This window comes from Fringilla coelebs, assembly GCF_963513975.1.
Source record: "Fringilla coelebs genome assembly, chromosome: Z".
Lineage (NCBI taxonomy): Eukaryota > Metazoa > Chordata > Aves > Passeriformes > Fringillidae > Fringilla > Fringilla coelebs.
Genome location: NC_140031.1, coordinates 727,996 through 800,084, shown reverse-complemented (window position 1 = coordinate 800,084; position 72,089 = coordinate 727,996). Strand labels below are relative to the sequence as shown.

At 50.2% G+C, this 72,089-nt stretch overlaps 1 protein-coding gene across 1 annotated transcript; it reads right to left on the bottom strand.

Annotated features, from left to right (window-relative positions):
- Positions 1-20,629: 20,629 nt before the first annotated feature.
- TCF4 (transcription factor 4) lies at positions 20,630-57,918 on the bottom strand (the record flags this gene model as incomplete). The annotated part of the gene is made up of 5 exons (XM_084225640.1): positions 57,554-57,918; positions 56,762-56,853; positions 55,059-55,131; positions 22,472-22,533; positions 20,630-20,752 (listed from the first exon to the last, which is right to left on the bottom strand). The coding sequence occupies exons 2-5, from the start codon at positions 56,831-56,833 to the stop codon at positions 20,630-20,632; spliced, it is 330 nt and encodes a 109-aa protein (XP_084081766.1). The 5' UTR covers positions 56,834-56,853; positions 57,554-57,918.
- Between the last annotated feature and the right edge of the window lie 14,171 nt (positions 57,919-72,089).

Sequence of the window (72,089 nt, the reverse complement as noted above, 5' to 3'; positions counted from 1 at the left end):
GGAAAAAAGGGGAAAAAATGGGGGAAAAATGGCAAAAAAATGGCAAAAAAATGGGAAAAAAATGGGAAAAAAATGGGGAAAAAATGGGAAAAAAATGGGAAAAAATGGGAAAAAATGGGGAAAATGGGGAAAAAAGGGGAAAAATGGGGGAAAAATGGGGGAAAAATGGGGGAAAAGGGGGGAAAAATTGAGGAAAAATGGGGGAAAAATGGGGAAAAAATGGGGGAAAATGGGGGAAAAATGGGGAAAATTGGGGAAAAAATTGGGAAAGAATGGGGAAAATTGGGGAAAAATTGGGAAAGAATGGGGAAAAATTGGGGAAAAAATGGGGAAAAATGGGGGAAAAATGGGGGGAAAATGGGGAAAATGGGGAAAATGGGGAAAAATAATGGGGAAAGAATGGGGAAAGAATGGGGAAAAAGGGGGAAAGAATGGGGGAAAAATGGGGAAAAAATGGGGGGAAAATGGGGAAACAATGGGGAAAAATGGGGAAAAAATAATGGGGAAAAATGGGGGAAAATGGGGAAAAAATGGGGAAAAAATTGGGGGAAAAATGGGGAAAAATGGAGAAAAATTATGGGGAAAGAATGGGAAAAATAATGGGGGAAAATGGGGAAAAAATGGGGGAAAATAATGGGGAAAAAATGAGGGAAAAATGGGAAAAAAATGGGAAAAAATGGGAAAAAAATGGGAAAAAATGGCAAAAAAATGGGAAAAAAATGGCAAAAAAATGGGAAAAAAGGGGGGAAAAATGGGGAAAAATGGGAATAAAATGGGGAAAAATTGAGAAAAATTGGGAAAATAATGGGGAAAATAATGGGGAAAAAATGGGAAAAATTGGGGAAAAATGGGGAAAAAATGGGGGAAAAATGGGGAAAAATGGGGAAAAAATGGGGGAAAAAGGGGAAAAGTAATGGGGGAAAAATGGGGAAAATATGGGGGGAAAATGGGAAAAATGGGGAAAAATGGGAAAAAAATGGGAAAAAAATGGGAAAAAAATGGGAAAAAATGGGAAAAAAATGGGAAAAAATGGGAGAAAATGGGGAAAAATGGGGGGAAAATGGGGAAAAAATGGGGAAAGAATGGGGGAAAAATGGGGAAAAATGGGGAAAAATTGGGGAAAAAATGGGGAAAAAATGGCAAAAAAATGGCGAAAAAATGGGAAAAAAATGGGAAAAAATGGGGAAAAAATGGGAATAAATGGGGAAAAATGGGGAAAATAGGGGAAAAAAAGGGGAAAAATAATTGGGAAAAAATGGGGAAAAAATGGGGAAAAAATGGGGGAAAAATGGGGAAAAATGGGAAAAAAATGGGGAAAGAATGGGGGAAAATGGGGAAAAATGGGGAAAAATGGGGGGAAAATGGGGGAAAAATGGGGGAAAAGTGGGGAAAAAATGGGGGAAGAAATGGGGGGAAAAATGGGGAAAGAATGGCAAAAAATGGCAAAAAAATGGCAAAAAAATGGCAAAAAAATGGGAAAAAATGGGGAAAAAAAGGGAAAAAAATGGGAAAAAAATGGGAATAAAATGGGAAAAAAATGGGAAAAAAAGGGAAAAAATTGGGAATAAAATGGAAAAAAGGGAAAAAAGGGATAAAAAAGGGCTGAAAAAAGGGAAGAGGAGCAGGAGGAGCTGCAGCAGATGGGCCCATTCCACATGAGCAGCTCCATCAATCACAGCTGAAGGGCCCAGGTGCGGCTCAGGCCCCGATTCAGCCTGAGGGGAGAGCGTTGTACGGGGTGGGGAGGATCCTGGGAACGGGGTGGGGTCCTATAAAGGTGGGTGGGATCCTATAAAGGTGGGTGGGATCCTATAAAGGTGGGTGGGATCCTATAAAGGTGGGTGGGATCCTATAAATGGGGTGGGATCCTATAAAGGTGGGTGGGATCCTATAAAACCTGGCTGGGATCCTATAAAGCTGGCTGTGATCCTACAAACCCTTCCTGTATTTGGGATCTCATCCCTTTCCTCTCCATCATCCTACAAACCTGGCTGTGATCCTACAAACCCTGTCTGTGATCCTACAAACCTGTCTGTGATCCCAAAACCCTTCCCATGATCCCATGAAACCTGTCTGTGATCCTACAAACCCTTCCTGTGATCCTATAAAACCTGTCTGTGATCCTACAAACCCTTCCCTGTCTGTGATCCTATAAAACCCAGCTGTGATCCTATAAAACCTGGCTGTGATCCTACAAACCCTTCCTGTGATCCTACAAACCCTTCCTGTGATCCCAAACCCTTCCTGTGATCCTACAAACCCTTCCTGTGATCCCAAACCCTTCCTGTGATCCCACAAACCCTTCCCTGTCTGTGATCCTATAAAACCTGGCTGTGATCCTATAGAACCTGGCTGGGATCCTATAAAACCTGGCTGTGATCCTATAAAACCTGGCAGTGATCCTACAAACCCTTCCTGTGATCCTACAAACCCTTCCCTGTCTGTGATCCTATAAAACCTGGCAGTGATCCTATAAAACCTGGCTGGGATCCTATAAACCTGGCTGTGATCCTACAAACCCTGTCTGTGATCCCCAAACCCTTCCCTGTCTGTGATCCTATAGAACCTGGCAGTGATCCTATAAAACCTGGCAGTGATCCTATAAAACCTGTCTGTGATCCTACAAACCCTTCCCTGTCTCTGATCCTATAGAACCTGGCAGTGATCCTATAAAACCTGGCTGGGATCCTATAAAAGATGGCTGTGATCCTATAAAACCTGCCAGTGATCCTATAAAACCTGGCAGTGATCCTACAAACCCTTCCTGTGATCCCAAACCCTTCCTGCATTTGGGATCTGATCCCTTCCCTGTCTGTGATCCTACAAACACTTCCTGTGATCCCCAAACCATTCCCTGTCTGTGATCCTATAAAACCTGGCTGGGATCCTATAAAACCTGGCAGTGATCCTACAAAGCCTTCCTGTGATCCCCAAACCCTTCCCTGTCTGTGATCCTATAAACCTGGATGGGATCCTATAAACCTGTCTGTGATCCTATAAACCAGGCTGGGATCCTATAAACCTGGATGGGATCCTATAAACCAGGCTGTGATCCTATAAAGCTGGATGGGATCCTGTCACAGCCCCAATCCTGTCACATCCAGCCCCAATCCTGTCACATCCCCAATCCTGTCACATCCCCAATCCTGTCACATCCCCAATCCTGTCACATCCCGCCCCAATCCTGTCACATCCCCAATCCTGTCACAGCCCCAATCCTGTCACATCCCCAATCCTGTCACATCCAGCCCCAATCCTGTCACAGCCCCAATCCTGTCACAGCCCCAATCCTGTCACATCCCCAATCCTGTCACATCCAGCCCCAATCCTGTCACATCCAGCCCCAATCCTGTCACATCCAGCCCCAATCCTGTCACATCCAGCCCCAATCCTGTCACATCCCCAATCCTGTCACATCCCCAATCCTGTCACATCCAGCCCCAATCCTGTCACATCCCCAATCCTGTCACAGCCCCAATCCTGTCACATCCCCAATCCTGTCACATCCCCAATCCTGTCACATCCCCAATCCTGTCACAGCCCCAATCCTGTCACATCCCCAATCCTGTCACATCCCCAATCCTGTCACATCCCCAATCCTGTCACAGCCCCAATCCTGTCACAGCCCCAATCCTGTCACATCCAGCCCCAATCCTGTCACATCCAGCCCCAATCCTGTCACATCCCCAATCCTGTCACATCCCCAATCCTGTCACAGCCCCAATCCTGTCACATCCCCAATCCTGTCACATCCCCAATCCTGTCACATCCCCAATCCTGTCACATCCAGCCCCAATCCTGTCACATCCCCAATCCTGTCACATCCCCAATCCTGTCACATCCCCAATCCTGTCACAGCCCCAATCCTGTCACATCCCCAATCCTGTCACAGCCCCAATCCTGTCACATCCCCAATCCTGTCACATCCAGCCCCAATCCTGTCACATCCCCAATCCTGTCACATCCCCAATCCTGTCACATCCCCAATCCTGTCACATCCCCAATCCTGTCACAGCCCCAATCCTGTCACATCCCCAATCCTGTCACATCCCCAATCCTGTCACATCCCCAATCCTGTCACATCCAGCCCCAATCCTGTCACATCCCCAATCCTGTCACATCCCCAATCCTGTCACATCCCCAATCCTGTCACATCCCCAATCCTGTCACATCCCCAATCCTGTCACATCCCCAATCCTGTCACATCCAGCCCCAATCCTGTCACAGCCCCAATCCTGTCACAGCCCCAATCCTGTCACATCCAGCCCCAATCCTGTCACATCCAGCCCCAATCCTGTCACATCCAGCCCCAATCCTGTCACATCCAGCCCCAATCCTGTCACATCCAGCCCCAATCCTGTCACATCCCCAATCCTGTCACAGCCCCAATCCTGTCACAGCCCCAATCCTGTCACATCCCCAATCCTGTCACATCCCCAATCCTGTCACATCCCCAATCCTGTCACATCCAGCCCCAATCCTGTCACATCCCCAATCCTGTCACATCCCCAATCCTGTCACATCCCCAATCCTGTCACATCCCCAATCCTGTCACATCCCCAATCCTGTCACATCCAGCCCCAATCCTGTCACATCCCCAATCCTGTCACATCCCCAATCCTGTCACATCCAGCCCCAATCCTGTCACATCCCCAATCCTGTCACATCCAGCCCCAATCCTGTCACATCCCCAATCCTGTCACATCCCCAATCCTGTCACATCCCCAATCCTGTCACAGCCCCAATCCTGTCACATCCCCAATCCTGTCACATCCCCAATCCTGTCACATCCAGCCCCAATCCTGTCACAGCCCCAATCCTGTCACAGCCCCAATCCTGTCACATCCCCAATCCTGTCACATCCCCAATCCTGTCACATCCCCAATCCTGTCACAGCCCCAATCCTGTCACATCCCCAATCCTGTCACATCCAGCCCCAATCCTGTCACATCCCCAATCCTGTCACAGCCCCAATCCTGTCACATCCCCAATCCTGTCACATCCCCAATCCTGTCACATCCAGCCCCAATCCTGTCACATCCCCAATCCTGTCACAGCCCCAATCCTGTCACATCCAGCCCCAATCCTGTCACATCCCCAATCCTGTCACATCCCCAATCCTGTCACAGCCCCAATCCTGTCACATCCCCAATCCTGTCACATCCCCAATCCTGTCACATCCAGCCCCAATCCTGTCACATCCCCAATCCTGTCACATCCCCAATCCTGTCACAGCCCCAATCCTGTCACATCCAGCCCCAATCCTGTCACATCCCCAATCCTGTCACATCCCCAATCCTGTCACAGCCCCAATCCTGTCACATCCCCAATCCTGTCACATCCCCAATCCTGTCACATCCAGCCCCAATCCTGTCACATCCCCAATCCTGTCACAGCCCCAATCCTGTCACATCCAGCCCCAATCCTGTCACATCCCCAATCCTGTCACATCCCCAATCCTGTCACAGCCCCAATCCTGTCACATCCCCAATCCTGTCACAGCCCCAATCCTGTCACATCCAGCCCCAATCCTGTCACATCCCCAATCCTGTCACAGCCCCAATCCTGTCACATCCCCAATCCTGTCACATCCCCAATCCTGTCACATCCCCAATCCTGTCACAGCCCCAATCCTGTCACATCCCCAATCCTGTCACATCCCCAATCCTGTCACATCCCCAATCCTGTCACATCCAGCCCCAATCCTGTCACATCCAGCCCCAATCCTGTCACATCCCCAATCCTGTCACAGCCCCAATCCTGTCACATCCAGCCCCAATCCTGTCACATCCCCAATCCTGTCACATCCCCAATCCTGTCACATCCCCAATCCTGTCACATCCAGCCCCAATCCTGTCACATCCCCAATCCTGTCACATCCCCAATCCTGTCACAGCCCCAATCCTGTCACAGCCCCAATCCTGTCACATCCCCAATCCTGTCACATCCAGCCCCAATCCTGTCACATCCCCAATCCTGTCACATCCCCAATCCTGTCACATCCCCAATCCTGTCACATCCCCAATCCTGTCACAGCCCCAATCCTGTCACAGCCCCAATCCTGTCACATCCCCAATCCTGTCACATCCCCAATCCTGTCACATCCAGCCCCAATCCTGTCACATCCCCAATCCTGTCACATCCCCAATCCTGTCACATCCCCAATCCTGTCACATCCAGCCCCAATCCTGTCACATCCCCAATCCTGTCACAGCCCCAATCCTGTCACATCCCCAATCCTGTCACAGCCCCAATCCTGTCACAGCCCCAATCCTGTCACATCCAGCCCCAATCCTGTCACATCCCCAATCCTGTCACATCCCCAATCCTGTCACAGCCCCAATCCTGTCACATCCCCAATCCTGTCACATCCAGCCCCAATCCTGTCACATCCAGCCCCAATCCTGTCACATCCCCAATCCTGTCACATCCCCAATCCTGTCACAGCCCCAATCCTGTCACATCCCCAATCCTGTCACAGCCCCAATCCTGTCACAGCCCCAATCCTGTCACATCCAGCCCCAATCCTGTCACATCCCCAATCCTGTCACAGCCCCAATCCTGTCACAGCCCCAATCCTGTCACATCCCCAATCCTGTCACATCCAGCCCCAATCCTGTCACATCCCCAATCCTGTCACATCCCCAATCCTGTCACATCCCCAATCCTGTCACATCCCCAATCCTGTCACAGCCCCAATCCTGTCACATCCCCAATCCTGTCACATCCCCAATCCTGTCACATCCCCAATCCTGTCACAGCCCCAATCCTGTCACATCCCCAATCCTGTCACATCCCCAATCCTGTCACATCCCCAATCCTGTCACAGCCCCAATCCTGTCACATCCCCAATCCTGTCACATCCCCAATCCTGTCACATCCAGCCCCAATCCTGTCACATCCAGCCCCAATCCTGTCACATCCAGCCCCAATCCTGTCACAGCCCCAATCCTGTCACATCCCCAATCCTGTCACATCCCCAATCCTGTCACAGCCCCAATCCTGTCACATCCCCAATCCTGTCACATCCCCAATCCTGTCACAGCCCCAATCCTGTCACATCCCCAATCCTGTCACAGCCCCAATCCTGTCACATCCCCAATCCTGTCACATCCAGCCCCAATCCTGTCACATCCCCAATCCTGTCACATCCAGCCCCAATCCTGTCACATCCCCAATCCTGTCACATCCCCAATCCTGTCACATCCCCAATCCTGTCACATCCAGCCCCAATCCTGTCACATCCCCAATCCTGTCACATCCAGCCCCAATCCTGTCACATCCAGCCCCAATCCTGTCACATCCAGCCCCAATCCTGTCACAGCCCCAATCCTGTCACATCCAGCCCCAATCCTGTCACATCCAGCCCCAATCCTGTCACATCCCCAATCCTGTCACATCCCCAATCCTGTCACATCCAGCCCCAATCCTGTCACATCCCCAATCCTGTCACATCCCCAATCCTGTCACAGCCCCAATCCTGTCACATCCCCAATCCTGTCACATCCAGCCCCAATCCTGTCACATCCCCAATCCTGTCACATCCCCAATCCTGTCACATCCCCAATCCTGTCACATCCCCAATCCTGTCACATCCAGCCCCAATCCTGTCACATCCCCAATCCTGTCACATCCCCAATCCTGTCACATCCCCAATCCTGTCACATCCAGCCCCAATCCTGTCACATCCCCAATCCTGTCACATCCCCAATCCTGTCACATCCCCAATCCTGTCACAGCCCCAATCCTGTCACATCCCCAATCCTGTCACAGCCCCAATCCTGTCACATCCCCAATCCTGTCACATCCCCAATCCTGTCACATCCCCAATCCTGTCACATCCAGCCCCAATCCTGTCACAGCCCCAATCCTGTCACATCCCCAATCCTGTCACATCCCCAATCCTGTCACATCCAGCCCCAATCCTGTCACATCCCCAATCCTGTCACATCCCCAATCCTGTCACAGCCCCAATCCTGTCACATCCAGCCCCAATCCTGTCACATCCAGCCCCAATCCTGTCACATCCCCAATCCTGTCACAGCCCCAATCCTGTCACATCCCCAATCCTGTCACATCCCCAATCCTGTCACATCCCCAATCCTGTCACAGCCCCAATCCTGTCACATCCCCAATCCTGTCACAGCCCCAATCCTGTCACATCCAGCCCCAATCCTGTCACATCCCCAATCCTGTCACATCCCCAATCCTGTCACAGCCCCAATCCTGTCACATCCAGCCCCAATCCTGTCACATCCCCAATCCTGTCACATCCAGCCCCAATCCTGTCACATCCAGCCCCAATCCTGTCACAGCCCCAATCCTGTCACATCCCCAATCCTGTCACATCCAGCCCCAATCCTGTCACATCCCCAATCCTGTCACATCCCCAATCCTGTCACATCCCCAATCCTGTCACAGCCCCAATCCTGTCACATCCCCAATCCTGTCACATCCCCAATCCTGTCACAGCCCCAATCCTGTCACATCCAGCCCCAATCCTGTCACAGCCCCAATCCTGTCACATCCAGCCCCAATCCTGTCACATCCCCAATCCTGTCACATCCAGCCCCAATCCTGTCACATCCCCAATCCTGTCACATCCCCAATCCTGTCACATCCAGCCCCAATCCTGTCACATCCAGCCCCAATCCTGTCACATCCCCAATCCTGTCACATCCCCAATCCTGTCACATCCAGCCCCAATCCTGTCACATCCCCAATCCTGTCACAGCCCCAATCCTGTCACATCCAGCCCCAATCCTGTCACAGCCCCAATCCTGTCACATCCCCAATCCTGTCACATCCAGCCCCAATCCTGTCACATCCCCAATCCTGTCACATCCCCAATCCTGTCACATCCCCAATCCTGTCACATCCCCAATCCTGTCACAGCCCCAATCCTGTCACATCCAGCCCCAATCCTGTCACATCCCCAATCCTGTCACAGCCCCAATCCTGTCACATCCAGCCCCAATCCTGTCACAGCCCCAATCCTGTCACATCCCCAATCCTGTCACAGCCCCAATCCTGTCACATCCCCAATCCTGTCACATCCAGCCCCAATCCTGTCACATCCCCAATCCTGTCACATCCCCAATCCTGTCACATCCAGCCCCAATCCTGTCACATCCAGCCCCAATCCTGTCACATCCCCAATCCTGTCACATCCCCAATCCTGTCACATCCCCAATCCTGTCACATCCAGCCCCAATCCTGTCACATCCCCAATCCTGTCACATCCCCAATCCTGTCACATCCAGCCCCAATCCTGTCACATCCAGCCCCAATCCTGTCACAGCCCCAATCCTGTCACATCCCCAATCCTGTCACATCCAGCCCCAATCCTGTCACATCCCCAATCCTGTCACAGCCCCAATCCTGTCACATCCCCAATCCTGTCACATCCAGCCCCAATCCTGTCACATCCCCAATCCTGTCACATCCCCAATCCTGTCACATCCCCAATCCTGTCACAGCCCCAATCCTGTCACATCCCCAATCCTGTCACAGCCCCAATCCTGTCACATCCCCAATCCTGTCACATCCAGCCCCAATCCTGTCACATCCCCAATCCTGTCACATCCAGCCCCAATCCTGTCACATCCCCAATCCTGTCACATCCAGCCCCAATCCTGTCACATCCCCAATCCTGTCACATCCAGCCCCAATCCTGTCACATCCCCAATCCTGTCACATCCCCAATCCTGTCACATCCCCAATCCTGTCACATCCCCAATCCTGTCACATCCAGCCCCAATCCTGTCACATCCAGCCCCAATCCTGTCACATCCCCAATCCTGTCACATCCCCAATCCTGTCACATCCAGCCCCAATCCTGTCACATCCCCAATCCTGTCACATCCCCAATCCTGTCACATCCAGCCCCAATCCTGTCACAGCCCAAATCCTGTCACATCCCCAATCCTGTCACATCCCCAATCCTGTCACATCCAGCCCCAATCCTGTCACATCCCCAATCCTGTCACATCCAGCCCCAATCCTGTCACATCCCCAATCCTGTCACATCCCCAATCCTGTCACAGCCCCAATCCTGTCACATCCAGCCCCAATCCTGTCACATCCAGCCCCAATCCTGTCACATCCCCAATCCTGTCACATCCCCAATCCTGTCACAGCCCCAATCCTGTCACATCCCCAATCCTGTCACATCCCCAATCCTGTCACATCCCCAATCCTGTCACAGCCCCAATCCTGTCACATCCCCAATCCTGTCACATCCCCAATCCTGTCACATCCCCAATCCTGTCACAGCCCCAATCCTGTCACATCCCCAATCCTGTCACATCCCCAATCCTGTCACATCCCCAATCCTGTCACATCCCCAATCCTGTCACATCCAGCCCCAATCCTGTCACATCCAGCCCCAATCCTGTCACATCCCCAATCCTGTCACATCCCCAATCCTGTCACATCCAGCCCCAATCCTGTCACATCCCCAATCCTGTCACAGCCCCAATCCTGTCACAGCCCCAATCCTGTCACATCCCCAATCCTGTCACATCCCCAATCCTGTCACAGCCCCAATCCTGTCACATCCCCAATCCTGTCACATCCCCAATCCTGTCACATCCCCAATCCTGTCACAGCCCCAATCCTGTCACATCCAGCCCCAATCCTGTCACATCCAGCCCCAATCCTGTCACATCCCCAATCCTGTCACATCCCCAATCCTGTCACATCCAGCCCCAATCCTGTCACAGCCCCAATCCTGTCACATCCCCAATCCTGTCACATCCCCAATCCTGTCACATCCAGCCCCAATCCTGTCACATCCCCAATCCTGTCACATCCAGCCCCAATCCTGTCACATCCAGCCCCAATCCTGTCACATCCAGCCCCAATCCTGTCACATCCCCAATCCTGTCACATCCCCAATCCTGTCACAGCCCCAATCCTGTCACATCCCCAATCCTGTCACATCCCCAATCCTGTCACATCCCCAATCCTGTCACATCCAGCCCCAATCCTGTCACATCCCCAATCCTGTCACATCCCCAATCCTGTCACATCCCCAATCCTGTCACATCCCCAATCCTGTCACATCCCCAATCCTGTCACATCCAGCCCCAATCCTGTCACATCCCCAATCCTGTCACATCCCCAATCCTGTCACATCCCCAATCCTGTCACATCCAGCCCCAATCCTGTCACATCCCCAATCCTGTCACATCCAGCCCCAATCCTGTCACATCCCCAATCCTGTCACATCCCCAATCCTGTCACATCCAGCCCCAATCCTGTCACATCCCCAATCCTGTCACATCCCCAATCCTGTCACATCCCCAATCCTGTCACATCCCCAATCCTGTCACATCCAGCCCCAATCCTGTCACATCCCCAATCCTGTCACATCCAGCCCCAATCCTGTCACATCCCCAATCCTGTCACATCCAGCCCCAATCCTGTCACAGCCCCAATCCTGTCACATCCCCAATCCTGTCACATCCCCAATCCTGTCACAGCCCCAATCCTGTCACATCCCCAATCCTGTCACATCCAGCCCCAATCCTGTCACATCCAGCCCCAATCCTGTCACATCCCCAATCCTGTCACATCCCCAATCCTGTCACATCCCCAATCCTGTCACATCCCCAATCCTGTCACATCCAGCCCCAATCCTGTCACATCCAGCCCCAATCCTGTCACATCCAGCCCCAATCCTGTCACATCCAGCCCCAATCCTGTCACAGCCCCAATCCTGTCACATCCCCAATCCTGTCACATCCCCAATCCTGTCACATCCCCAATCCTGTCACATCCCCAATCCTGTCACATCCCCAATCCTGTCACATCCAGCCCCAATCCTGTCACAGCCCCAATCCTGTCACATCCCCAATCCTGTCACAGCCCCAATCCTGTCACATCCAGCCCCAATCCTGTCACATCCCCAATCCTGTCACATCCAGCCCCAATCCTGTCACATCCCCAATCCTGTCACATCCCCAATCCTGTCACATCCCCAATCCTGTCACATCCCCAATCCTGTCACATCCAGCCCCAATCCTGTCACATCCCCAATCCTGTCACATCCCCAATCCTGTCACATCCCCAATCCTGTCACATCCCCAATCCTGTCACCTTTTCCCCTCTCTTTCCTCCCTGCAATTCTTTCCCCGCTCACCCCAACCCCGACATTTTCACACTCCAATTTTTCCAATCTCAACAATTCCACCTCAAATCACTTCCCAAAAAAAAACCTTGTGGCATTTCTGATGATTTTTAAAATCCTTTTCCATCCTGAATTTTTGGTGAATTTTAACAACAGAAAATTTTTTATTTGTGACCATCTCCCTCCTGCTTCTGGATTTGATTTTTTTATTCTTGCCTCGGTTTTGTCTCCCATGACACCAAGGAGGAAAAATGTGGAAGGAAGGAGGGAAGGAGGGAGGGAGGAGCGGCGTTTCAAAGGCCGGGTGCCTCTCCAGGTGTGCGCCACATGGGGGCCGCGGGGCGATGACAGAGGATCCGAGCCCGTCCCGCGTATCAAAGGCGGCTCGGGAGAGGATCCGGGATCAAATCCAAGGATCAAATCCAAGGATCAAATCCAAGGATCAAATCCAAGGCTGGGATGGGAGGAAAAAAAAATCCCCAGGATGGAGATCCCAGCCTGACTTGAAGCATCCCAGGGGAATTTGATTCCTTATTTTTTATTTGGTGAAATCCTCCCTGAGCTGCTTTGCTGGGACATTTTTCTTTCTTTATTTCTTTATTTCTTTATTTCTTGATTTCTTTCTTGATTTCTTTCTTGATTTCTTTCTTTATTTCACCATTTTGGGATGTTTCCTCTCTGCTGCTTGATGTTGTCACCCCGGTTTGGAATAATCCCTATTTCTTTCAATATTTCTTGCCTCTCTCTTGGGAAATTTCCAACCCATTCTGGCATCTGTTCCTCGTCCTCTTTTGTGAACACTGAGGCGAAAAAATTCATTTATTTTTTTTAAGCACCGTCTACATCATCTGTCAATAAATTCCAGCTCGGAGAGATCCCAAAATTCCCTGTCCTGGCCTTTTCCTCATTCTGCTGCCACTTTTTGCTTTCCTTGCCCAACATTTTATTCCCCATTCCTCACTTTTCATTTTTAATCCAACCCCGTTTTTCCCAGACCGATACGGAGGGAAACGTTTTGTCTCGTTTCTTTTTTTTTCCTCCCAGAAAATCTTTTTTTTTTTTGTTTTTTGGGGAATATTCAGCTTGCAGCTGCACAGGAAAAGTTTGTAGGATAAATGGGAATATTCTGCTTTCAGTTAGAAAAGAATATAATCTAATTAAAACCCCCGCTGGTTCCCGTTAACTCCGTGCTCCGGAGCTTTTTTTTTATTTCACGTGGTGCCGAGGATCAAAGCTCAGCCCCAACCCTGGCTGGTGTGAGAACTGCTGCTCGCCCTTAATTCCAACCATATGGCTCAGGGATCCTTTGGCACGAGGCTGGGGGAGAATTCCTGAGCCCTCATCCTGCCCAGCTCCTCCATCCTTCAAAATCCCTCAGGATTCGCCGCCTTTTTCCTAAGGAAAGGAAAACTCAACTTTTCTCTTGGGATGGAGGGGAAAAAAAAACCTGCAGGCAGTTTGAAACTCAACCCCCCCTCCCTTTTCATTCCCCAGCTTCTTTTTCCAGCCAAATCTCCCCCAAAAAGTTGATTTTATTTATCAAACTCCTCCTTTAATTCCCAATCTCTCCACGCTGGGAAGTTCAGACTTCAGGGCCGGGCTGCGAATGCTTATTAATTAAACCGGGCTTTGTTGGACACTCTGGGTTTTAACTAAGAGCATAACAAACCCTTTGTTTTTCCCTGCTTAACGGAGCGTGAGTGCCTATGGAAATGACCCACTAATTCAACAAATTTGTTTTGTTTCCCAGATTTTCCCACATGTCCATTTTCCAGCTGGAATGCAAATCTCAACCCCCGCCCGCTGTCGCTCGCGTCCCCCCGAAAGAGCGGCGGGACCTTGGGGTGATGCAGCCGCTTCAACCAGACGACTTCAGCTAGAAAAACACCCCCAAAATAAAAAAAAAATAAAGCAGCAATTCACTCTTCAAACCCTTTTTTTTGGGAGCTGTTTCAATTCCATTTGCATTTCTTTGTGTTTATTTGAAATGGTGGAACGGCGTTCTTTCAAATTTGTCTCGTTCCAAATCTACAAATCGAGTTTTTCCTTCTTCAAAATCCCTTTTTTTTTTTCCCCTTTTTCAGCAAGTCACTTCCAGGTTTCTCTAAACCACCCAAACAGAATGAGAGCTCAAAATTCCCTCTGGACCCTGAGGGAACAGCAATTAAAGGTTCTTGGAAAGTTGAGAGCTGAGAATCCGTGGATGGGGCAGGAGGTTTTAATCTCTGGAATTTACTGGAAATTGGAGCCTGGGATTTGGGCAGGAGTTTGGGATTTGGGCAGGAGTTTGGGATTTGGGCAGGAGTTTGGGGTTATGGGCAGGAGTTTGGGATTTGGGCAGGAGTTTGGGGTTTGGGCAGGAGTTTGGGATTTGGGCAGGAGTTTGGGGTTATGGGCAGGAGTTTGGAATTATGGGCAGGAGTTTGGGGTTATGGGCAGGAGTTTGGGATTATGGGCAAGAGTTTGGGGTTATGGGCAGGAGTTTGGGGTTATGGGCAGGAGTTTGGGGTTATGGGCAGGAGTTTGGAATTATGGGCAGGAGTTTGGGGTTATGGGCAGGAGTTTGGGATTATGGGCAGGAGTTTGGGATTTGGGCAGGAGTTTGGGGTTTGGGCAGGAGTTTGGGATTATGAACAGGAGCCCAGAATTAAGAACAGGAGCCTGGGATTAAGAACAGGAGCCTGGGATTAAGATCAGGAGCCCAGAATTAAGACCAGGAGCCCAGATTTAAGAACAGGACTCTAGGATTAAGAACAGAAACCCAGAATTAAGAACAGGAGTCTGGGATTAAGAACTGAAGCCCAGAATCATGGACAGGACTCTGGAATTAAGAACAGGAGTTTGGGATTAAGAACAGGACTCTGGGATTAAGATCAGGAGCCTGGGATTAAGAACAGGAGCCTGGGATTAAGAACAGGAGCTCAGATTTAAGAACAGGAGCCCAGAATTATGGACAGGACTCTGGGATTAAGAACAGGAGCCCAGAATTATGGACAGGAGTTTGGGATTGTGACCAGGAGCTCAGAATCATGGACAGAAATCCAGAATTAAGAACAGGAGTTTAGGAATTAAGAACAGGAGCCTAGAATCAAGAACAGGAGCCCAGAATTAAGAACAGGACTCTAGGATTAAGAACAGGAGCCTGGGATTAGGGACAGGAGTTCAGATTTAAGAACAGGAGACTGGGATTAAAAACACGAGCTCAGATTTAAGAACAGGAGCCTGGGATTAAGAACAGGAGCCCAGAATCATGGACAGGAGCCTGGGACTAAGAACAGGAGCCTGGGATTAAAAACAGGAGCCTGGGATTAAGAACAGGAGCCCAGAAATAAGAACAGGAGCCTTGGATTAAGAATAGGAGACCAGAATCATGGACTGGAGTCTGGGATTAAGAACAGGAGCCCAGAATTATGGACAGGACTCTGGGATTAAGAACAGGAGCCTGGGATTAAGAACAGGAGCTCAGAATTATGGACAGGACTCTGGGATTAAGAACAGGAGCCCAGAATTATGGACAGGACTCTGGGATTAAGAACAGGAGCCCAGAATTATGGACAGGACTCTGGGATTATGAACAGGAGCCCAGAATTATGGGCAGTACTCTGGGATTAGGGACAGGAGTTCAGATTTAACAACAGGAGCCTAGAATCAAGACCAGGAGCCCAGAATTAAGAACAGGAGCCTGGGATTAAGAACAGGAGCCCAGAATTAAGAACAGGAGCCCAGAATTAAGAACAGGAGCTCAGATTTAAGAACATGACTCTAGGATTAAGAACAGGAGCTCAGATTTAAGAACAGGAGCCTAGAATCAAGACCAGGAGCCCAGAATCAAGAACAGGACTCTAGGATTATGAACAGGAGCCCAGAATTAAGAACAGGAGCCTGGGATTAGGGACAGGAGCCCAGAATTATGGACAGGACTCTGGGATTAGGGACAGGAGTTCAGAATTATGGACAGGAGCCTGGGATTAAGAACAGGAGCCCAGAATTAAGAACAAGAGCCCAGAATTAAGAACAAGAGCCCAGAATTAAGAACAGGAGCCTGGGATTAAGAACAGGAGCCTGGGATTAAGAACAGGAGCCCAGAATTAAGAACAGGAGCTCAGACTTAAGAACAGGACTCTGGGATTAAAAACAGGAGCTCAGATTTAAGAACAGGAGCCTAGAATCAAGAACAGGAGCCCAGAATCATGGACAGGAGCCTGGGATTAAGAACAGGAGCCCAGGATTAAGAACAGGAGTTCAGATTTAAGAATAGGAGCCTGGATTAAGACCAGGAGCCCAGATTTAAGAACAGGACTCTGGGATTAAGAACAGGAGCCCAGAACTAAGAACAGGAGCCTGGGATTAAGAACAGGAGCCCAGAATCAAGACCAGGAGCCCAGAATTAAGAACAGGACTCTAGGATTAAGAACAGGAGCTCAGATTTAAGAACAGGAGCCCAGAATTAAGAACAGGAGCTCAGATTTAAGAACATGACTCTAGGATTAAGAACAGGAGCTCAGATTTAAGAACAGGAGCCTAGAATCATGGACAGGAGCCCAGAATTAAGAACAGGACTCTAGGATTATGAACAGGAGCCCAGAATTATGGACAGGACTCTGGGATTAGGGACAGGAGTTCAGAATTATGGACAGGAGCCTGGGATTAAGAACAGGAGCCCAGAATTAAGAACAAGAGCCCAGAATTAAGAACAGGAGCCCAGAATCAAGACCAGGAGCCCAGAATTAAGAACAGGAGCCTGGGAAGCCTGGGATTAAGAACAGGAGCCTGGGATTAAGAACAGGAGCTCAGATTTAAGAACAGGACTCTGGGATTAAGAACAGGAGCTCAGATTTAGGAACAGGAGCCCAGGATTAAGAACAGGAGCCCAGAATTAAGAACAGGAGCCTGGGATTAAGAACAGGAGCCCAGAATCAAGGGCAGGACTCTGGAATTAAGAACAGGAGCCCAGAATCATGGAGAGGAGTCTGGGATTAAGAACAGGAGCCTGGGATTAAGAACAGGACTCTGGGATTATGAACAGGAGCTCAGATTTAAGAACAGGACTCTGGGATTAAGACCAGGAGCCCAGATTTAAGAACAGGAGCCCAGATTTAAGAACAGGACTCTGGAATTAGGGACAGGAGCCCAGAATTATGAACAGGACTCTGGAATTAGGAACAGGAGATTCTCCCCTGCCTGCAGAGATGAAGACTCCAAATTGTCACACAAAAAAACTCCTTTAAAATGCTGGGAGCTGTTGAAATCCAAAGCAGCAAGGAATGTAAACTTTGTCTGTAGGACAAACTCACATTTCAAGGCTCCTGTGTGCCTCACAGGAACAGCCAGAGTCGACAGTTTCTATTTATACATCTCCAAAGAAATGGAGATGTCCTTGTCATTTCTTTTCTCTGGGCCTGCTCAGTTGAAGGCTGAGCTCGAAATCCTGACTGGCAGAGTTTACAAATTCATTAACTCCTGACTGGGAATGGGAATTTTTACATTTTGGTGATGTTTTCAAGCTCATTTCGAGGCTCTGATGGACAGGAATTCACGTGGGGAGGGTTTGGTTTTGGGTTCAAAATCTGGGAGAGTGGAAGGTGCCCTGATTTTAAGGATCCCATCCCAAATCTCCATCTCCAAGCCCCATCCTTAAAATTCCTGGACAGTTTTGTCCCTTTTCCCTGCGTCCCTTTTCACAGCTGCCATAACAGAGATGCTGTGAAAAGGAATTAATGTTCCCACCGAGGGAGAAAATCCCCAAAATCCCCAAAATCCCAAATGTGCCAGGTTGAAATGTAATCCCATTTGAGGAAATGTTGAAATCATTTTCCTGCAGAAGGTTAAAAAAATCTGGGCTGAATCAGATGCACAGCATGGAAAATTTTCATCCCAAATGTTTAAGGTTCAGCAATTGAAAGCCAAGGAGCAGCGGGGGAAATTTAAAAGGTTTGAAATCCAGCGAGGAGAGGAATTGGGAAGAATGTTCCGGAAACATCAGCGGCATGCAGTGAAGGGATCACCGCAGGCCGGCAGGAAAAGGCTCCAGCCGGGGTTGGCGTTGTGGGGAGGGATGCAGGGGGATAAAAGCCTTCCCTGAGGGGACACGGGGACATGGGGACACGGGGACGGGAGTGGCACCGGTCACAGGGTGGGGACAGCAGGAGGGGTGGCCTTGTCTGCGTCAGCGCTGTCTTGGGCAGACGCAGTAACTCTGTCACCCTGAATCCATTGACATTGTCACTGCCACTGTCACTGTCACTGCCATTGACATTGTCACTGCCACTGCCACTGCCACTGCTATTGCCACTGCCATTGTCACTGCTATTGCCATTGCCATTGCCATTGCCACTGCCATTGCCACTGTCACCTCCATTGTCACTGCCATTGCCTTTCCAATTGCCATTGCCATTGGCACTGCCACTGCCATTGGCACTGCCATTGTCACTACTATTGCCACTGCCATTGTCACTGCTATTGCCATTGGCACTCCCATTGCCACTGCCATTGCCTTTCCAATTGCCATTGCCATTGGCACTGCCATTGCCATTGTCACCTCCATTGTTACTGCCACTGCCATTCCCTATGCCATTCCAAATCCCACTGCCATTGCCACTCCCACTGCCATTGCCATTGCCACTGCCTTTCCAATTGCCATTGCCATTGCCATTGTCACTGCCATTGCCATTGTCACTGCCACTGCCATTGTCACTGCTATTGACATTGCCATTGCCATTGCCATTGTCACTGCCATTGTCACTGCTATTGCCATTGCCATTGCCAATGCCATTCCAAATCCCACTGCCATTGCCATTGCTACTACCATTGCCATGGCCATTGTCACTGCCATTGCCATTGCCACTGCCACTGCCATTGCCATTGCCACTGCCTCCGTCATTGTCATTGCTATTGCCATTGGCACTGCCATTGTCATTGCCACTCCCATTGCCATTGCCTCTGCATTGTCATTGTCGCTGCCATTCCCACTCCCACTGCCATTGTCACTGCCATTACAATTCCCATTGCCATTCCCATTCGAATGGCCACTGCCAATGCCATTGTCACTGCGATTGCCATTGCCATTGCCATTGTCACTGCCATTGCCACTCCCACTGTCATTGCCATTGTCACCGCCATTGCCATTACCATTGCCATTGCTATTCTCACTGTCATTGCCATTGTCACTGCAACTCCCATTGCCATCCCCATTGCCATTGTCACTGCCACAATTGTCATTGTCACTGCCATTCCCATGCCCATTGTCACTGCCATTGCCATTGCCACTGCCGCTCCCATTCCCATTTGTCACTGTCACTGCCATTGTCATTGCCATTGTCACTGCCATACCCATTGCCATTGTCACTGCCATTGTCACTGCCATTGTCACTGCCATTCCCATGCCCATTGTCACTGCCATTGCCATTGGCACTGCCATTCCCATTGCCATTCCCACTGCCACTGCCATTGCTATTGCCATTGCCATACCCACTGCCATTGTCACTGCCATTGTCACTGCCATTGCCACTGCCGCTCCCATTCCCATTGCCATTTGTCACTGTCACTGCCACTGCCATTGCCTCTGTCATTGCCATTGCTATTGCCATTGTCACTGCCATTGTCACTGTTACTGCCATTCCCATTGCCATTGCCACTGTCACTGCCATTCCCACTGTCACTGCCATACTCACTGCCACTGTCACTGCCATTGCCATTGTCACTGCCATTCCCATTGCCATTGCCACTGCCATTGCCCCTGCCACTGTCACTGCCATTCCCACTGCCACTGCCATTCCCATTCCCATTGCCACTGCCATTGCCACTGCCACTGTCACTGCCATTGCCACTGCCACTGCCATTCCCATTCCCATTGCCATTGCCACTGCCATTGTCACTGCCATTGCCACTGCCATTGTCACTGCCATTGCCACTGCCATTGTCACTGCCATTCCCATTGCCACTTCCACTGCCATTGTCACTGCCATTCCCATTGCCACTTCCACTGCCATTGCCACTTCCACTGCCATTGCCACTTCCACTGCCATTGCCATTCCCATTGCCATTGTCACTGCCATACTCACTGCCATTGTCACTGCCATTCCCACTGCCACTGCCATACTCACTGCCATTGTCACTGCCACTGCCATTGCCTCTGTCATTGCCATTGCTATTGCCATTGTCACTGTTACTGCCATTCCCATTGCCATTGCCACTGCCATTGTCACTGCCATTGCCATTCCCATTGTCACTGCCATTGCCATTCCCACTGCCCCTTCCACTGCCACTGCCACTGTCATTGTCACTGCCCCTGCCCTTCCCACAGAGCCCCAGGATCTCCCCTCCAGGCCCCAAGCCAAACTGATTTTGCATCCCCAATCCACACTTAGAGATAAAAAACATAAACTGAAACAAATCCCTGCTCCCACCCTCATGCCAAACCCAAAAATTGAGGCTGAGGGCTTGGAGAGCCCCCAGATTTTTATTGCTAGTCCATAAATCCCAGTTCCCCCACCCCAATCAGAAATTCAATTCCATGTTCTTACTTTGTATTCTGGAATTGACAAAGGGAGGAGAGAGATTGTCATGTGAGCCGAGGTCTCTGCTCGCCACGTGGTCATAGTGAGTCCCATCTCCATAATTCTGGGAAAAAACGGGGAAAAAACCACAATTTTACACCTCATCCACACCAAAAATCCAGAATTCCCTATTCACTTTGGAGGCTGCTCTAAGAAATATCATTCCCTTGTGGTTTTTTTTCCCTGCTGATTGGTTGGAATGAAACATTCCAAAGAGTTTTTAGTGCCATTTCTGACAAAGGGAGGAGAGAGATTGTCATGTGAGCCGAGGTCTCTGCTCGCCACGTGGTCATAGTGAGTCCCATCTCCATAATTCTGGGAAAAAATGGGGAAAAAACCACAATTTTACACCTCATCCACACCAAAAATTCAGAATTCCCTATTCACTTTGGAGGCTGCTCTAAGAAATATTGTTCCCTTGGGGTTTTTTTTCCCTGCTGATTGGTTGGAATGAAACATTCCAAAGAGTTTTTAATGCCATTTCCAAAAAAAATAAATAAATAAAAATCCTGACTATGATGTTCCTGAAATCCTGAGAGGGGTAAATAAACACAAAACTCTCTGGGAAGAGTCCTCCTGCTTAAAGAAAGCCTCTGGAGGAATCAGATCTCCCGCTGGGGGAATTCCATTCCAGCAGGAAAAAGCGAGGTCAGGCTGTTTGCGGAATAATTCCTCGACTTAATGCCCGGCCTCGATTCAAATTGCCGAATCCTTCTCAGGCTCGTGCTCCTTTTCTTTCTATCTTCCCCCACTTCATTCAAGGCTTTGGAGGCAGAAATAATCGGTGTGTGCCAATTCCCAATTTCCTTTTCAAAACATTTTTCCTTCGGAAGCAATACAAGTGTCAAGGGGAAAAAAAAGGGCAGGAAAATCAAACTGACAGATGGAAGCCGGAATGACGTCAGGGATGCAAAGCAGGACGCAAGAAGAAAAGGTGCTGGGATTCCTTCCTTGCAGGCAGAGCTGGGGAATTGAGGGATCCCCTTGGGCTGCCCCCAGGGAAGGGGAATTGAGGGGTGAGAGGGGATGAAGATCCTGCTCTTCGTCTCTATTCCAGTCAGAGTGAAGTTAATTGGGAAACAATTAAAAACAAATTTAAATAAAGGCACGAGGAAAGAGCTTTTTGCTCCGTGTGTTTGGAGGGAATAAAGAGCAGGGTGAGCCTGGAGGAGGGAGGGCAGAACTGGGATGCTGAGGCAGGGCTGGGGAGGATCCAGCTGTGCTGTTGGAAAAGCCTCTCTTCCCACCAAAGCATCCCCATCCTGAGGTGTCAAAAAAATGTGGATAACCGTCCAGAGGAGCAATTGAAGTGACTGAGCCCAGCTGGCTCCCAAATGGCAGCGAATGGAGAGCAGGAGAGAGGCTCCAGAGAGAGCCCAAGGGGGAATTGTGCTCCTGGAGCAGGGAGAACAATTCCAGCCTGGAGCAGAGGTGGATGCTGCAAAGTTGCCTGAATTGTGGAAGGGTTTGAGCTCCACGCTGCAGGGATGAGGTGGGAAGGGCAGGGAATGGAACCTCAAATCCCCCCCAAAATAAAAAGTTCAACATTAGAGAGTGAAGCAGCCTCTGAACCGGCTGTGCTTTGGGGTCAGGAATACGCACAGGAACGCTTTGGGTCGGAAAAGAACCTTCTGGAAACTCTGATTGCAGCCTCTCCCGGAGCAGAGGAGGGGTTTGAAATGGAAACATTCAAAGGAACCATTTTAATGAGGATGAGAGCTGCCAGGCCAGCCCTAGGATCGCACATTTCCATCAATGGGGGATAAAAATTCGATTTACTTACCCGCGACGGACTCGGATGTCCTGCATTCCCCCAGGACCCTGAGCTAGTTCTGTCTTCTACATCTGGGGACAAAAAAGTTCTTTAGGCTTGGTGGAAATCATTCCTGCCTTTTGTCAGTTTCAAATTAATCTCTGGGTGCCTTTAATTAAGAAGCAGGAGTGAGGAGCCGAGGCCGGGAAGTGGCTCCTGACCCCCCCACCAGGCCTGGCTGAAATGAACTCATTGAAATTCACGGAGCCGGATCCTCAGGAATGCTGAGCTCTGAGCTGCACAATTCAGGGATGGAACAGCTCCCATCCATCCTTCAGGGGCTGGACAAAGCTTTGCACCAAGAATTCCTCCTCCAATTTTCATGGCATGGAAAGGATTTTAAAGATAAACCTGTCCCACCTGGCCTGGAACATTTTAATCTTTGCCATCCAGTTGGGAATTTCAACTGGAGAAGGTTTTGAGCAGGTGCTGAGCCAGAACCTGACACATTCAAGGAGTTTGAATTCTTTAATTCTTTCCCTCGATTAGGATTTTTATTCTCTCCATAACGGATGAACACGTTAATAACGCGAGACACACGGAGGTAAATATTTAATTAAGCTCCACAAAAAAAAAAAACAAAAACTGGGGATCATTTACCTGACAGATCTGATCAACCATTCCATTAGGTTAATTAGGCAGATTTAAATAAATAAATAAATAAATAAATAAATAAATAAATAAATAAATAGTGTTATGTAACAGGCAATTAACTCTGGGGTGATCCTGATGATGGGATGGGCTTCTGATGGGCAGCACCTTTTCCACCAAGTGGGGACATTTCCAGGGACAGGACAGCTCCTCAAAGTGAGGGATTCCCACCCAGCATCCCCAAGTTCTGCATCACTCACATCCCAATTTTCCTGAGATTTCACCCCAAAAGTGCCAAGCGTCTCTGCGAAGCATCACCGAGGATCCCTAATGAAGTAACCCTGACATATAAATCCATTTCTTTCTCTCTAATCAAATCCAAACAGGTTGATAAAACCCAGGAACTTCATCCAGTTATTCCCTGGTAATTGGAAAAAGGCTCTTTAGTTCTCATTAAAAGGAGCCCCATCCATCCATTCTGGAACATTCCAGCTTCTCAGGATGGATTTGAGGAGCCCCATCCATCCATTCTGGAACATTCCAGCTTCTCAGGATGGATTTGAGGAACCCCATCCATCCATTCTGGAACATTCCAGCTTCTCAGGATGGATTTGAGGAGCCCCATCCATTCATTCTGGAACATTCCAGCTTCTCAGGATGGATTTGAGGAGCCCCATCCATCCATTCTGGAACATTCCAGCTTCTCAGGATGGATTTGAGGAGCCCCATCCATCCATTCTGGAACATTCCAGCTTCTCAGGATGGATTTGAGGAGCTCCATCCATCCATTCTGGAACATTCCAGCTTCTCAGGATGGATTTGAGGAGCCCCATCCATCCTGGAACATTCCAGCTTCTCGGGGCCACCAGGAGGGACACGATCCCCGGATCCCCACGGATTTCTCCTGTGACAAAGAGGGTGGCACTTAAAGCATCACCACTGATGGGTGAGGATGGATTCGAGGAGCATCTCCTGGCTGCTCTGAGCCCCATCCATTCTAGAACATTCCAGCTTCTCAAGATGGATTTGAGGAGCCCCATCCAGCCTGGAACATTCCACCTTCTCGGGGCCACCCGGAGGGACACGATCCCCGGATCCCCACGGAGCCTGTTGATGATTATCCTATTGCAGCAGGATAAACAGGAATTTTGGGATATTTCCTTCCCCAAAACACCTTCAACCAATCCCAATTAATTTCACCATGCCTGGTTGGTGGATTGAGACCTTTCCTGCTGTTTTGCTCTTCAAAAGGACTTGGATTGATGCGAGTATTAAGTTGAAAAACTACATGAAAAAAGCCAGCTCAACAAAATACAGAAAGAGGATTAAAAGAGGAAGATCAAGGGAAAGAAAAAACCTGGATATTTGATAAGCTAAAAGACTGAAAAATTTAAAATGCACATCCATTGATCCAATCTTTTTTTTTTTTTTTGAAGGTTTTGCTCGAAATATCATCAGGACATGAGAAGAAAAAGCCCAAAACAACAGGCAGGGAGGTGATGTGGAAGAAGGACGGGATGAAGGCCTCAAACACTTGAAAAATTCACTTCTGCAATTAAAGAAGCATTTCATTTTCTGCCTGAATCTCCAAAGCATCCCCAAATATCCACAGAGAGTTGGAGACACCGCTCTGAAGGAGGAGCAGCGGCGTAAACAAACCTGAACTGTTCCCCCCAACAAAGAATTCCATTGTGCTGCTGGGGCTGAGCTCATCCTTCCCCACATTGTCCCAGCAGCCAAACGGGGCAATTTTCCAAATCCCCAAACAGATCCAGATCTCTCACTGCTGCTACATCCCAGAATTTTCAGCCATGAAGCTCAGCAAGAGTGGAAGGTGGAATTCCGAGTTGCTCCTTCCAACTCTTCCAGCTCAAAGTCTCAGAGCTCTCCTGACCCCAAAAATCAGAGGGGATTTTCTTATTTTAGCTTTGTTGCCTTGTTGGGAGAATGATAATAAAGAAATAAATTGGCAAATTTCTGCTGTTTGGGGAGGTGGAAAGGAACATTCAGGATGTCATGGTGGATCCCCAGCAGAATCAGCAGCCCCAGATTGGTTTGCTCTCAATATCAGCCTAAAGGAATAATTGGGATTTCAGACCATGGTGGATCCCCAGCAGAATCACCAGCCCCAGATTGGTTTGCTCTCAATATCAGGAATTTTGGGATTTCAGACCATGGTGGATCCCCAGCCCCAGCATGGTTTGCTCTCAATATCAGGAATCACCCAGGAATTTTGGGATTTCAGACCATGGTGGATCCCCAGCATGGTTTGCTCTCAATATCAGCCTAAAGGAATTTTGGGATTTCACACAATGATGGATCCCCAGCCCCAGCATGGTTTGCTCTCAATATCAGGAATCACCCAGGAATTTTGGGATTTCAGACCATGGTGGATCCCCAGCAGAATCCCCAGCCCCAGCATGGAATCACCCAGGAATTTTGGGATTTCAGACCATGATGGATCCCCAGCAGAATCACCAGCCCCAGCATGGAATCACCCAGGAATTTTGGGATTTCAGACCATGATGGATCCCAGCAGAATCTCCAGCCCCAGCATGGAATCACCCAGGAATTTTGGGATTTCAGACCATGGTGGATCCCCAGCAGAATCTCCAGCCCCAGATTGGTTTGCTCTCAATATCAGCCCAAAGAATTGTTGGGATTTCAGACCATGGTGGATCCCCAGCAGAATCACCAGCCCCAGCATGGAATCACCCAGGAATTTTGGGATTTCAGACCATGGTGGATCCCCAGCAGAATCTCCAGCCCCAGCATGGAATCACCCAGGAATTTTGGGATTTCAGACCATGGTGGATCCCCAGCCCCAGCATGGTTTGCTCTCAATATCAGGAATCACCCAGGAATTTTGGGATTTCAGACCATGGTGGATCCCCAGCAGAATCCCCAGCCCCAGCATGGTTTGCTCTCAGGAATCACCCAGGAATTGTTGGGATTTCACACAAGGATGGATCCCCAGCAGAATCCCCAGCCCCAGCATGGAATCACCCAGGAATTGTTGGGATTTCACAGACCATGGTGGATCCCCAGCCCCAGCATGGTTTGCTCTCAATATCAGCCCAAAGGAATCGTTGGGATTCCAGACCATGGTGGATCCCCAGCAGAATCACCAGCCCCAGCATGGAATCACCCAGGAATTTTGGGATTTCACAGACCATGGTGGATCCCCAGCCCCAGCATGGTTTGCTCTCAATATCAGGAATCACCCAGGAATTTTGGGATTTCACAGACCATGGTGGATCCCCAGCAGAATCCCCAGCCCCAGCATGGTTTGCTCTCAATATCAGGAATTTTGGGATTTCACACAATGATGGATCCCAGCAGAATCACCAGCCCCAGCATGGTTTGCTCTCAATACCAGGAATCACCCAGGAATTTTGGGATTTCACACAATGATGGATCCCAGCAGAATCCCCAGCCCCAGCATGGTTTGCTCTCAATATCAGCCCACAGGAATTTTGGGATTTCACACAAGGATGGATCCCCAGCAGAATCACCAGCCCCAGCATGGAATCACCCAGGAATTTTGGGATTTCACACAATGATGGATCCCCAGCCCCAGCATGGTTTGCTCTCAATATCAGGAATCACCCAGGAATTTTGGGATTTCAGACCATGGTGGATCCCCAGCAGAATCTCCAGCCCCAGCATGGAATCACCCAGGAATTTTGGGATTTCAGACCATGATGGATCCCCAGCAGAATCTCCAGCCCCAGCATGGAATCACCCAGGAATTTTGGGATTTCACACAATGATGGATCCCCAGCCCCAGCATGGTTTGCTCTCAATATCAGGAATCACTCAGGAATTTTGGGATTTCAGACCATGGTGGATCCCAGCAGAATCTCCAGCCCCAGATTGGTTTGCTCTCAATATCAGGAATCACCCAGGAATTTTGGGATTTCAGACCATGATGGATCCCCAGCAGAATCCCCAGCCCCAGCATGGTTTGCTCTCAATATCAGGAACCACCCAGGAATTTTGGGATTTCAGACCATGGTGGATCCCCAGCAGAATCCCCAGCCCCAGCATGGAATCACCCAGGAATTGTTGGGATTTCACAGACCATGGTGGATCCCCAGCAGAATCTCCAGCCCCAGCATGGTTTGCTCTCAATATCAGGAATCACCCAGGAATTTTGGGATTTCAGACCATGGTGGATCCCCAGCCCCAGCATGGTTTGCTCTCAATATCAGCCTAAAGGAATAATTGGGATTTCAGACCATGGTGGATCCCCAGCAGAATCACCAGCCCCAGCATGGTTTGCTCTCAATATCAGCCCAAAGGAATCGTTGGGATTTCAGACCATGATGGATCCCCAGCAGAATCCCCAGCCCCAGCATGGAATCACCCAGGAATTGTTGGGATTTCACAGACCATGGTGGATCCCCAGCAGAATCTCCAGCCCCAGCATGGTTTGCTCTCAATATCAGGAATCACCCAGGAATTTTGGGATTTCAGACCATGGTGGATCCCCAGCCCCAGCATGGTTTGCTCTCAATATCAGCCTAAAGGAATAATTGGGATTTCAGACCATGGTGGATCCCCAGCAGAATCACCAGCCCCAGCATGGTTTGCTCTCAATATCAGCCCAAAGGAATCGTTGGGATTTCAGACCATGATGGATCCCCAGCAGAATCTCCAGCCCCAGCATGGAATCACCCAGGAATTTTGGGATTTCAGACCATGGTGGATCCCCAGCAGAATCCCCAGCCCCAGCATGGAATCACCCAGGAATTTTGGGATTTCAGACCATGGTGGATCCCCAGCAGAATCCCCAGTCCCAGCATGGTTTGCTCTCAATATCAGGAATTGTTTGGATTTCAGACCATGGTGGATCCCCAGCCCCAGCATGGTTTGCTCTCAATATCAGGAATCACCCAGGAATTTCAGACCATGATGGATCCCCAGCAGAATCTCCAGCCCCAGCAAGGAATCACCCAGGAATTTTGGGATTTCAGACCATGGTGGATCTCCAGCCCCAGCATGGTTTGCTCTCAATATCAGCCCAAAGAATTGTTGAGATTTCAGACCATGCTGCTCCTCCAGCCTCCACAGCTGCTCCTTGCCCTTCCCTGACCTCATTTCAGGCAGCCCAGCTCCCCTGCACTGCCTGCAATGGAATCCTGAGGAATTTTCAGGCGCTTTTGGAAAAGTTCTCCTCTCCCTGCAGCCCTTGAAGGCTCTGCCAGGGATCGCTTCCGTTCCATTTTGTGCGGAAAAACTCCCGAGGAGCGAGGGGGGCCCTTGAAGGCTTCTTCATCTCCTACCTCTGAGCTCTGCCCTTTGCTCCAGCAGCATCTGCTCCCTTTCAACCTGCCCATATGCTCTGTAGAAACTTCCAGAGCTCCAGCCTGTTCCCACAAGGCTGAGGGGACTCATTAAAACCGCGGCTCCTAAGCAACCACCTGGAAGGGGAAGATGGAAACGTTTCAGTGGATCCCTCCCCTGCCTGGCCACGGGACGGGTTTGGGCGCTCTGGATCATCCCTCATCAGAGAGCACCTCTGGAATTGCAGCTGGGAGAGAGGGCCCTGCTTTCTGCGAGGGGTTTGGAGCACATTCTGTACTTTTGCAGGGTCATTAGGAACTAAATTATCCTTACAAACGTCTCGTGAAAGGAATAAATGACATCCCCGCGCCACGCCGGGAGAAATTCAGCCGCATCTCCCTGGAATATCCATCCCTGTCACGAGTGAGAGCCCGGCCCGAGCTCAGGAGGTGAAACGGAGCTGGGAAATCTCCACCCACCCCGAGAGGTGAAACAGAGCTGGGAAATCTCCACCCACCCCGTCCAGTTCCTCTTCTAGGCCCGAGGGGCCGGCTCTGACTCAGCGGGGCTTTCCTGCCCTGAGCCGGGGGTTTGAGTCCCTCGGAGGAGCCAGGGTTTGTCCCTCGGAGGAGCCGGGGGTTTGTCCCTCGGAGGAGCTGGGGTTTGTCCCTCGGAGGAGCCGGGGTTTGTCCCTCGGAGGAGCCGGGGTTTGTCCCTCGGAGGAGCCGGGGTTTGTCCCTCGGAGGAGCAGGAGTTTGTCCCTCGGAGGAGCCGGGGTTTGTCCCTCGGAGGAGCCGGGGATTGTCCCTCGGAGGAGCCGGGGTTTGTCCCTCGGGATTTGTCCCTCGGTGTTTGTCCCTCGGGGTTTGTCCCTCGGGGTTTGTCCCTCAGGATTTGTCCCTCAGAGGAACCGGGATTTGTCCCTCGATGCCCCAGGGATCTGCCGAGCTCCCCGCGCGGTCGAGGCCCCACACATCCTGTTTACATCCCGATCTTCATCCCAAAGCATCCCAGCAATTGTTATCCTTTGGAATATGATAATTGGGATATTTTTACCAGAACATATTTCCAGCCCGCAGCAGACTTTTAACAACAATGCCACTTGGAAAGCCGAAAAAACGGGACAATTTGTGGAGGGGATTTCCACAAATCCGAGAGAGACCCAAGGATTGAATTAAAAAAAGGAATAAACAAAGAGGGAAGCAGCTGGAAGGGATTTTTCTGTCCTAACTGTTATTTTATTCCAGGCTTGAGTCATTTCTACCCCTCAAATAAAACAATTTTAATTTAGGCCAGAAATCAAAGATTGTTTTTTATTCACATGTGCTGTGGAGTTTCCATCCCTGCAAGAGTTGGAGCAACATGGAAAGGGATTTTCCTTAGGGTCCTTCCGACCCAAACCATCCCAGAACCCTACAGCAGAAAATTGGGAACCAGGATAAATCACAGGCAGGAATTTCCTTGGAGGAAAAGGCAGGAAAATCGAGGATGGGCAGGAATTTCCTTGAAGGAAAAGCAGGAATTTCCTTGGAGGAAAAGCAGGAATTTCCTTGGAGGAAAAGCAGGAATTTCCTTGGAGTTTAGGCAGGAATTTCCTTGGAGGAAAAGCAGGAATTTCCTTGAAGGAAAAGCAGGAATTTCCTTGGAGGAAAGGCAGGAATTTCCTTGGAGGAAAAGCAGGAATTTCCTTGGAGGAAAAGCAGGAATTTCCTTGGAGGAAAGGCAGGAATTTCCTTGGAGGAAAAGCAGGAATTTCCTTGGAGGAAAAGCAGGAATTTCCTTGAAGGAAAAGCAGGAATTTCCTTGAAGGAAAAGCAGGAATTTCCTTGGAGGAAAGGCAGGAATTTCCTTGGAGGAAAAGCAGGAATTTCCTTGGAGGAAAAGCAGGAATTTTGGGACCATTTTAGGACCATTTTAGGACCGTTTTGGGACCGTTTTGGGACCATTTTGGGACCGTTTTGGGACCGTTTTGGGACCGTTTTGGGACCGTTTTGGGACCATTTTAGGACCATTTTAGGACCGTTTTGGGACCGTTTTGGGACCATTTTGGGACCGTTTTGGGACCGTTTTGGGACCGTTTTGGTTCATCTTGGCTGCCTAAGTTGGGTCTAATAAATCCCCCCTTAATCTGGTCTCTGTTCTAGGCTCAGCCTAGCTAAGCCCAGCCTAAGGAAGAGCTGAGCCCAGCACAACAGCAGCGGGATGTGCCTCATTTCCGAGCTTTTGGGATTTCCTTCCTCTGAGGGATCCGGGCATCCTGGGCTGGACAAACCCTGAGTCAGGCGGGAGGGACGGGGCAGGAAAGGTCTGAGGGGTGCAGGGATCCTCAAAATCCAGGAGGGATCCCCAAATCCAGGAGGGATCTCACAGAGCCAGCAGGGATCTCCCAGATCCAGCAGGGATCCCCCAAATCCATGGGGATCTCCCAAATCCATCAGGGATCCCCCACATCCAGCAGGGATCCCCCAAATCCATCAGAGATCCCCCAAATCCATCAGGGGGGAATTAGGGAAATTAAGGAAAAATTGGGGAAAAATTAGGAAAAAAATTGGTGAAAAATGGGGGAAAATTGGGAGAACTTAAGGAAAAATTGGGAGAAAATTGGGGGAAAATTGAGGAAAAATTGGGGAAAAATTGAGGAAAAATTGGGGGGGAATGGGGTAAAAATTGAGAAAAAAATGGGGGAAAATATGAGAAAAACTGGGAAAAAATTGGGGAAAAATTGGGAAAAAATGAGAAAAAATTGGGAAAAATTGTGGAAAAATTGGGGAAAGATTGGAGAAAATTTGGAGAAAAATGGGGGAAAAATTGGGGGAAAAATTGGGGGAAAATTGGGGGAAAATTGGAGAAATATTAGGAGAAATACGGTAACTCATTGGGGGAAAAGGGGAAACGTATTAGGAGAAATATGGTAAAAATGGGAGGGGGGGGGGAATGGGGAAAATTGGGAAAATTGGGGGAAAATAGGGAAAAAATTGGGAATAAAATGGGAATAAATTGGGAAAAATTGGGAATAAAATGGGAATAAAATGGGGAAAAATTGGGGAACAAATCAGTGAAAAATAGGAAAAAATGGGGAAAAAATCAGAAAAAATTGGGGAAAAATTGGGAAAAAATGGGGAAAAATTGGGGGAAAATTGGGAAAAATTGGGGAAAAATTGGGAATAAATTTGCCCAAATTTCAGCATTTCCTGATGGATTTGGGATCCCCAGAAGTGGCAGCATCCTCAGCAACTCAGCCTAAATTAAAACCCAGCCTCGAGTTTGATGTGTATTTATTTTTTATAAGAAATCTGGATAATGGAAACCACATCCAAACTCTTGGATGATTTTTTTTTTTTTCCTATAAATATCTCAGCAGTCCCACAGCTCTGCTTTGAGTTCTTTCAGGAAATTTTTGATGATTTTCTGTCACAAAATTCAAGAATCACTGTCTGTCTTCTCCAAGCTCTCCTAAGTGTAGCCCAACTTTTTCTCCAGGATTAAGACAAAAATCTCACTGCAGGATTTCATTTGCCACTCTCCCCCTGGAGATTTGCTGCTATTTCACTTTACCATCAAGAAAGCAAAATTTTTCCTGAAAGCATGTGAGTGTGAAAAGCTCAAGGGTTACTCCTGAGAGTAAAGGATCCTCCTTTTTCAGAAATTCAGAGTGAGATGTGGGAATGTGGGTTTTAAATCTCACCTTGCTTATCTGGCTTGTCCAGAAATCAAAATTCCAACCACCGGGGAAATCCACATGGAAAAAAATCAATTTGGGAATTTCACCAGTTGAGTTTGGAGTTAACTCTGAGTATCCCACTCAAGGTTTACTACACATAATTCATTCTCATTTCCAAGGAGATCAAATCATCTCAAAAATGCTTTGGGATCCAGCACAGCTTCCAAGGAGCTCTGTTAATTACCCCTGGAAAATAATTGGGCACGCTCCTCGTTTTGGCAGCTCATGACAGATTTATCTAGAAAGTGCTGAGAAAATAAAGATAATTTTGGAGCAAATTGATCAGAGTGTAAATATTGATCTTTTTGACCTCCTTGGCGTTTCTTTAAGTTTCTTTGGAGTTTATTAGTGAGGGAGCCTCCCCCTTTTGCAGGAAGGCAAACCGGTGCTAATGACTCCTCTAATCCGGAATTACAGCAAAGCCTAAAAGCTCTGGGTGGCGCTGAAAAGCTCGGCTCAGCTTTAAGCTCAGCCTAAGTGGGGTTTTTTTGTTTGTTTGGAGAAATTCGGGCTGCCCCATCCCTGACAGCGTTTGGAGCAAAGTGGGAAAATGTCCTTAAACCTGAAGTGAGGATCCTTAAAATCTTTAATGTGCAGCAAATCGAGTGGAACGTGGCAAAACTCGATACCTGCAGCTCCTTTTGCTGTGACCTTTGGCCAGGAGGATTTGCTAACAAACTCCTAAATAAAGGAGTTGGCAAACACGTCGGGAGGCAGCCGCAGCTTTCCTGCTCTCAGTGGGAAGTTTATAGCCTGGATTCTGTTCCAATGGCTGTGCATATCATTAGCATATTTAAATAGGCTGCTTCCCAAATTAAAGTGGAAGCAGCTATAAAATGCTGTTGGGCTGTGCTGGGTGTCTCCTTCTGAATCAAAATTCAGCCTTCCCAAAGATGTTTTTTTTTAATTTTTTTTCCTTGACTTTTCACAAAGAAGGAAAATAAAAGGCAGTTAAAATACTCGGTGTTTACTACTGAGATACTCCTGCCTGCATTCACACAGAGGAGAAAAGGAATTTGAATTTTGACATGGCAGACAAAAATTACGAGCCAGGCCAGTTTGGAGCAGTCATTCTCCTGCTGCTGCTGCGTTTCCTCGGTGAGGATGCAGAGCAGAGGAGCTCTGGATGCTGTGCTCAGAACAACCTGGGTGTCTTTTCTTTAAATCCAATCGTTTGGAAGGTGCCAGAAAAGCTGCTTCCTCCTCCTGGGTGCTTGTACCCATTGATTTCTCAGCTCCCTGGAGCTGCATCCCCACAAGGAGCCCATCCCAGCCCTGCCAGGCAGCTCATGATGCAAAGCAGGAGGGAAGAGCTCCTCACGAAAGCAAAAGGAAACACATTCTCCTAGTCCAGCAGAAATATTCAAGGGGGTGAGTCAGGAGTTCCAAAAATACATTTCCTAAGCTGCAAAACAGAGCTGGATGTTGCCATGGCACTTTGGGAAAATTCACAAGTCTCCAGCTCGTTTGAGAGATGAATCAAATCTGAGTTTTCAGCTCGCCTCACTTTTGCCACTGATTTCATTTGTTGTTTTTTCAGGTTTTAAAACCAAACCTTTAAGAGGGATTTAAAGGGGCAGGTCAACGTTGAGCAGGAATTTTCACAAGTGGATTCCCTCAATCAGCTCTTTGCACAACAGACAGCAAGGTGCACTTTAGGTGCCTGTTCCCAAAAAGGAAAAAAAAGAAAGGGGGGAAAAAAAAAACCCAAAACCGCATTTCTAGGCCAGGCTCTTATTCACATCTGTTTAAATCTGGAACGTCTCCAAGGAGTCTGGAGGAAAAAAAAAGCAGGATTGCAACGGAAAGGGAGCCGGCTCCGAGACGAGCCGCCCGTGCCAAGGAGCCGTGGATCCTCTCTCTGTCACCACCAGGCTCCAGGGAGCTCGGTGTGACCTCCCTGACCCTGCAGCATCACCTGGGCTGACCTCATGGGAAGGAGCGAGGGAACGTCACCTTTGAGTTCCAGAGAGCCAGGGGGAATCTGCATCTGCCAGGACCTGCCCACCCTCCCAATCCTCACATCCCCTGGGGCAGTGGGAGCCGTTCCCTGGGTGCTCCTCTCTCTCCCTTTTAGGCTCTGAGCTCTCCCTGGATCCCTCCCTTCTCCAGGTGAGGCTCCACGCTCCTACTCGTGCCCGGGAGCAATTGCATCCCCACCCCATCGCTTCCCTTAGGGTAAAACCTGGTGAGATCCTGGCTCCTTTGAGGATCCCCTTCTCAATTGCAAAGGGAAGCAGAGAGAGGGAAGGATGGGTTTGATTTGGGCTTTGCAGCAGGGTGGCACCAGATATCAAAATTAGGTGAGAAAATCAAGAAATTAGCGATTTAACAATCCTGCCTCAATCGTTCCCTCCAGCGGATCGGCCTCGGGTTTACATTTCCAGCCTTCCTGTCAAAAATAGATTTAACACTATTCTAACATTTTCGTGCTTTTTTTTTTTTTTTGAGGATGGTAAGAAACAACTCTCCATCAATCAGAGGAGAAGGAAGAGGGGAAAAAAAAAAATCAAGGGAAAGGAACAGCAAAGTGTCCGAGGTTAGGTTGGATGGGGGCTTGGAGCAACATGGATGGTGTCATAAAATGCATTCCACATCTCCTGACACAAACAGGGCACTGCCCAAAGATATCAGTGTGTGTGTGTGTGTGTGTGTCAGGGCACACTCCTGCTTCCCTGAGAGGCCATTCCCGTTCCACAGTGTCCCTGTGGCATAAAGCTTTCCTTGTTGGATTGGGTTTGCTGCGGTGCCACCGGAGCAGCTGCCGCTCCCGGCGACCGAAAACATTTCTTGTTTGTTTCTGAGCAAAGCAATCCTTTTCTCGTGGAGAAGGAGAAGCGCCGGAGCGTTTGGAGTGGTTTTATCCGGAGTTTACCGGGTGAGTGCTGTGAATCCCGAGCTATTCAGCATTCCACCAGCGGCACCGGCAGCTGCAGCAGCCCGAGCCTCAAACACCGCCCTCCCATCGCAGCTCATTTTATCCATTGTCCCTGCGGGGAGGATCCAGAGGAACATTTGCAGGGTTCCATAGGAAGCGGCAATGCGGGCTGATGAGAGCCATTCGGGATTTCAATGGCAATCAGAGCCCACCGAACGCTCCAGGAACCCCAGCGCGGGGCCGTGGGGGGAGGATCTGAGACGCCACCAAAATTCCTGACGGATGGAAAAACTGCTTTAGAAACCCTGAGCATAAAATGAGAAGGGCCCAGAGCAGCATTTCCTGCTCCTGCTGAAACCCCGGAGTGATGGCGATGCCACCCAGCGATGCCACCCTGCGATGCCACCCAGCCATGCCATCCACGCTCCTCCTTTCCTGTGTACCACCTCTGCCCCAAATCCTCGGCGTCTCCAGCCTCTGCCAGCTCCAAAGCCAGCGGTGCCCATGATCCCTCCCTGCGTGCCAGCGTGCCAGAGCCGTGGTTATGGCAGCCTTGGTTGGGTGAGCTGTGCCCACTCACAGTGCCAGCCCCAGTCTGGGTGAGCTGTGCCCATGTCACAGTGCCAGCTCCAGTCTGGGTGAGCTGTGCCCAGTCACAGTGCCAGCCCCAGTCTGGGTGAGCTGTGCCCATGTCCCAGCCCTGGGTCGGCTGAGCTGTGCCCATGTCCAAGTGCCAGCCCCGGGTTGGGTGAGCTGTGCCCGGTCACAGTGCCAACCCCAGTCTGGGTGAGCTGTGCCCATGTCCCAGTGCCAGCCCCAGTCTGGGTGAGCTGTGCCCGTGTCCCAGCCTGGGTCGGGTGAGCTGTGCCCGTGTCCAGGTGCCAGCCCCAGTCTGGGTGAGCTGTGCCCATGTCCAAGTGCCAGCCTCGAGTCAGGTGAGCTGTGCCCATGTCGCAGCCCTGGGTCGGGTGAGCTGTGCCCGGTCACAGTGCCAGCCCCAGTCTGGGTGAGCTGTGCCCGTGTCCCAGTGCCAGCCCCAGGTCAGGTGAGCTGTGCCCGTGTCACAGTGCCAGCCCCAGTCTGGGTGAGCTGTGCCCGTGTCCCAGCCCTGGTTGGGTGAGGCGAGCTGTGCCCGGTCCCAGTGCCAGCCCCGGGTCGGGTGAGCTGTGCCCGGTCACAGTGCCAGCCCTGGGTCGGGTGAGCTGTGCCCGTGTCCCAGCGCCAGCCCCGCGTCGGGTGAGCTGTGCCTGTGTCCCAGTGCCAGCCTCGAGTCAGGTGAGCTGTGCCCGTATCCCAGTGCCAGCCCTGGGTCGGGTGAGCTGTACCCATGTCCCAGAGCCATCCCCAGGTCAGGTGAGCTGTACCCGTGTCCCAGTGCCAGCCCCGGGTCGGGTGAGCTGTGCCCGGTCACAGTGCCAGCCCTGGGTCGGGTGAGCTGTGCCCATGTCCCAGTGCCAGCCCAGTCTGGGTGAGCCGTGCCTGCTCCCAGAGCCACGGGCACTGCCAGCCCCAATCTGGGTGAGCCGTGCCCGCTCCCAGAGCCACGGGCACTGCCAGCCCAGCTCGGGTGAGCCGTGCCCGCTCCCAGAGCCACGGGCACTGCCAGCCCAGCTCGGGTGAGCCGTGCCCATGTCCCAGCCCCGTGTCTGGGTGAGCCGTGCCCGCTCCCAGAGCCACGGGCACTGCCAGCCCCAATCTGGGTGAGCTGTGCCTGTGTCCCAGTGCCAGCCCTGGGTCTGGGTGAGCCGTGCCCACTCCCAGAGCCACGGGCACTGCCAGCCCAGCTCGGGTGAGCTGTGCCCGTGTCCCAGTGCCAGCCCTGGGTCTGGGTGAGCTGTGCCCGTGTCCCAGTGCCAGCCCTGGGTCTGGGTGAGCCGTGCCCGCTCCCAGAGCCACGGGCACTGCCAGCCCAGCTCGGGTGAGCCGTGCCCGCTCCCAGAGCCACGGGCACTGCCAGCCCAGCTCGGGTGAGCCGTGCCTGTGTCCCAGTGCCAGCCCTGGGTCTGGGTGAGCCGTGCCCGCTCCCAGAGCCACGGGCACTGCCAGCCCAGCTCGGGTGAGCTGCCGGGATGAGGCGAGCGCAGCGATTCGTGCCCAACAATACCGGCTCTTTGTTTTCCCGGGCTCCCCAATCTGTCCATCCATCTGTTCTGCCTTGCTTTAGATTCCCGTTTGAAGCTCCTGGGGAAGGATTCTCCTCTTTGTTTCTCCTCTGCTCCCCTCACGAGGAGGTTGGAGTTCAGAACCAGCCCACCCTGGCACCGATTTTCCAAAGAAATAAATCAAAAGCCCCCGTTTTTCTGGGATCCAACTCGATCCGTGGTATAAAAGAACCGTCGCGGATTCCCGGGAAACGCTTAAAAAAGGGAAACGGAAAATGGAAAAACCGAGAAGATTTCGCTTCCCTCTTTCGATTTCTGCATTGTCAAACTTTGGAAGTCAGTGGCACAAAGGCAAAGCGGGGGTTTGTGAACAACAAGGATTTCCTCTTTGCTCCGTGGCACCGGGGCAGAGTTTGGAAAGGACGGGTTTCCTTCGCCCTGCCGCACACTGGGAATATCCCCAAACCGCATCATCCACAAAGGAAGGAGGTAAAAACACTCACAAACCAACCCATCCCTTGATTTCAAAAGAAATCCCTTTTCAGAGGTCTATCCATTTTTTTTGATTTTTATTTTTTTTGTTTTTCCCCCCCCCAGTCTGTTTTCCTTCCTTGCCTCATCAAGCCAATCATAAAGCACAAAAATAGCATTCCGTGGATAAGGTAAAGCCATCAAATATGGCAAGAATGGGGAAGGATTAATTAATAGTTAATTAATTTTCCCAATGTGTCTCATGCATTCTGAATCTACTGAACAGGAAATCTTCGGCATCTCAGGGGAAGCCAAGGGTCTCGGTGTGGCCACACAGGTTTGATGGTTCCACACAAATCTGTGAGATCCCACACACCCCAAAAATTCACTAAAAACTCCTCCTTTTTAACACCAGGTTAACATCAAAGCCAGGTTTTATCCTTAAAAACATCAGATTGCACAAACTGAGCGGAAATGAAGCCAAAGGTTTGGAATGAAAGCAGCAGGAATTCAAACACACGGAGTGCCTGGTCCGGAGGGTCGCCAGCACATCCTCAGCACATCCTGTCACTGCACTTTAGGGAAAATCAGGAAAATAAAGGCCAAATTTTTCTGAAATACATCTTCTAAATGAATTCCAAATCCCTGGTTCTTGTTTGCTTTCAGAGCAGGGACAAGGAACCAAAATTCATTATTGCCATGACACGAATTGCATGGAGAAGGCAAAAGCCGAACAGGAGCGTGTCCCAGAGATGTTTTAATTGCTGATATAAAACTGTGACAGGGAGAGCAGCATTTTCCTTTCTTTTAAGGAAGTCTTTTCCTTGATAGGATCTCATTAAACATTGCTGGAAAAGATAAACATCCCATTTACAGGATAACATCTCCTCACTATAAAGGTCCTTCCAGGCTTGAAACATGAGGCACTATCCAAGAAAATATGGATATTTATCTCCTTCCTGCCATAAAAAAACTCCCTGCAAGATGGCTGCAAACAGCAGGAAACTTCCATGGAATGGGAAATTCCTCCTGATATCCAACCTGACCCTCCCCTGGCGCTGCTTGAGGCCGTCCTGGTGCTTCCCATCCCTCAGTGGCTTCACCTGGCTGCCCAGGAGCTGTGGGGTGGAGGAAGGTCTGAACCAGCTGGGATCATCCTCCCAGTTTGTTCCAGCCACTCTGGAATCTCTTCCTGGTTGAGAATCCTGATCACAGGTTGGACTCAGTGAACTTGGAGGTCTTTTCCAACCTCAGCGATTCTGGGATTCTGTGATTCTCCAGACCAGGTCCCACAGCATTAAATGAAAATGGAATTTAATCTCTTACATGGATATGAAAAAAGAGCAGTGGAAAAAAACCCTCCTGGTGCTTTTAGTCCCTTTTCATGAAGTTCTATCCAATAAATGTCTTTGGCCAACTCCATTAGGGAGCAATTAGACCTTAATGGCCGTCTAAATCCATTATCAGTGGACATTTAACCTTGCAATATTTAAAGATAATATTTAATTTGAGCAAATTAATGGGCTGCCTGTGAGACCAAAGAGATCTATTTAGGCTCTCTGGTTTTCCATCGGGGATTATTTCCCTTTGGATAGTGTGACAAGAAACTGACAAAGTTGGTCCTCGCGTTTGGAGTTCAAACAAACAATACAAAATCTCAAACGAGCTCCTGCTTTTATCCTTCTTACTGCTCCCGTTATTTCCACATCCACCCACAGTTTTTTTTATGTGATCCAGGGATAACTTTCACCATTCCAGGTGAAACCAAGCCCTGGTTTTGGACACTCTCAGCCAGGAATTCCTTGCCAATATCCCCTGTGGCAGTGGTAGGCATTCCCTGAGTGCTGTCCCTCCATCCTTCAGGCACTCCCTAATTCCTTCCCAATATCCCATCTGTCCCTCTGATAGAAGGAAGCCATTCCCCCTTGTCGTGCTCCTCTCCAGCCCTCTCAGAGCTCCCCCAGCCCAAGGAAAGTGGGAATTGAACCCAGATCTAGAATTTCCATGCTGAGGAAGGAGAGGAATGAAAGCAGGGAACACCTTCAGTCCATGCCTCTCGTGTGATGCTCTAAGATGTCATCGCCGGCGTCTCTTTGAAGCAAAGTGACAACATCCAACGTCTGCGCTATTTCAGTCCCCGGAGAAGTTTCCCTGATGGAAGCAAATGGAAAAACCTGGGGAAGCTCCAGAAGTAGGTTGCCATCTCATTGCCACATTGGAAGGTTAGAGGTGTTTCCTCTGCCATCCGAGAGCTTTAAATAGCGCTGACTTTGCACATCGAGCTGGAGCTGCACGAGCGCGAGCCTGGCTCCCATCCACGGAATTTCGGCTGCTCTCAGCCGGCTCCCAGCGCTGAACACGCGTGGAATTCAGCGTGTCAGGAGCTCATGGGACAGATCCTTGTTCTGGCACAGCCCTGGGATTCATTTTTGGTGGGATTCATGGAATGGTTTGGGTCGACAGGACCTTAAAGGCCGTTCGGTGCCACCCCTGCCATTATAATGTGACGCCTCCCGTTATCCCGGGGTGCTGCCAGGGATCCAGGGATCCTTCTCTGGGCACCTGTCAGGACCCCTGCCAGGGCTCTCAGAGCCCAAAATGCCTGTGGTTTGGATGATGGCCCGTGGAGAGAGCTACCAACCTTCGATGGAAGATGGACAAATTCAATAGAATGATGGTGAATTTAGCACGGGGTGAAAAATTAGATTTTGGGGTTTCTAGAATGGACATCCAGATGGAGAGATCTGGGTGTGTCCTGCATTTCTCCTTCTTCTTCTGCTGTGATGTTTGGCACTTTTAGGTTTAGAGTAGAAGCTCCCTGTCTGACATAGATGATAGGTATTGGAAAATAATTGTGAACATTGTAGTTTTTAGTAACGAGACTAATTTAATTAACATCGCCCCGGGGGCAGGCAGAGCGTCCTGGGCTGAACACACCAAATTTTATCAATAAAGAACAATAAGACCCAGAACTCTGATTGCTTCTTTGAGCACCAGAGTGGGAAAAGAGACTTTGGAGCGGCGAGAGGTCCCGGGGACCTGCAGGGAAGAATCCACCAGCACCGAGGAGGGGCTGTGACGGTGGAAGGAAGCAATGGATGGACACCAAACCGTTGGAAGATGGGTTTCCATCAGGAAATGCAGGAAGTAGAGCCGTGCCTTCGTTAATCTCAGCAATTAGGGAACTGCCCTCGGCCTTTAGAGCTCCTCTGTGAGGTGAAGGACCCTCCTCACCAGCCTGACCCAGCCCTGTGTGCCCCTGGGCTCTGGGGTCAGCAGCACGCTGCCCCACACGGAGAGGGAGGATGCGGGGTGTAATTACACACGCTCCTGTCAGAGTGGAATCTGTAGTACATCGCTAATGTGTAAATGACTAAATAACTTAATTAGGTGAAATGAAGTGCACTTACAAGCGCAGATGCTTACGCCGGATCGGGATAATGTGGTGTGTGGGAATATATCCCTGGTTTTTTTTAAAGATGTTTATATTTAACAGTAGGCCAAGGAAATGAGGAACATGCACTGGTGAGAAGGATGGCAGGGAATTTTTTTTTTTAAAGGGAAAAATGTTTACCACATCCTTACAAATTGATGGAGAAAACCAGATTGAAATCACTTCAAATTGTGGAAGGAACCAACTTATCAGTCCCTGCAAAGGGGAAGAGGCGAAAAAGTGATTCTTCTAGGCAAGCTTAAATAAATAACGAAGCAGAGCCTTTCTTTTCCTAGCTCACCAATTCCTGAGTGGATCACTGAGGTTGGACAAACCCCACAAGATCATGGAGAGCACAGTGCAACATCCTTGGATACTCCAGGCAGCCCTGCCAGTACCTGACCTTTGATGGAGAAAACCATTTTGAAATCACTTCAAAATGCTGGAAGGAACCAACTTATCAGTCCGTGCAAAGGGGAAGAGGAGGAAAAGTGATTCTTCTGGGCAAGCTTAAATAAATAAAGAAGCAGAGCCTTTCTTTTCCTAGCTCACCTATTCCTGAGTGGATCACTGAGGTTGGACAAGCCCCACAAGATCATGGAGAGCGGAGTGCCACATCCTTGGATACTCCAGGCAGCCCTGCCAGTACATGACCCTTGATGGAGAAAACCATTTTGAAATCACTTCAAAATGCTGGAAGGAACCAACTTATCAGTCCCTGCAAAGGGGAAGAGGAGAAAAAGTGATTCTTCTGGGCAAGTTTAAATAAAGAAATAACGAAGCAGAGCCTTTCTTTTCCTGGCTCACCTATTCCTGAGTGGATCACTGAGGTTGGATAAACCCCACAAGATCGTGGAGAGCAGAGTGCCACATCCTTGGATACTCCAGGCAGCCCTGCCAGTACATAACCCTTGATGGAGAAAACCATTTTGAAACCACTTCAAAATGCTGGAAGGATATCAGTCCCTGCAGATATCCAAAGGGGAAGAGGAGAAAAAGTGATTCTTCTGGGCAAACTTAAATAAATAAATAACAAAGCAGAGCCTTTCTTTTCCTAGCTCACCTATTCCTGAGTGGATCACTGAGGTCATGGGGTCATGGAGTCCAAAGTGCCACATCCTTGGCAGCTCCTGCCAGTTCCTGACCCTTCCCAGGAAAAAGCTCCTCCTAGGGAAGTCAGCAGGAGCATTCCCTGCGTGGGGATGAGCGCCTCGAGTGCACTCGGTGATTCAAAGCGCGGGACTGAGCTCTCCAGCTTTCCGTGGAGCCTGATGAACGGAACCGGAGAATCGCTGAAACCGTTCCCAACCCTTCTCCTCATCCATTCATCCATATTCATCCTTCCCCTCTCCCTCATCCATGCTGGAGGTGAATGGAACAGCAGCATTGAATGAGCCAAATAAATGATGGCGTGTGTGTGTTTCAAGGAGGCTTCAGCCCAGGAAGCGACCGGGAAACGGGAGCTTTCATTTTCTCAAAGGGGAGGATGGGAGGAAGTGCCTGCACAAGTACCTGTGAGCTGGAGCACTGACAACAACCTGGGTTTCTAGAAGGTTCCCTGCAGGGTTGGAACAAGGCGAGTGGTCAAGTGCTTCCCAACCCAAACCATTCCAAGGACAACAAAGTCAAGGTTCCCAAGCTGCAGTGCCTACATTGCAATTTCCACGTTATCTTTCCCGTAGCTGCCTCTAACGACAAAGAGAAATAGCTTTGTCAGAATTCCAGAAAATTCCTAAATGCAGGATCAGGCAGCGAGCTGCCCAAATTTTGAATAATTCCATACAGAACCACCAGTAAATGAAAAGTTTTCCCAGGATTCCTTTTCAAGCTGGAAAAAGAAGCTGTCACAATGATTTTTGGGAGAGCGGAATAGCTGGTGGATGGAAGGCGAATTCGGGACTGAGTCAAAAGTGTCGGAATAACGAGTTGGAATCTGTTGCTATTAGTCACTGCCTTGGAAGCAAATGCAAAGCTGCTAATGCTGGGGATGTTGAGGAGTGCAGAGACTCCCTGGCACTTGGAAGGAATTTTCTAGCTTGAGATGAAAGGGTGAGGAGGCAAATACTCCCTCTCTTTAGGCGCAAAGGAGAATTGTACCTCGCAGGAAGGGGAGAGGAGGTGTTTGCCTCTCCCGGGAAGTGTCACCCTCGGAAGAGGCTCCATTTCACATCTCCTCCTTGGGAGCCAAGAGAAATCAATTAACTCTGCAACTGGAACCAATTAACCCTCGGAAAAGCACAACACCGAGCGCAGTGGCGGTCTTTAAGAAATGGGATAAATGTAAGAAATCCATAAATTAGAAAGGAAAACACCACCTGTATCAGGTGGGCTCCTCATTCTTCAGAGACACCACAAGAGTTTGAGGGTCTAAAAACCAACAGGGACTTGCACAGAATGGGGATTTCAGGGGATGGGATCGGCCCCGTTTGACTCCAGCACCTCGAAGCAGGGCCGCGCTCGCCGAGCCGCCCGTACAAGCGGGATGAAGGCGGATCCCTTGAAAGAGGCACCTTAAACCCTTATCTTCAAGGGAGATAAAGCTGCCTTATCTGCAGGGAGGCACCTCGATGCTTCCGCTCGATTCAGACGCCGCCGTTTGATCCAAGTGGCGCTAGGGAGATGGGTGCCATCTGTGACACGAGCCAGCAGCCCGGCCTCCCTTCCCTTCCCTTCCCTTCCCTTCCTTCCCTTCCTTCCCTGGCTCCCGGCACGGCGGCCAGGAGCGGGAACAATGCTGTGCCTCCAATCCCTGCCTTCACTGGCAGCTCCAAGCTTTCAATCCTCTCCTGGCCTTATTCAGCTTTTTTTTTTTTTTTTTTGCCCTTTTCCAACCGAATTCTGAGCAAATGGGGAGTCTGCTCGACAGATTATTGCAATTCCCTCCTGAGGCAGCTCTTGCCGACAGCAACAGGCGAGGCAAGGGGGTTTAAACCAGCAAAACACCCTTGTAAATATTCTTAATAAAATTCCAAAGTGATTCCAGCGATCACTTCACGCCTTCAGCGTTCCCTGGGAGGGCTCCATCCCACCCCTCTGGACACCATCGCGGGCGCTGATTTTTCCGGCGCTGAGCTGACTAAGAGGAAACAACTTTCTCTTCTAAAAAATAAAAAGGAATAAAGCTGCTTCTTTTATAATCCTGCACTTTCTATTTAAGCTCCTGCTCTTTTGGATTAAAGAAAGAACAACTCACCATTAGGACCTGCCCTGTTTATCAACATCACAATTGTGCCCGAGAGCCGCAGGAATTATTTTACACTTCAAAAGATGCTAGAAACCAGTTTTATCTCTATTTAAAGTTTCAATATAATATTTTATAGAACTCATCCTCCCTTTCTAGTCAGATACTGGGGTTTGATGGCTACAAGCCCTTGCAGGGAGGGGGATTCCGGGAGCGGAAAAATGCAAATAAAAATTACTTTATCTGCTCAGTTTTGGCTTACAGGGGTTTCACTTCCTCCATCCCCTCCTAAATGTTAAAAACAAACTTTTTCTGCACCTTAGACAAGACAAAAGAAGGTTGAAATTAAAAGGCTGTTGCCTAAGTGCCATCCAGGCAAGCACACACGGGAGTATCCTTGGTTTTGGAATGTGCTTCACCAATGCCCTACACCACACTGACAAAGCCATGGCAGAGCTTTCAACTCTGGCTTTGTGCTGCAAAAAGCCTCCGTTTTGTCCCCAGTTTTGCCCCCAAAAGCCCGCAGCAGCGCTCAGCTAATGAAGGGCTTTTCCCATCCTAAACGAGTCGCTTTGTATACATTATCTAGAAATTGATTTTCACTTTGATAAATTCTGCTGTGGGTGAAAATGAAAAGGACAATTTAATGCCAACCATTCTGTGGTTAGAGGTCCCCGCCAGGGAAGCAGCACCTGCGCGAGGCGCGGCAGCGGCGGCGCGCGACGGAGCCGGCGAGCGGATAAAAGCCAAGCTCTGCCTTTCTGCTCCCATCCTGGGGATCCTTCCAGGTGAACTTCCTCATTGGAGAGCAGCACGTTGCCAGATTTTGCCGTGCACTCCAGGCACGGGCAGCGTGACCGCAGCTCTTGGGCAGAGCTCCGCGCCGGCACCGAGCGAACGCCGGCGCCGCGCCGCCGCTAATTACCGTGGCTTCCATAAGGCAGAGATTCCAGCGTGGAGAAATGAATCCGTGGAGGAAAAATGGGGGAAATAGATGGAATAGAAACAAAAAAAATATATGCTGTAGAAATATGACCAAAAAAATGTATGGAATATAAATGCGGACCTCAGGAGAGGGAAAAGCCCGACGTCCATTCGGTAATGTGCTGGTTCATAAATTAATGCTCTAATTTGTGGTGTTTACACAAAAGAGCTAATTTTAGGAATGGGAATTTTCCTCTGTTTATCCAACAAGACCCAGGATTTCCTAAGTAAGTGGATGTTTCCAAAGAGTATAAAATCAACAAAGGGATTAGGACAGAAAACCCAAGTGAAGCGGCGCTTGCTGACAACTCCGAGCCCGCTGAATAAAGAATGGGCTGGGCTCTGCTCGGGCCCTAACACATCATTTTGTGCACAATCCAAGGAAAACAGCTAATCTGGGAAAAGCAGGAGGGATGCTCCTGTGCATGAACCCAGGACACGCTGCTGTTGTCCATCTCTGATGTTGGGTCTGCCTTGTCAGGCCTCTCCCAAAATACCTGCTGCCACTCGTCCCTTAGGAAAACTAGGTTGTGCCCTATGGAAGTGTCAGCAGAGACGGAGCGTGCTCACAGGCATTCCCAAAGTCCACCCAAACAGCCCCATGGCACCGGAATTACAGCGCCTGGCTCTGCCCCAGCCTCTTCCCTGCCTGTCTTTGTTCCTGAAATCCCAAAGAAACGAGTCTGCTCTGTGTCATTTCATTAGATCCCAATATTTCAGCCTCTCCTCCGTCAGATCCCCTCAATCAGGGGCAGCATCGGAGGGAAGAGGAGAGCGCAGGGAATTGATTTGGGTTTGCCAGCTTTGCTCCCCGGTTGGAAGTTTGTATTCCAGCCACAAACTTCCCGCCGAGGTTTGTCCTGGAAATGCTGCCGGACTCTTCAGCGCAGTGGCCCTGGCAGGTGCTCCCGCAGTCCAAGGCCATAATTCAATCAAGCCTTGGGCTGACGTCAGGAACAAAAACAACTCAAAGGCTGTTTGTGAACGGGCCCAGAACCCCTGAGATTCAATTAGAGTCTTGATATTCCATGGGGAATCTTATTTAGCTGGATTTAATATCACCAAAGCTTGGGAGCGGTTATTTATCAAATAGGTTGAGCGCATTTAAACGTACAGGCAACGGAACGGCACGTTAACCCCACAATCCCAAATTTCCAGGAGCAACGCGGGCAGGAAAACAGCACCAGGAGTCAGGCTGATTTTTAGATGCAACAGCACAAAAAGAACCCAATCCCTGTTTTCTTAGGGATTACATCCCTGGCTAAGAATGAACTCGGGCATTTCTGCGTTTTGCCAATTGCGGAGCGGCAGAAATGCTGATCTCTGCGTCCGTGATGGCCCACAGGGTTTGGGTTGGGTTTGAACAGACACTTGGCTGGGATCCATGTATAGCATGGAGGATACACACATGTAAAGGGTGGAGGATACACACACACAGATATATAGCATGGAGGATACACGCACACATAGATATATAGCATGGAGGATACACGCACACATATAGCATGGAGGATACACACACACACATATAGCATGGAGGATACACACACACACACATATAGCATGGAGGATACACACACACAGATATATAGCATGGAGGATACACACACACAGATATATAGCATGGAGGATACACACACACAGATATATAGCATGGAGGATACACACACACATATAGCATGGAGGATACACACACACATATAGCATGGAGGATACACACACACACACATATAGCATGGAGGATACACACACACAGATATATAGCATGGAGGATACACACACACAGATATATAGCATGGAGGATACACACACACAGATATATAGCATGGAGGATACACACACACATATAGCATGGAGGATACACACACACATATAGCATGGAGGATACACACACACACACATATAGCATGGAGGATATACACATACACACATATAGCATGGAGGATACACACACACATATAGCATGGAGGATACACACACACACATATGGCATGGAGGATACACACACACACACATATAGCATGGAGGATACACACACATATATAGGGTGGAGGATACACACACACGTATAGCATGGAGGATACACACACATATATAGCATGGAGGATACACACACACCCGTATAGCATGGAGGATACACACACATATATAGCATGGAGGATACACACACACACACATATAGCATGGAGGATATACACACATATAGCATGGAGGATGCACACACACATATAGCATGGAGGATTCACACACACATATAGGATGGAGGATGCACACACACATATAGCATGGGGGATTCACACACACATATAGCATGGAGGATGCACATACACATATAGCATGGAGGATACACACACACACGTATAGAATGGAGGATACACACACACACATATGGCATGGAGGATACACACATATATATATGTAGGGTGGAGAATACACACACACACACATATGGCATGGAGGATACACACACACACGTATAGAATGGAGGATACACACACATATAGCATGGAGGATACACACACACGTATAGAATGGAGGATACACACACACACACACATATAGCATGGAGGATACACACACATATAGCATGGAGGATACACACACACGTATAGAATGGAGGATACACACACACACATAGCATGGAGGATACACACACATATAGAATGGAGGATACACACACATATAGCATGGAGGATACACACACACATATAGCATGGAGGATACACACACATATATAGCATGGAGGATACACACACATATAGCATGGAGGATACACACACACACATATAGCATGGAGGATACACACACACACATATAGGATGGAGGATACACGCACACATATAGCATGGAGGATACGCACACACACACGATACACACACACACACACATATAGCATGGAGGATACACACACACACACATATAGCACGGAGGATACACACACACACATATAGCATGGAGGATACACACACACACACACACACACATATAGCATGGAGGATACACACACACACACACACACACATATAGCATGGAGGATACACACACACACACAATACACACACACACACACATAGCATGGAGGATACACACATAGTGTGCAGTATATACACGCACATATAGGATGGAGCAGGTGACACGCACACATGACAAAGGGATGTACACGTGTGACAAAGCAGGTGTCTGTACAGGCACATCCATGTGTCTAAGGGGACCGCACACACACACACACACACACACCCATGACAAAGCAGCGTGCCGCACACACAGAGCATAAAGCAGAGGCCTGCACGCGTGTGACATGGCAGATTGCCACGTATGACAAAGCGGGGTGTCGTGACAAAGAAGGAGCCCGTCCTTTCCCCCCGTTCCCCAGCCCGGGGTGCCGCGCGCACCCGGCGCCGCCCTGCCCTGCATCGGGAAGCCGGGCACAAGGCAGGAAGGCCGGAGCCGCCGGGAATCCTGCCAGGAACGCCGCCTGCATCCTGCGTGGCACCTGCCGTCGCCGCTTCCCCTCTCCCGGGAGCCTGGCTCCTCTGCTCCCGCTGCGCCTCCGCGCCAGGGTCGCCGCCGTGCCACGGAGCTGGCACGGCCGAGTAAACCCCGAGTAAAGGACGCGGGAGAGAACCAGATCCTGAGAGCCAAGGCCGGGCTGTGGATCCCAGTTCCAAACCGGATGCGCACCCGCACAGACAACAATGGGACGCGGCTACTACCGCCATTACTACCAGGAGTAGTCTTGAAAGATATGGCGACTGCCACAAAGCTCTGGCACAGACGACGCGCCCAAAATCCACCCGAATGATCCCATTTTTCCATCCATGGATGGAGCTCAGCTGCCTAGCATTTACCTTGGAGGAAGGAACAGACAGTCCAACCTCTCTCCAGGCTTTTCCTAATAGAGTTTTGCTAGGAAAAGAAATTCCACAGCAGCCTTTAAAAAAAAAATTAACAATTAATTAAGAATTTGGGCATTCCAACCCCTCTGCTTTGCCAGGAAGTTTTCCCTGCAAAACAGCTCTGAGATGAAAATTTGTGCCCGAATTTCCAGGCTGGAAACCTCGAAAGGACAGAGAGCCGAATTTTGGGCACAGGACACCACCCAGACAAGCAAAAATTCAGTGCAGGCCCCTCCACATCTCGATGCCACCGACCGAGGGGCGGCATCAGGTGCGGGAGGAAATTTGGCGACGACTTTTCCCGATAAATAAAGGCAAATTCAATTATTGCGGGGAGCGGGATGAAGCGCTGTCATCCCTCCTGGCTGCCGAGGTGCAGCAGCAACTCCACGGAGTAGCCGCTGGCAGATGGCACATCCTATTACATGTATATTCATTTTCTGTGCTACATCATAGGAAACATTCCCAGGTTCCTCCAGCTTTTCTCCCTGATGTCCACCCCCCTGGTATCTGGGAACATTTTGGGAAAAGACCTTTAAGCCGTAAGTGCTCCTTATAAAATTGCAGAGATGTCGTTGGCTGATCGGAGCTGATTTAAATCCCAGCAGGATCAGCCCCTGAAAACCACAGGTCACCGGGGCCCTTCCTTTTTCCTGGGATTTGCAGAGCCCCAAATTTCCAGCTACAAGAAGTTTACCACAAGGAGTAAATGTTTGAGCTGTAAAGCTTCCAAAATGACTTTGTTTATCAGAGCAGATGAAGGAAAAAAAAAAAAAGCTAAAGGAATCATTTGAAGCTCAAAGCAAAACTGTTTATAGGACAGCTTTTAGTGCTCCAAGATTCCAGAGAGATTTCAGCAATTAACAGCATAAACTTCCATAACTTAATTCCATTCTGTATGTGCATTGTTTAGTTGTTCCTGTGCTATTTAAGTGATTCCCTGTAAAGAGATTCGCTGATCCTATTAAAAAAACTTCAAGCAGCTTCTTCACAACATTCCTAGGATCCCAAAGCAGGGGCTTGAATCCTTTGACTTCCTACATAAGGAAAATATCCAAATAATGCCCAAATTCTCTTTAAATAATGGGAGGGAGATTAAAAAAATTAAATCACTTTACTTTTGCAGTAGCAAAAAAAATGAAAGATGAAAAATTTGGCGTTGCCAGGATTATTTGCGCCTATTTCGCCTTCCTTGGGAATTCAGGCCGCGCAAGGCACTTTTACCTCTGACAAAAATCCATATGAATTTGGGAGTGGCACGAGTACAAATCCAACGGGAAGAAGCCAAATTGTACCTCCTCACATGTTTTTTTTTTTTTCCCTGAGCGAGCCTTGTACTCCCACTGAACTCCGAGCCAGGCCTAAGTTGCCTGGTTTAACAGATACACTTTGTTCCCAGATCCCTCAATAATGTGAGCCATCGTGGTTCCCGTTCCTGCTAAACTTGGCAAGGGCGGGCACAGCGTCCCCGCACCGAGTGACATTTGGCTGCGCGCGGGCCCGCGGCGCTTCAGGCGCTGCGACGGGGAATTCTGAATTATTAAATATATTCCGCAGCCCTGACAAGGTAGAGGGGAAAAGAGGATGACAAAAAGCACCTCAAAAATCCCCATCTCCCTTATCCAAGGGGAATGAGCCAGTTGGGTTGATCTGTTTAATTACCACGGCGGCTCCCGGACTGAAATATCTGCGGGACCCGAGGCGGCGGCGGAGGGTCCTTTGCGGGCCACGCTCCGTTCGCTCCCGCCACCGAGATCCAGGATTTCTGCTCTGGAGCTCAGGATCCTCCACGGGCCACTTCCAAATCCCTCTCGCTGCCCCCACGGAAGTGGCTGGGATGGGGCTGGGAGGGGAGGAGGATCCCGAGTAAACATAGCTGCGAGGATGGGAGGTAACAGCATTCCTCTTCTCCTTAATCATAATTACGAAACATCAGCCTTGGAAAATAGGCGAGGAGACGCTTTTGCAGAGCAGGAATACGACCCAGGCAGGCTCCTGAGGCCTGGAATTCTGCCTGGCAAAGCGGGACGATGCAGGCAGAGCCAACACCCAAACTCCAGCATCCTTCTCCCTCTTTTCTGCCATATCCTGTAAAAAATGGGGCTCCCCTTTGGAGCCACCCGTGGAACCGCAGCAGCTCCGGGCCTGCTGCACCGCTTCCTTTCTAAAAGCGGGTCTTTACTCCAAAATCTCCCTTCTAGGGATGTTTTCCATCTTTTTGATTCTTCTGCATGCTAAGCCCCCAAACACAGCCCTGGCTTCCCAAATCCTCCCTGGCACGCACGCCGTTCCTACTGAGAGCAGCGGCATCCCAGGTGTGCCTCACCTGAGCGGCTCCAAAACATCTTCCCAAGAAAGCCTCGATTTATTTCCATTTTTTTTTTGATGATCAAACAATAATAACAAAATCCTGCAGCTTTCCCACCAGGCCACACTCCAAAACCAGACTGCACTTATAAAAACCCCACAACATTCGTTATCGTTTCCTCACCGAACATCCCAAATAAAAAAACCAAGGAATTTAAACCGTGTTGGATTTGTGATTCCCTCGTTAGAGATGTATTAATTTGTTGCTCTAATGCAGGCCAAGCCCTAATCAAACTAATGGCAAAATGAAAAGCGAGGATTTAAATCCTTTAAAGGGACTTTGCTTGATTTGGTCAGGCAAAGATTGGAGATTTTTCCCTTTTTTCTGGGCCACGGGAATGGCCAATGATAAAAATTCCGCTTTCCTCTGATTCTGCTCCCACCCACACGCTATTCAAACAGCTACAGAGTGGGCAATCCAGAACAGATGCTCCCAAACGGAGGTAAAATTCCAGCCTTTAAATAGAAGGAGCAGAAATTGAACGGAATCAGGAAGATGTGGGCTTTGATTAACGGATAAAAAACCGAAATATGTCAAATGTGACAGACCCAGGGAATTCTTGGGGAAAAAGCTCCTTCAAAATCCGATCCCCAGCGACCGTCTCTTCGTTTTATAGTGCCTCACGCTTAAATGAGGATAAATTTCGGATCAATTTACTATGGAAGCTATTGCAAACTCCTCCCAAAATTTTAGTAGATGTGAGAAAATGAATTTTTGTTTGGCAAGTGTCCTAAAAAAAGGGCAAACGAAGCAGGAAAAATAAAAAAGCAACCCCCCACTTCAGGCCAATGAATGTGCATTGTTCAATTGAAGTAACAGCTATTAAATCACTTTCCAAATAGGATCTAAATTGGAGGGAACTCCAGGGGAGTTTGCTTCCCAATCCCTCCAGTCTCCCCCAGTTCTCCCAGTGCAGGTCAGAGGCTCCAGCCTTGGTTCAGTGCCCTGTGCCGAACACCTGCAAACATCAAACAGAAACTCCTGGTCCTTTCCTGGGCTGACAAAAGCCTTTCATGTGAAAAATGCTCCCTGGGAATGTCACGGCTGGAGCTCAGGTTACATTCCTTTCTCCCTCGCAGCCCTCCCCGCTTTGGAACATGGGGAGAAGCCATGTTTGTGGAATTCAAGATTCAAAGGGAACGGGGCTTTACTTTCTTTTCCCTCGCACGTCGCAAATCACAACACGGCATCACGGATTAGCTGAGCAAAAAGCCACGGGGATGACTTTAAGCAGGAATTATTCCCACACTTCCTAAAGTCCACTTAGTTTCACTTCCCTGCTTGGGATTACTTTGAGGAGCCTGCTTTTTATTTTAATCTCTGTTTTCTCCCCTCTGTAAGGGAAGTTAATGCAGAGAATCTCCACAGATCTGTTTTTAAGGAGGAATATTTAAAGGTCACCTCAAACTTCAGAGGGAGAACTTCCAGGAGGAAAAGCAGCATCCAGCCCGCTGACTGCAATTCCCCGTTAGCAATCTGCATAATTACAATAACACACTCTGTCCGCTATTATTCGTGGAGCTGCCTTTAATCCTGCCACGGCGAGCAGCATCCAGGTATCCTCAGATCCAATCCCAATTTCCCAATTCCCCAGCTCCTCACATCCCTGCCTGGACGAACAATAGCCACCAAGTCCCATCCTGAGGCCGCGCATCCACCCTCTGCCCGGGAGCAGCGGGTGGAATTAACCCCCAACTCTTTGGGGCCCTGGCTGCAAGGTTCCCTGTCTAATGAGGGAGTGAGGGATGCTGCAAGTGGGCAATTGCCTCGATTTTCCCTTCCAGAGCCACCCTTCGCTGCCATTGTGCACGCGACCACCAAGGCACGGCGCCCGCCGCTCCGCCGAGCTTCTCCTTCATCCTCCAGCAGCAGGCACGGGTGAATTCCCTGGGAATTCTGGCCCTGGCAGAGTTCAGGTGTTGTTTTAAGTGGTCTTTATCTCCTTATTCCTAACTTCCTGCAGCTCATTAAATCATCCTCCTGGCTACGTGAGGATGCGTCAAAATTCTTTCAGCTCGCAGGACGGTGAAACGCAATTTAATCGCTCCCTGCTCCGATTTGTCCTCCCGACCCAAACGACTCCGGAGATGAGGTTTAGGAGGAATTATTAAATATAACTCTGGAGTCATTTGCTGTCAGCCCAAGTGGTGGTTGCTGCATGGACTGGGCTCTGAGCATGACAAATTGATTTGTCTAGCACAACCACTCCGCGCTCCTCTCCAGTGAAAACAAATAGAGTGGAGATTCTAGATCCGGCCTCATCACTTCAAAAATTATGGCAGAAAAGGACAAAAACTGGGATTCAAACCTATAGCTCGTGTTTGGAAAGTTAGCCCAGCCCAACAGCAAAATTCTCCAAGTTGCTATCTGACAATATAAGCAAGTTTGGGAAGATAAAACAAACCCAGGTCGTTATTTTGGATGCCTAAATAGAATAAAAGGCACAAAATGAGTGTTTAGGTGGAGACCGATCTGATGAAAACCAGCCCAAACTTCCAAGGCGAAATCCTGCTCCCGAAATACGAACCTAAATGATGCCCCGGTGCATTTAATAGAACACTGAATAAAGAGGAGAGGAGTCTGGAAGCAAACCTGCAAATATCAGGTACAAAACTCTCTGCAAGGAAGGGTTTCTCTGTGGACTTGGGGGAAGCCTTGCCCAAATTGCCCACGCGGAGCAGGAGCCGGGTACGACACGCCGGCCGGTGCGCTGGCATGTGGGATTGTCTGGGAATTGAAAGCACCGCAAGCGCCTACCTGGACACGGAGGCACGGAAAAGCAACCGCATCCCAGAGCAAGGAAACGCGCGCTAGGGATCTTTGGGAGCTCTCATTTGTCAGGCACATAAAAGCCTCTCTATAAACTTGAGTTGCCAGACAATAATTGTCCACACATGGTCTGCTGCAGAGAGCTCCGAGACTGCTTTTGTCATCCCACTCCTGTTTTTAGGGAGCGCGGGAGATGCCCATCAGCCCTACCGCAGCCAGAGGAACAAATCAGCCACCTAAATTTTAGGAAAGTCATCCAAAACGCTCTCACGTTTAAAAACAAAATGCCCTGGCTTTAAGCAGCGAGAGAGAGTCACTTGAATAATTTAATTCCCAAAAAATATTCCATCAGCAAACGGCCCTCTCTAATCCTAAAGACTTTTTTTTCCTGGTGCTTATTCTCGGGTACTTGTTTTATTTATTTAACAGCAACAGCCTTCAATTCTGCTTCAATTCTAATGCACAAAATTAATTTGCACACAAGAGGTTTTGACTATCGTCCCCGACAGACAAAGAGAGGCTTTGGAATTGAAAATAAAAAATTCTCCAGGGTTCAAATCACTAAAAGAAAAAGATAAATCTACTGTAAAACTAGAACAATTTTAAGCAATGATTAAACAGAGGCGAAGTCCAGGGGTTTTTAAAAAATCAGAAACGTGCGACGATGCTCTAAAAACCTCCCAGGCTTGTGGAAATAACAATAATAATAATAATAAACATCAGAATAAGAATAACCAGCGCTTAGGAATAATTCCGCTGCAATCCGAACGAATCTGCTCCCCACGAGAGATTAAAGCACCACAACAAAGGTAATGCCTATGGATAAATAAATCCCAACGTTTTCGCTACGGATGGAACAAAAAACGGTACATACTTGAGCCAGTAAAATGTCCACTTGCCAAGGAAGTTGGTCCATTTTTGCCGCTGCTCACGGGAGGTGAAAACATCTAAAAAAAACAAAGAGGCATTACTAGTGCAAAACAAGCGATTCCCGAGTCCGCTGGCGGTCCAAAGTTGCTCGCGCATTCCTTAGGAGTTTCTCTCCCCCGAACCGTCAGCCCCCACAGCCCCTGCAAAGGCGTCCGGATTCCTGGCAGCCCCCGGCGCCCCTCGCCACCAGCATCCCGCTTTTATCAGGCTCATTAGCTTCCCAAACAATCTGCCCTTGCCGGAGCCTTTGAGCCGTGCCGGTGCCCAGCAGCGTCCTCCAGCCTGGGGAGCGGGGCTCGCTCCCCTCTCCCCGCCGACAAAGGCGGAAAAAGTTGGGATGGGTCGCAACCTTGGTCATCAACGTAGCGACGTCCATTTCCATCCCGCTCCGGGATTTGCCTGGCATGTGGGAACCCAAATAATAATAATGCAAAGTGCCACCTGCCCTAAATTCTCATTCCGTCTCTCCCACCGAGCAATTGGAAGCCAGGCTCGCTCCTCGCCCCCTCTCCCTCCCTCTCGCGCTCCTCTCTCTCTTCCCAGCATTTATTTCGACCCTAATTGGTTTCTCCCTTCTCCGACGTGTCTAGTGGATAATACGCACCTTCCCTGAGTCAGAGCCTGCAAAAAGCCAAGGAACAAATGGGAAAAGTGCACCGACAAGCAGAGAGGGGGCTGCGAAGCTGCCGCAGGCTACGATTCCTGGCCAAACTTCCCCAAGCCATCCCTCAGAAGCCGAGGCTGGAGCAGCAGCACCAGCCTGGAGCACGCAGGGGAAAAGGGGGGGGCTTGCTGGGCTTTAGGAGCAGACCTGCCTCTCCCAGCAAAAGCTCTTCCCCAAAATAAATAACTAAGTGGATAGAGAGATATTCCTGACATATTGGGGGGAAGGGAGGGGATGGGGAGAGGAAGGAAGGGGCTGGAGGGGGAGGGGGAGCCTGACAAAACTAGACAAGTGCACGCGTCCGGCGCAACGTTCGGCCTCCAAAGCGGCCCAGGGGGACAAAAATCCCTCTTTCCTTCGAAAATCGCCCCCAAATCCCGCCTAGGGCGGGTAGGAGAAGCTTGGAGCAGTTTTAATGCCAGCAGAAGCCGTAGGAGATTTCAGGGAAAACTTTAAACTGAGACGGTCGTGGATTTCTTTGCACTTTCCATGTGCCAAAATCGAAACAAGGGAAGAACCGAAAGGAGAATATCAGCGAGTCATTAGCAATTAATTAGTTCGTGTGCCAAGGACGCTGGAAAATCGAAAGCACAATAAAAGTGCAATATTGGTACGATGGAATGATGAGAAATGGTCAGTTTTCGGGGCGTTTCTTTCGGCAGGAATGATTTGAGCCGTCCGAGACATGAAACCAAGCTGCGAACGCGCCTGCATCTCCCATCACACACAATCAGAAAGGCTAAAAATACTCAGTTTGGATTTTTTTTTTTTTTTTTTTAAGAGAAAAAAATATTTACCATGCTTCTAGCTGCTGATTAAAAATTGCCCAATGTACTTAGAGCACAGTTTGGGGTTGGTTTTGTTGCTTTAGGGGTTTTTTTTTGGCTGGATTTTTTTTTTTTTTTTTTTTTTTGGTTAACAGAGCAGCTAGAATTTTTTTTTTTTTTTTACAGCTGTTGCTAATTTCCACCGTTGTTTCTTACCGCACTGAAATCCAGTAAATCACTCAGTTCTTTGTCCGTCCCTAAGGCAGCCATTCGCTGTTGGTGATGCATTTTAGCAAAATCACACAAACCTAGAAACATGGAAATAACCGCAATCAGAAATCCCGAGCCTTGCAGGAAACACAGTCGGATTTTGCTTTTTCAAGGGGGGTCGGGGAGTGGGTGGTTGAGAAGAAGAAGGGAGGGAAAAAAAGATGGAGGGGCAGCGAAAAAAAAACACCACCCAAAAACACAACAACAAGAGGAAAAAAAAAAAAAAAAAAAAAAGCGATATTGTATTTCCAAAGAGGCGAGCCAAACCCGGGAACATCCACTCTTAAACCCAAATCCGGAGGAGAAAAAAACAGGCAAAGCCTCGCTCCCGGAGCATCATTTATGCAACAGGAGGTTCAGCGAGGAATGAATGAGGATCCCAGAGAAGAAACTACAGCCATCCGCTCCCAACTTTTTCCCTTCTCCTTCTTCCACGCAAAGTAGCGTTCGGAGGCAGAAACGGCAAAGAGCGAGGAGGAAAAAAAAAGCCACGGCGAGATGCGAAGTGCAGGTTCCGGGGGCGGGGGGGGCAGCGGGGGACAATTAGCCCCGATTCCTAATTTGCGGAGAGGAAGGGGGGGGATAAGGCCGACAACAACCCGGGAGCGGCTCGGGCCTGTGCGGAGGCAGCGCCCGGGGGGAGGGGAGCCGAGCGAGGGAAGGGAAGAGGGAAGGGGCGCGGAGCCCAGCCCAGCGCAGCGGCCCCGACCCCGCCGTGCCCCGGCGCCGCCTCCGTACCCGCCGCCGCCGCTCATGGAGCTCCGCGCTCGGCTCCCGCCCGCTCCCGCCGCACTTTTCCAAGGATTCCACGTTGGATTCGCCCGGCTCGCGCACACACATGGCCAAGCGCGTTTATACGGGGCCGCGGACGCACGTGACGCGGGCGCTTGGCCGAAAGGAACAATATTTTTTTTCCCCTTTGGATTACCCGTTGCCTTCGTCTTTTTTATTTTTGATATTTTTTTTTATCTATAATCCTGCTTTGTTTCGGTTGCCTTACTCCCGCCTCCCGGCTCAATCCCAACGCCCCAGCTTTCCCATTTTTTCCCAGAGCATCGCTGCAAACTTTGCGAAGCAGCCCCTTGGATTTACGCGCAAGTTTTTGGGGATGCTGCCAGCCCCCCCCCTCATCCCCTCCCCTCGGCCTTCCTTCTTCCCTCATCCCCTCTGCCACTTTTATTCCGTATTTTCCTCTCGCAGGCCGGACACCACTAAAAAGAACTCCTCGGAGTTCATTTTCCGGTAGGAAATAAAGCGGCGAGTCCCCGCGTCTGCACCATGGTGTATCTCCCACACGTGTAGTTACATCGTATCTATGCAATGTATATACAATGTATAGATTTACACAGCCCGGAACTTGCACTTTCTTTTCTTTTCTTTCCTTTTTTTTTTTTTTTTTTTTTTAAATAACACATCGGGATCGACAATTTCAATCAAAAAATAAAAATGAAAGCAAAAAAAAAAAAAAAAAAAAAACCACAGACAAGTTAGTCTAACAGCAAATTGGAACTTTACCTTAAATGGCCACAAATATGTTCACAATATTCCAAGGGGGAAAAAAAAAAGGAAAAAAAAAAAAGGAATAAAAATAATCAAAATAAAAAGAGAGGAATCTTCTGCCAAAGTGCTTTATTGTCTCACACGTATGTGACCCTCCAAAACCACCAAAAAGTAAGGAAAGTGTCAGTCCTGCTCCGGGTTATTCCACAGCTTTACAGGCACACTACACCTGGCTTTGTTGGGATTTGGGGGGCCCGGCCATCGGCCACAAAAATCATATAAATTAGATTTAAAAAATTTCAAAATTCAAAACCAAGGAAAAATAAAAAAAGAAAAAGGAAAAAAAGAAGGTCCGACAACTTTTGCCCTATTGTTTTTACAGACACATGGTGACGGGCTCGCAGCGCCGCGGCTCTCGGGGACTTGCCCCCTCCTCGTCCTTCCTTTAAAAAAACCAAAACCAAAAAAAACCCAAATCCCGAAAAAAAAAAAACCAGGCGACTCCCCCCTCGGGGGAGCGCGGGGCCGCCCGTTCCCCAACTTGGTCCAAGTTTAGAGCAGCGCCCGCCGCCTCCTCCGGCTCAGCAGCGCGGCCTCCCCCGCCGAGCCGCGGCCGATCGCATCCCGCCCGGGCAGCCGCATCGCCCGCCGCTCACATCCGGGCAATGCCCGCCGCCTTATAAGCGCCGCCGCCGCCGCTCGCAGACAATGACGAGGAGGAGGAGGAGGAGGAGGAGGAGGGCGGGAGGAAGCGGGCGGGACGGCGCGGCGGGGCTCACAAGATGGAGGGACCCCGCCGCCCCTCGCCCCTCACGTGTTCCCGCGCAAGCCCCGGGGATCGGCCGGGCCCGCGGCGCTGCCCGGGGGGCTCCGGCGGCGCTCGGCCATGAGCGGGCCGGAGCGGCTTCGGAGCCGGGAGAGAGAGGCTCCAGCAGCCTCGGCACACCCGGGAGAGAGAAGAGAGAGGCTCCAGAACCCTCTGCACACCCGGGAGAGAGAGGCTCCAGTACCCTCAGCACACCCGAGAGGTCTCTCAGACACCCCTCACGGCTCTAGCACCCTAAGGAGACCCGTGAAGGGTTTCAGCACCCTCAGCACATCCATGAGGGGTTCCAGCACCCTCAGCACACCCATGAAGGGGTTTCAGCACACCCAGGAGGGGTTTCAGCACCCTCAGCACACCCAGGAGGGGTTTCAGCACCCTCAGCACACCCATGAAGGGGTTTCAGCACCCTCAGCACACCCAGGAGGGGTTTCAGCACCCTCAGCACACCCATGAAGGGGTTTCAGCACCCTCAGCACACCCATGAAGGGGTTTCAGCACACCCATGAGGGGGTTTCAGCACCCTCAGCACACCCAGGAAGGGGTATCAGCACACCCATGAGGGGGTTCCAGCACCCTCAGCACACCCATGAGGGGGTTTCAGCACCCTCAGCACACCCAGGAAGGGGTTTCAGCACACCCATGAGGGGCCTCAGCACCCTCAGCACACCCATGAGGGCTTTCAGCACCCTCAGCACACCCATGAAGGGGTTCCAGCACCCTCAGCACCCTCAGCACACCCATGAGGGGTTTCAGCACCCTCAGCACACCCATGGAGGGGTTCCAGCACCCTCAGCACCCTCAGCACACCCATGAGGGGTCTCAGCACCCGCAGCACACCCATGAAGGGGTTCCAGCACCCTCAGCACACCCATGAAGGGGTTCCAGCATCCTCAGCACACCCATGAGGGCTTTCAGCACCCACGGCAAGACTTAGGATGGCTTCCAGCCTATGAGGGGCTTCAGAGCCCTCAGCAAACACCACCTTGAAGGCTTTCAGACCCCTTAGATGACCCTTGACGGGTTTCAGATCCCTCAGCAAACCCCATGAGAGGTTTCAGACCCCCCTCAGCAGAACCGTGAGGGCTTTCAGGGCCCCTCATCCCGCCCAGTACTCAGCAAACCCCATGAGGGGTTTCACGTGCCCTCAAACCATCAGATGCCGCGACTTGTTACAGCAGCCTCAGCAGTTACCTGCAGGGCTTCAGGTCCCGCAGATTCCCGGTGGGTTTCGTGACCCTCTGCCACGATCAGACTCCGTGAGGGCGTTTCGGCTCCCATAGATCCTCCAAGAGTTTCTCGCGCTCCCGGCGCTCAGCCGATCCCGTGGGGGTCCTGAAAGAGCTCGCACCTCGTCCCCATGAGGGGGCTCGCACCATTCCTCCCTGAGGGGCTTCCCGCCACTTCACCCTGAGGGGGCTCGCGCCTCGTCCTCATGAGGGGGCTCGCGCCAGGCTGCCCTGAGGGGGCTCGCGCTACTCCTTCGTGAGGGGGCTCGCGCCGCTCCACCCTGAGGGGGCTCGCGCCAGGCTGCCCTGAGGGGGCTCGCGCCACTCCATTGTGAGGGAGCTCGCGCCAGGCTGACCTGAGGGGGCTCGCGCCACTCCATTGTGAGGGAGCTCGCGCCAGGCTGACCTGAGGGGGCTCGCGCCAGGCTGACCTGAGGGGGCTCGCGCCACTTCGCCATGAGGGGGCTCGCGCCAGGCTGCCAGGAGGGAGCTCGAGCCATTCCGCCGTGAGGGGGCTCGCGCCGCTCCACCCTGAGGGGGCTCGCGCCACTTCTTCGTGAGGGAGCTCGCGCCAGGCTGCCATGAGGGAGCTCGAGCCATTCCGCCATGAGGGGGCTCGCGCCAGGCTGCCATGAGGGAGCTCGAGCTATTCCGCCGTGAGGAGGATCCCGCCACTCCATCCTGAGGGGGCTCGAGCCATTCCGCCGTGAGGGGGATCCCGCCACTCCATCCTGAAGGAGCTCGAGCCATTCCGCCGTGAGGAGGATCCCGCCACTCCATCCTGAGGGGGATCGCGCCGCTTCTTCGTGAGGGAGCTCGCGCCAGGCTGCCATGAGGGAGCTCGAGCCATTCCGCCATGAGGGGGCTCGCGCCAGGCTGCCATGAGGGAATCCCGCCACTCCATCCTGAAGGAGCTCGGGCCACTCCGTCCTGAGGGGGCTCGAGCCATTCCGCCATGAGGGGAATCCCGCCACTCCGCCTTGAGGAAGCTCGCACCACTTCGCCATGAGGGAGTTCCCGCCACTCCATCCTGAGGGAGCTCGAGCCTTTCCGCCATGAGGGGCTTCCCGCCACTCCATCCTGAAGGAGCTCTAGCCATTCCGCCGTGAGGGGAATCCCGCCACTCCGCCTTGAGGAATCTCACACCACTTCGCCATGAGGGCGTTCCCGCCACTCCCCCCTGAGGGAGGTCACACACTCAGTTCTGAGGGAGCTCCCACCCCTCCACTCTGAAGGAGCTCCCACCACTCCGCCATGAGGGAGTTCCCGCCACTCCGCCCCGAGGAACCTCCCACCACTCCGCCATGTGTGGCTGAAGCCTCGGGCAGGCCTCCTTGGGGCTCTGGCCCATCCCTCAGAGGCCCCGCGAGGTTTCCCGCCTTCGCCTTCCCGCCATTGCTGAGTCCCCTCAGCCCCCTCAGCATCCGCAAACTCTGTGAGGGGTTTCAGCACCTCAGCCGTGATCAGACCCTCGAAGACTTTCAGTCCGCTCAGCCTTCAGCATCCCGCGAAAAAAGGTAGGTTTGAATTATTCCTTTTTCAATGTTTTTTTTTGAGGGGCTGAGCCCGCAACGGGGCTGGTGCACGAGCAGGTGGTGGAAATGAAAATAAAGAAGGGAATGGGGAAAAGCAGAGGGAGGGGGAATGATATAAAATTATGGAATGGTTTGGGTTGGAAGGGTCTGTCACTGGACCAGAACGCTCCAAGCCCCATCCAACCTAGCTTTGAACACTTCCAGGGATGCTGCCTTCAAATTAATGATGGATTTGGTTAATAACGGGCTGTGCGGTTTTATTTGGAAATTAAGTAGGAAAAGGGCTAACCCAACTGCCACCCTGGCCCCGGTATTATTCATTTTCCAGTTTTAATCCTCTGGATTTTATACTGTCCCCATATGTCCTGTTTGCAGCATGCCACAGGAGTTCCATGTGGACAATTAGCTGAGCAGGGGGGCCTTTGGCCGCCTCAGAATTCACAGGAAGCAGACCCGGGAAATTTTAATAGACTCCCCTTCCCTGGAAGTGTCCAAGACCAGTTAGGATAGGGCGTGGACAAGTGTTCAAGGGAGATGGAACTGGACGGTCCTTAAAACCCCAAACCATTCCCTGATTCTACCAGGGTGATTGTGAAAATAAGTCGATGGATGTTATGGAGCTGCAGTAGCTGATGCCATGAATGAGTCCATGTGATCCGGAGCTGCCACACTGGGTTTTGTGATAAAACAGAAGTGCAACATAGCTGAACTTAATAAATTTTATAGGGTAAACCCCCCAGTCACCAAAGTGTTTGTTTCTCCACTTCCCGAAAATAAACAAGTGGGAAAACGGAGCAAGAAAAACCTTGTTAATTTCCATGCAGTTTCTCTCTTTGTGCTTCCTTGTTATGGTGTCAACACGAGGCTAGTTTGGCTTAGAGGGGAATGTAAACTTGCTAATTTCAGTACGGCTTTGCAAAGAACGTGTTTCATTCATTGCCTCGGAAATACTGCAGATTTTCATGGAAAGGTACTCCTGGAGGAGGGAAAATATTCTTCTGTATTTGCCTGAATTCCGATTAAAATTTGGTTTGTTTTCTAATTCCCTAATGAAATAGGATGTTTGATTTCAATTAAAGTGAAATGTCATCATTTTCGGTTGTACTAATGGATATGGAATACTGCAGTCCATTAGGGAGAAAACAGTGGATTTGGGAAAAGGCCAAGAGGTGCAGGGGATGTAAAGAGATTTTCCATGTATTTTCAATTTTTGTAATGGGCATATGTAGGTCATTATGGAAATCCACGAGTTGTGATGACAGGAATACAGAAAATACTATAAGGCAATCTCTTATCAAGATTTCAGCAGGAATTATTCATATTTTGTAAATCTGGAAAAATGTTTGGAGCAACCTGGGCTAGTGGAAGGTGTCCCTGCCCGTGGCAGGGGGATGATCCTTCAAATCCCTTGCTCCAGGCCTCTTGCAGCCCAGCCCTGAACAATTCCAGGGCTGGGGCATCCACAGCTTCTCTGGGAATATCATTTGGAGTGACCCTCTGGGAGAGTCGATGAGATTTAACAGTTTATTCCCCTGTATGGTATTCTTTACATTATTGAGTGTTCTTTGAAGGCTCTCCACCGTTGGCAAAAATTTGTTGTTGTTGTTATAAATGCTTTTCTATCTGATTTCACATCTTATTTCTGTTATTACCGTTTGCTGTTGAGCCTGGACCCGTCGGTGGCGGGGGACCCTTGGGCTGAGTCCCGTCGCTTGTCCTTATAATTGAATTAAAAGCTGCTGTAAAAAATACATGGGAATAAGAATAGGAGAGGGATGAAGAAGGAAATAATTGGGGGAGTACGTGGCTGGATTAGTTATTGTCCCAATTAGCTGCCTGAATTAGCTCCTTGACAAGGAACACTGAGGGAAGAATAAAGGGCTATCGGTGACAAGGCCAGTTTTTAGGGAAGCTGCTCCTCTAAGTGTATTATGATTGCAATATAAAGAGCTGCAGGTTTCAGTTAAATGGATTTTGATTCTGCTCATTTTTCTAACAGTAGATTCGTTTCACTTCCATATTAATCTCCTTTTATTAAACCATAGAAATGCCAACCTTTGTTTTCCTGGGAGCAGCCTAGGACATAATCTAACTTTACAAAAAAATACAAGTATTTGTGCTTAGCGAAGAGATTGAGGTTGGATTTAAATCCTGTGAACTGGACACACAATTATGTCATTTCCAGGTCTGGGAGAAGTTGATTATTTGGAACGAACATGAGGACTTGAGCTCATTTTCATGGCAAACTGGTTTCAGTGTTTTGGAGGGAAACAAATTCCTTTTCAAAGTAACGGCTTTAAGCTGTGCCAGGGGAGGTTCAAGCAGAATTTCTGCATGGAAGGGGCTGCCCAGGAGGTGCTGGGGTCTCCATTCCTGGGGGTATCCAAGGCACAGGGAACACCTGGATGAGGCACTGAGTGCTCTGGCTGGTGACTAGGGGGGCTCCGTGATCCTAGAACTCTTTTCCAACCTGACTGATTGATTTGATACATTTGGAGTTAAATCTTCCTCTATCCTCTCAGGAAGATATGAAGTGACACGAATGTCCATTGTGACTCGGGGATGGGTGTGAAGTCAGCCCGCCCTCGGAGAGCTCAGGGCAGGCTGGGCCGGCCTTGGAGCAGCCCGGGCTGGTGGGACTCCCCAGCAGAGGCCTGGCTGCAGCTTCCAGACATTCCAGGTGGAGCTTGGGAGACACAGACTCTGCGTCTCTGCAGTGTCTCTGGGCCGCCTCCCACACAGGAGACACGGGATCCCTTCCCTCAGAGGAGCTGCAGACGCAGCCTCAGAACCCCCGGCTGCAATGTTCTCACTCCTTACAGGGCACTGAATGCAATGGGCGAGTACCCAGTCGTGGTTTAGAAGCAGCCATGGAAATGTGTGGAGGTCTCCCTAAAAGCTCTAGGGCTCTGCTCAGCTCCATTGATTATGTTGTCTGTAGAGAGGGAGCTGAAAAGGTTGCAAAGAAATGAGGGATTAGGGGAAAAGAAGTCAGGGATTTACACCAGCTGAGTATCCAACTCTGTAATAAATGAGATCATTTATAAGAAAACTCAGCTGTCACCGAGCTGCCCTCCTGTCCTGTCCCCACCTGGCAGGGACACGGCCCCGTGCCTGTCACTGGGCGCTGCGTGGCCACATTTGGAAAGGTGTAGCAGCCAGGACATCCGTAGGATGGGCCTTTCCAGGTCCGGTCTGAGGCTCCAGGGGACACATCTGATATTCCCGAGCTTAATTCGAGTCCATCCACGGCCAAGCTGCCTCCAGCTGGCACCTCCCGGCACTCAAGGCTGGTTCCCGCTCGCAGTCACCGCCTGAGAAAGCCTCTCCCCGCTGGGTGCACAAGGATCCTGCAGATCGGCAGCAATGCCTGCCGTCGGCTCGGGTCCCCCCCGAGTGCTGCGCACAGCCTGCCGCGTCAGCTGCCTCGAGCTGGCGGTGGCCGGGTGACCTCTGGCTGGCTCAGGGGACCCAGAGCAGCTCTGGCTGTCCCTGCATCCCTGGCAGCGTCCCAGGCCAGGCTGGACGGAGCTCGGAGCAGTCTGGCACACTGCAAAGTGTCCCTGCCGTGGCTTTAAGGTCCTTCCGACCCAAACCGTTCCTGGGTTCTGAGATTGGAGTTTCATCACCAGGAAGCATGAGGAAGGTGAGGGGTCGGGGGAAGAGGAGTGAGGCAGGGCAGGGAAAGTAAAGGCGTGTTTTCCACATGGATAACTCCCCAGCAATCTGCTGGAGGAGGGATTTGGTCCTATCCTGAAACCCCAAACAGCCTCGTTCGGATTTGCCAAGCACCTGTGAAAGAATGCAGCTGCAAGGCCCTGGGAAAACAATGGGAACTGTGACAGTTCATTAATATAAGGCAGCGCTGAGATTTATTTGGGAAAGCCATCGACACAGGATTCCACTGGAGGACCCAGTGGCATCCCGAGGTATGCCCAGGAGCAGCTAGCTAGGGCTGTGAGTGCGTGTAACCCCGGTTTGGGAACTGGGACACCTTACTGGGTCTGGCAGCAAAACAAATGGAGGAGAGCTGATTGCTTCAGCACTTCCTTCCCTTATTTTTCATTCCATATTCAGTTGATAGGTTGGGAATTTTCCTTGTTTTCTTTTTTTTTTTTTTTTATAGTTTGCTCTGGCTATTTTTTTCTGGTGAAGCAAGGGTTTGGAAAGTGCAGGCAGCATTTCAAACTGTGATCTGCACAGATGGGAATGAAGGAACATTCTCCAGGCGAAAATTGTTCTCAGAGACATTTGGATTGAGCAGGATTTGTCTGTGTGCGGGGCGGAACATCCTGATTTCCAACAGGAGGGTGCTTGGGCAGCGCAGGGGTGCTGGGCACGGAGCAGGGGATGCCTCCCACCAGGCCCTGCCCGGGCCCAATGGATCCAAGCCATTCTCCCGTGGCAGAGGGAGAGCGCGAGGCACAGGAACCCACGGGAAGGGTTGTCCTGTGGAAAAACCCTCGGGATCGGCCCACTGAGGTGGCTCAGCGGTGTCGTGTCCTCACAAACCTCGCTGCTTTTAATGAGTTTGAGGTGTGCGTGTGTGTGTAGCCCAGAGCTTGATGAAGAGTTTCTGTCACCACAGGCAGCAGTTACAAATGACAGGGTGGGCAGGGATGGGCTGGGCAAATCCAAAACAATTTGCTTTGCATAGATTAGCAGCTCCTAAAGAGATCCCACATTCATCTGGGAGAGGTTTTCAGGGTGCAGTGTCAGAGAGAGGCTTTGCTGCCCACGTCTTGTGTTTTTCCCCACTTCCCTCCTCTCTTCCCTCCTCCCCCTTTTCGTTTCCAAACTGAATTTCCCGATTTCCAGATGCAACTGCAATATAACGTGGAAATAAAAGCAGGCAGTTAAATTATCGGAGCCCATAATCTCTCCCAAAGAAAAAGGGGGGATCGTCCAACTCCATTTTCCCGCTTATGGGTCCCTGTTGCTGTACTGGTGGTAAATACACGAGGAGCTCGGCTCATGAAATTTTTAAGCGCAGGATGCACAAAGGAAGCTCCAGAGTGTCTGGAAAAGCTCGTGGCATCGGTCAAAGGCAGCTCTTGGGGCTGAGGCGTTGCCAGCTCCCCATTCATCATCACTTCCCTTCCATCCCTGCGTTCCTTTTGTTCTCCAAACCCTAAATTTCCGCGGTTTAATTTTCCTCCTCTCCCGGAATGGCTTTGCAAATGCTTAGCCTTAAGTAATAGTCAGTAAAGGCGAATTACCTTAAATCAAGCAAGGGTTATCTAATTTAGAAAATAGGAAATAGAGAGAAAATCAAACTAAATGAAATGTAAACAGGATAATTCATATCTAATCCATGGGCTTGCTCAACAGGAGGAGTCTTTTAGTTGCGCTCAGTTGAGCGCCCGTTCTTAGCACAACTCACGGGTCTTTGAGCCCAAACCAACAACCTCTTTAGGCCCTGCACCCCCAAAATCCTCAGGGAATGGAATTTCTCATGTCTGCTTTTGCTTTTATCGTAGCCCCTCCAGCTGAGCTGCTCCTTCCTCGGTTTCCCTCGGTGTTTTGCTGGCATACACCCACTTACCTGTACTATTTATAAGCACGTGGGGATGGGATAGCACCAGGGCACACTTTCCTGTGACAGCTAGGCAAGACACTCCATAGAATCCCACACTGCCTCGAGTTGGGGGGGCCTTAAAGATCACCTCCTTCCACTACCCCGGGGTGCTCCAAGCCTTGGACGCTGCCAGGGATGCCACAGCTTCTCTGGGCACCCTGTGCCGGGGCCTCCCCACCCTCCCGGGGAAGAATTCCTTCCCAGTATCCCATCCCAAGTTTCCCCCCGGTTTCCCCACCCTCCGGTTCCCTCGCCCGCCTTTTTATTAATATGCAGCGCACCGCCGTCCCCCGGCCTAATGAAGCTTATTACAGGATCCTGCCAGAAAGCTTTCCAACTTCCTTCCAATTAGCACTCGGTGCTTCAGAGGAATCCTCGCAGTACGGGGAGCTGTTTGGCAATTGCACGGCACCTTTTTTTCAGCAACTTCACTTAAGATGTCCTTGTTAGATTAAAGACTCCTCAGATGCTGATTACCCCCTCCGGGTGGGTTCTTCATTGTTCTCCACACTCTGGAGTTCTTTTATATGTTTTATTTAGGCTACAGCTTACAGGGATGGCCTTGGTTTATTATGGAATGGGTTGGATTGGAAGGGATTTTAAGGACCATCCCATTCCATCCCCTGCCATGGGCAGGGACGCCTTCCACTAGCCCAGGCTGGCCTGGGACACTTGCAGGGAAGGGGAGTCCGCTCAGATAAGGGAATTTGAGATTGGCACATGAGAAAGTGCACCCTGCAGGATGGATCCTGGCAGAGACTGCCTCCAAAACCAAGGAGAACATTCCCAGCACTGCGGCAGCACCTCTCATCTGCTGCTGAGCTGCTCCTGTGCGTGCTCCAGAGAGCTTTCCCTGAGACTTCCAGTGGGAAATGCAGGAAAGGCGTCCCTGTGATCCTCTCCAGTGACAGTGTTTCCTGCACCTCATTCCATGAGTGATCCGAGGCCAGCTTGGCATCGTGGAAGGTGTCCCTGCCCATGGCACAGGGTGGAATGGGATGGTCCTTACAATCCCTTCCAACCCAAGCCATTCCAGAATTCATTCCAGGATTCCAGAACCTTCTCTGCCCCAAAGCCTGCAGCCGGGATTTTGGGTCCTGTTTCCATGCCAGTGATTCCCAAGTGACACTTTGTCCCTGGTGGTAAAATGAGGACAATATTGGGGCATGCTTTCCATCCCTGAGCTCCCCGGTGCAAGGTGGGAACACAGCCCTGCTCCCTGGAGCTGCAGGGAAACCTGGTCCCACCCAGGGTTTATTCCCCTTCTCCCAGTTTTCCCTCAGATTCTAAAGAATTCCCAGAGATTGCTTTTCCAGTGACAGCAAACAAGCAAACTGTTGGGGAGGCTTCATTCCGCTGTGGCAATTAAGGGAAAGGAATATCAGCAGGTCACATCTTGCTTCCGGTGCATCGGGAATTGTTTTGCCGTGCGGTTTGGAGGAAACAGGATCGGGGCCGTACTTGGTATTTAAAGCAAACAAACCTCTCTGTTAAATGAGACTGTGGAATGGGGCACGAAAGTAAAACCGAGAGCGTTAAATTACAGATAACGGGGGAAGAGTCCAAATTTTCCCAAATGTTCTCGGTTTTCGTTTTTTTCCTAACGACCGTCGTTATATTTTGATGTGGTTAATAATACAGCAGAGGTTAAATGAAACATGAAAAAGGGCTGTACATTAAAATTGAGATAACTCTTCCTTCAGTGAAGTGGAACCCAGCAGATGTAGCTGCACACTGTAATTGCTGCCTGTTTCCTGTCACTCTGATTAAGTTGCATTGTCCCTGCTCCAAGTGTAGGAATCAGTGGCTTCCCATAGGGCACAGCATGGGACAACTGGCTTCGGCAGGCAAATGACTCTGTGCACCTCCTGCTTGTCCTGGTAATGGTATAGGCACACAATATCCATTGATGACTCCTAAAATCAATAGGCTGTGCAGTGGGAGAGGCTCCAGGGCTTCCATGGGAGAGGCACTCCACTCAAGGGCTGGCATTTTGGGAACGGCTCCATTCCCCAGTTCGGGAGGCCAAATAAGCTCAGGGCCTGGCTGCTGTGTTAATTCTGCTTCTCAGGAGTCACTCTGCACCTTCCAGGATCCCAGAATCATGGAATGGGGCGGCTGCACCTCTGCAGAGCCACCTTCCACTAGACCAGGCTGCTCCCAGCCAGACACTCCTTGGGCATCCCCACCCCTTTGCAAACCTGAATCCCGGTCTAGAGGAGTATTTGGAGCTTCAGGGCAGTGTGGGCTGATGCCAGAGGGATCTGGAGTCCCTGGTGTGATTCCAAACCCAGGGAATACTTCCCCTCCTGACAATTTTTAGGTGGCTGAGGAACTGGAATGTTCTGCATCCTGAGTTATCAAATGAGCATCAGCTGGGCAGGAGGGCTGTGGATTTGGGATTTAGGCACCCTTCCCCTCCAAGACTGTGGCTATCCCTGGCAGTGTCTAAGGCCAGACTGGTGCCTGGAGCACCCTGGGATAGTGGGAGGTGTCCCTGCCCACTGCAGGCAGTGGGATGAGATGGCCTTTAAGGTCCCTCCCAGCCCAACCCATCCCAGGATACCAGGATTCTATAAAATCCCCTTTTGGCTGCTTAATCCCCAGTTGGATCTGGGGCCTAGCTTTCTAAAAATGGAAATTAATATTAAAAGTCGTTCCTTAACACATGTTTATTTTCTAATTTATAGAATGTACCTATTACACTCTCCAGACACATGTGCTTGATTATAATGATTATCATATGTATTTTCCAAGGCACTCATCACCATAATATCAAATGTCATTAGAGAAATTAGGGAAGAGCAGCAGCATTCCTTCCAAGGAAAAGCCAGTTTCCTCCTTTCCCACCGCAGCGGTGAGAGCGCAGAAGCTCAGCTGATTTTCTGCCACTTTTGTTTGAGCTCCACACAAAACAACCAAATCCCCGGGGAGATGTGCGGCGTGCACCTGAAGCCAAAAGCTCTGTGAAAATCCCATGTCAAAATGGCCTGGAAGTGTGCAGGGAAGCACGCTCCAAAATCGAGCTGGCCACCGAGCCCTGCTTTTCCTCCCCGTCCCCGGCCAGCACGGGCGCTCCCAGCACACCCTGCTCGCGGGCAGGAGCAGAGGAGGAGGAAAACATGAGGACCGGCAGATCCTGAGCCCGGCCTTAGGGTCACAAACCCTGACTGGAATCCTGCCTGCTGCTCCCAGGGGCGCTTTTTCCTAATTTAAAGATTTCCTGATGAAAATTCCAATTTCTGGAGCAAAACCCGGTTTCGGGCTTTGGGAGGAGATAAGCGAGGTGCCAGGGGATTTACGTGATGCTCCACGTGCCTTCCCAGAGGTGGGAGAAACGGATCTGGATTGGTTTAGGAGAGCCCAGGGGTTTTTATTTCAATATTTACTTCTTTAAGCTCCAGCAGAGGAGCAAAACAGCTGGAGATGACACAGACATCCCTGGCTGGTTTGTCTGGAAGACACGTGTTGGGTTTCAAGGCTGTGTGTGTCCAAGAGCAGCAAGGGGGGCTGCTCCGGGGGGAGGCTCCCAGCCCCTCCAGAAGGGGCCAGGAAGAGCAGGGCACGGAGTGATCCACAGAGGAAGCTCCAGCATTCCCTCTCTTGATTCTAATTCATTAAAAATAAGCATTTTTCTTCCGCAGCAGCATCACCTTCCCCCATGCCAAGGTTTGCAAGCCGGCTCCCAGGGATTTAAGGTCTTGGCTTTGGCCTCTGCTCAGCAGAAGAGTCCCTTAAATCCAGTCTGTGTCGTGGGGGTGAAGCAGCAGCAGGGAGCTGCCTTTGGATTGCTGACTCCGACTAAATCCTTGGGTTTTTTCTTCCTTTGCGTCATTTCTGTGATTATTTTTGTGCTTCATATGCTCAAAAATCCCTGGGGAATAGGGGAAAAAAAAATCTCTCTTCTTTTTTCTTTTTCATATTTTTGCTTTGCAAGTCACTTTGTAAAGAAGCACTTTGGTGTCTTCAGAAGGTTTGAAACCCACCTGTTTCCTGGGAGGAGAGGCGCAGCCCGGTGGATCCCAGTGGGAACTTTAGGGGAAATGAAATATATTGGCCCCACACCTGGCAAGAGGGATTTTGAACAGGATTTTCAGTCTCAAAGCAAAGATTTATTTTGCTTGTAGAAAGAGAGCTGGGAGAACAGAGCGTTCCTCCTGCTCTGGCAGGGATTCCGCTCTGCCTCCGTGCATCCCGGGCATGCCAGCAGCGCTCCAGGGAAGGACTTACCTTGGGAAAGAAGGACCAGAGCAGGGGGAAAGGGACTGGTGGGGCCTGGCAGGACACTTCTAAGGTCACTTGGATAATCTAATCCTACTCAGGATGATATCTAGCTCCGGCAGGAACTCTTGGAAGGCTTTAAACAACATCCATCTTCATTATTTCCCACCCTCGCGTCTGTATGATTGATTCCTGCTAAATTTGGTTTAATTGCTCAGAAGGTCTTAAGGAATGACATTTGGAGAGAGCCAAATGGGATGTCTGAGCTCCCCCTGCTGCTCTGCCGCACGCAGCCACCCAGCACCCAGCACCCGCCGGTGCCGCGGGCCGGAAGCTCCGCGAGGAGCGCCGGCAGCAGCGGGGCCGGCTCAGTGAGTGCCGCTGCGTG